A 72089-nucleotide genomic window follows, 5' to 3' on the forward strand; every position below is an offset into this window, starting at 1 on the left:
CAACAAATTAAACGTTCTAAATTATATTGTACGTGTACTGCATACAATGTTAACAGTAAGAGCTCAAAGCAGGAACGTACATGTACACCAGATAACTATATTCGTGTGTAAACAATAAATTGCTTACAATATTGTACTTAATGTTGCCCGGTGAAATGAAACATTCTAAATCTAATGAGTCGCATTGTAAATAACATCCTACAGGCTGTTAATATTACTGTTTAGATACGACACATTACATGTCTTTAACATTCTCATGAAGACAAATTACAAAATGCATGACATTGTATCACACTGAATTCCAGCACGAATCTGTTAAATAGTTAGACTACTGGAATGGATGCTCCAGGCACCACTCTACGCGTGAGTGGTGCCAGTGGACTGAGAGGCCGTGCCAGGAGTCGCTGTCGCTGGCTGCTCAATGACCACCACCCTCTCGGCCGCTGCAGGGAGGGCGCGGCGCTGAGCCTTGAACTTCAGCTTCCCGTCTTCAGTCAAGCAGCAGCTCATGCTCTGCGGGTCCACGTCCCTGGGCAGCTGCGTCTCCCTGTGGAACTCCTGGCAGCTGTGGCTGTAGCTGCCGCTGCTGACTTCTCCGCTCTTCACCTCGCGCCGTCCGGCCACCACCAGCTTGTCTCCAGACACCTTCACGGCCAGGTCCTGTGGGGAGAAGTCCTGCACGTCCAGGGACGCGACAAACCCGCCTCCCTGCTCCTGTGGATCTTCAATCTGGAACCCACTGCTCACGGACGGCTGCTGCAGCAGTGCGTCTCCGTGGCTGCCCGGGGCCCGCGTGTGGCTGCTGAGCTGATCGACTCCACGGAAGATTCTCTCCATCCTCTCGATCTCGCTCCTCATGTCTCGCTGCAGCTGCTGGAAGAGACTTTCACCGCGGGGGTTCCAGACCGGCCAGCCTGGACGTGCAGGACTTCTCCCCACAGGACCTGGCCGTGAAGGTGTCTGGAGACAAGCTGGTGGTGGCCGGACGGCGCGAGGTGAAGAGCGGAGAAGTCAGCAGCGGCAGCTACAGCCACAGCTGCCAGGAGTTCCACAGGGAGACGCAGCTGCCCAGGGACGTGGACCCGCAGAGCGTGAGCTGCTGCTTGACTGAAGACGGGAAGCTGAAGTTCAAGGCTCAGCGCCGCGCCCTCCCTGCAGCGGCCGAGAGGGTGGTGGTCATTGAGCAGCCAGCAACAGCGACTCCTGGCACGGCCTCTCAGTCCACTGGCACCACTCACGCGTAGAGTGGTGCCTGGAGCATCCATTCCAGTAGTCTAACTATTTAACAGTATTCGTGCTGGAATTCAGTGTGATACAATGTCATGCATTTTGTAATTTGTCTTCATGAGAATGTTAAAGACATGTAATGTGTCGTATCTAAACAGTAATATTAACAGCCTGTAGGATGTTATTTTCAATGCGACTCATTAGATTTAGAATTCATTTCACCGGGCAACATTAAGTACAATATTGTAAGCAATTTATTGTTTACACACGAATATAGTTATTTGGTGAACATGTACGTTCCTGCTTTGAGCTCTTACTGTTAACATTGTATGCAGTACACGTACAATATAATTTGGAACGTCAAATTTGTTGCTTTCGTCAGTACACTTTTTAAAAAATACATTTTGAAATAAAGTTTTTGTTGCATAAAACCAAATGTTGTTAGTCCAGTTTGTATACTGAACCTAATGACACACAACTGAGGATGTTTAACAATTGTTAAGCAGAAGTTTTTTATTAGTTCAAAGGAATGGTGAGCTGAGTACAGCCGAATGGAAATGAGTGTAGTTACGTAAATACTGATATAAAAATAATTATTATAAACTGCACCAAAATCAATAAAAACGAACATAATTGTATCAGAATTAAATCTCCAATACTTGCCATTTAATCAACCTTGACTTAAAGCGTTCATGTCTGCAGGAATTCATATTGTTTGGGTCTTTCGGTAAAGTCACGTAGAGAGAAAAAATAACCAAAAAAATAATAAAAATTTCACGACGTTTCAATCGCAACATGAGCGGTCGTCATCAGGAAAAGTGGGGTTAGCTGCTAAAGACAACTGCTTATAAAGCTTTGAAAAGGGCATAGCCCAAATGTCAGCAGCCAATGCCATTGCAAGTGGTGGGTAGCGACCGCGGCGGTGGTGGGCTTTCCACCAATCACAGGGCTGCCAGGCAGAAATTAGCATGTCAATGCAAGATCGCCGAGACTCCTTCACGGCGAGTGCGCCAAGGTGGTTATGTTAATGTGAGAGATTAGTATGTTAATGGGAGATCCTGAAGCAGCAGCCTCGAGGATGGCACACGAGGTAGCTGTGTTAGTGAGAAATGACATCTGTTAATGTAAAAAACTCAGAGAGCCGAAAAAAACAACTAATATTGGAAGGTGGTAGGCTGGGAACATAATGGCCCGTTATGACTTAAACTGGTTAACAATGTCCTTCCAATGATTGCTCAGTTTGTACCCATCTTCTCGGTTGAAATTGTGTCTGTGTTTACACATCTGCATTGCTTCATGAACGAATCTTTGCTGATAGGCAGTGGGTTTGCAGAGTACCTTCGTCTTGGAAAAATCAATTTCGTGTATGCCCACAGCATTAAAACAATGATCAGCCACGGCTGAGGTATTGGTCCTACCGTGTTTCAGATCTGGCTTATGTTCACGAACATAGTCCGAAACATGTCACTTAATTTCCCCAATGTAACTACTGCCGCAGACACAGCTTAGTTTTTAGACGCCGGGGTATTGCATGTCAGGGATCACATCCTTCACAGATGGGATCAGATCACAAATTGTATGTACTGTGTTGAATCGAACCTGGATCTTGTGTTTCCTCATGAGTTTAGAAATATTTTTTGGTGACCCCTGCTATATATGGCAAGGTGATGGTTTTGATTGGTTCCTGAGATGGTTCTTTCCCAACAGTTGGGGTGATAGCTTTTCGGATTGTGTATTCTGAATATCCATTCATTTTGAGGGCTTGGTGTACGTGTTCCAGTTCACTGGCTAGGTGGTGATGGTCGGAAATACATCGAGCTCTATGGTGTAGAGTTTTGATGAGAGAATTCTTCTGGGATGGATGGTGGTGGGAGTCAGGTTTTGTTAGGCATTCGTATGGGTGGCTTTCCTGTAAACAGATTGTCCCATTGAGCCATCTGGTCTCTGTACGATGAAAACATCCAAGAATGGTAATTTGCCATCCTTTTCCACCTCCATGGTGAATTTGATCGCTGGGTGTATGGAATTGATTTGGTTGAAGAATTGGCCCAAAGCTGGTAGGCCATGTGGCCAGATGAGGAACGTGTCATCTATGTACCTCTTAGACAAGGACGTAGGGTGGATGCCTGGATGGCATCTGTCTCAAAATATGTTTCCATTAAAAATTGGCTTCAACTGGAGATAAGGGCGAACCCATTGGGGTAGCTTCAACTTCTTTGTATAGTGTTCCATTCCAGGTGAAGTAAGTGTTGGTGAGGCAGTGTCCAACCAGGGCCGGTACATCAGCATTCAATCCTTGTTGGACCAAATCGTCAATGATTGCAATGGTGTAAGGCACAGGAACTTTAGTAAACAACGATACTAGATCGAAACTGACAAGCAAATCACCTGGAAATAGTGAGATGTCATTAATTAACGATACCAAGTGAGCTGATTTAAGTACAGCTGAGGTGGTCTTACCAGTGAATGGTTGTAAGGTCTGAGACAGAAATGGGGCCCGTTTGTAGGTGAGTGAGTCAATAATGAAGACGATAGGATGAAGGGGTGTATCTTCTTTATGATTTTTGGTAAGCCATAAAGTCTGGGTGGTCTAGCAGCAGAGGGTTTTAAGGAAAGCCGCTTGGTTGGTTCGATTAAAGATGTTGAATCAGTGATGATATTGTTGGTTTTTGTAACAAGGCGGTTGGTGGGATCTCTATTGATTTTGGTAAATCTACCATCATTCAGTAGGTCCTGAATTTTGTTATTGTATGTGTTTTTTTTTCCATGAGGACAGTGAAATTGCCCTTGTCGGCTGAGATGATGACGATGTCCTCTCTCTTTTTTAATTGAGAAAGCAAAAAACGCTCATCCTTACTGATGTTGCTAATAGGTGTCTTAGCGTTTTTGATTAATATGTGTCTTAGCGTTAATTAAGGACATCTTATGCTTGCTTGTTGATGTGCTTCACAGTGACGCTCGCTTCACCTGTTAGCGCTGTGAGCGCTGCTCCTTCCTCTGCCGATGTTCTGCCAGTGCAGCTACAGGAGCTGCTTTTATCGCCCTGGCAGTAGCTACGAGCAGATTCCAGGGGAGCCAGAAGCGTCCAGAATGACGCAGCTGCTCCCAGGGCTTCCCTCATCCACAGCAAATAGCAGTGACTCAAACCTGGGGTTCAGCTGTGTGACGTCTTCTCTAAACTAGCACATCAACAAGCATGGCCCTGAGTGTTTACTTTCCTGCAATGCACGTGAAGGAGAGGAACGTCTGGCCAGGCTGGCCGGTCTGGAACCCCCGCGGTGAAAGTCTCTTCCAGCAGCTGCAGCGAGACATGAGGAGCGAGATTGAGAGGATGGAGAGAATCTTCCGTGGAGTCGATCAGCTCAGCAGCCACACGCGGGCTCCGGGCAGCCTCGGAGAAGCACTGCTGCAGCAGCCGGCCGTGAGCAGTGGGTTCCAGATTGAAGATCCACAGGAGCAGGGAGGCGGGTTTGTCGCGTCCCTGGACGTGCAGGACTTCTCCCCACAGGACCTGGCCGTGAAGGTGTCTGGAGACAAGCTGGTGGTGGCCGGACGGCGCGAGGTGAAGAGCGGAGAAGTCAGCAGCGGCAGCTACAGCCACAGCTGCCAGGGGTTCCACAGGGAGACGCAGCTGCCCAGGGACGTGGACCCGCAGAGCGTGAGCTGCTGCTTGACTGAAGACGGGAAGCTGAAGTTCAAGGCTCAGCGCCGCGCCCTCCCTGCAGCGGCCGAGAGGGTGGTAGTCATTGAGCAGCCAGCGACAGCGACTCCTGGCACGGCCTCTCAGTCCACTGGCACCACTCACGCGTAGAGTGGCGCCTGGAGCATCCATTCCAGCAACCTGCTTCATTGATGTTTTAATTGTATGGATATTTTGTTTAATCAGTTTCTTATATCCACGATATGTTCACTAATATGTACGTGTTTCAGCGTTTGCAATTAACTTAATTTGATTACGTGTATCGCTGTACAGGATTGCTAAATTGTTTCGCGTCGTTTTAATTTGCCATTACACTTTAATATATTGCAATAAGATAATGCTAAATGTGTTATTCAAGTATTTTTCATCAACGCTGCTATAGCAATGTAAGTCATACTACTATTACAATAATCTATGCCTCGAGTTTCCTTACTGGCTGGGTTTCTCTCCACCACAACATTAACTCTGTTAGTGGGTTCCAGCTGTTTCCACCGAAACTAGCTGGGTTACTGGCTACACGGATTTTTCCGTTTACAGTAACAAATAAACATTACACATACATGCAGGCATCGACTTACGAACACTCGACTTACGAATTTCCGCACTTAGGAACCAGCTACCATGAAACATGTTTTAACATTGAGAATTACAACGCGAACTCGCACTTGCAAACTGAACCGAGGATCTATTCTTTTTTCAGCGGAGCGATCCTCCACGAGTTGTGTCATCCTCGCGCTTCCAGTGTTTGTGCTCGTGTGTGCGTGCGCGCACGTGTGTACATTATTGTGTTCCCACTTACAAACCGTTTGACTCACGAACGGGTCCCAGGAACTAATTGAGTTCATAAGTCGAGGACTGTCGGGATCGTTGTGTGAAACATAAAATACATACAAATTTATAAAAACATTTTATGTTCAAATACCTTGCATCCTGATGCTGGCTTGTCGTAAGGGGCGAAATGAGTCACCACAATTGCACACACACACACGGACAACAAACGCCACTAAGTGGCGGTGACGTTGCCACGGCACTTGTGCCAGGCTAAGTGCACTTTATGGCCACGTGATCACGGGTCAGATCCAGCTGCCATGGTTTGACAGAGATGAGTGGCAGATGCGTCAGCTGTGCCTCCCCTACTGTGCCAACTTGATGTGTTTTATCCGCCTGAGGCTCTGCTCGTTGTTGTGAGCGTCTCTCTGCTGCCCTCTGTTGTTGCTGGAGGGCGACTACCTCCAACTGCCCAGTATCGTCCATCATGAGTCTCCTCCACATAGGCCGCTCTTTACACTGCTGGTACCAGTCATTCGCAAGTCAATTCAGTTCCACATCCTCTTGTACCACATCATTTAATCTCTTCTCTAGCCCGTGCCGCGCCTGTTTAGATCCCTTTAATGCAGTGGTTAGGGAGGCGTGGTACATGACCCAGCCAATGTAGCATTACCTGCTGGAGGCGCTTACCGATGGGACTTTGTCCAGATCTGTAAAGGATTGTGAGCTCACACAATCCAGCCTGGTTAAACACAGGATGGATCGTAGGAAGGCCATCCTGAATGTTTATTACCGGCGAAGATGTTCCATTAGGGGGGTCCACGTTTGGCAAGCATCGAGAAGGAAGGGCATGACCGTGGCCGAGAAGATCCGAAGACTGCTGTGGAGCGACAGATATCAGGTAGCTTCCACACAGCGTCATGCAACCGATGAAAAGATAATGCCGCTCGACTGTTTCGGAGTGAGATCTCTTCTGTCAAACCGGAGTTGGTCATAAGCACACTATCCAGATGTGGAAAACCATCCAATTTACAACTGCCCCATTACCAATGGGGAGTTAAGGGGTGGAGGGTTTAATGCAGACATGGGCTGGGCTTTTTAATCCGGCCCCCCGAACTTGTCCAAATATTATTAAATTAAATTTTACCTTTCACCTGTAATGCCCTCATTTCCCCATTAGATGGAGCACTTTGTCCGGGAATGTGGTAATTGGTTTGGGCGCAGGCCTCAGATGTTTTCATGATGTTTGATCAGTCACGTTACGACATGTTTTTGTATTGTTCATGTTCGTGCAATTTGTTAAATTGCCTTGCAAATAAATGCTTTGCTACCTGTTAAAGGCCAAATCCTTTCATGTAATGATTTTTACATGTCATTTATATTAGTTCACACAAACACTCCATCCATCTGTTCCTTGCCCGGCCCCTCTGTCAAATTTTAGAACCCATTGTGGCCCGCGAGTAAAAAAAATTGCCCACCCCTTGTTTAATGGCACAACATAGCGAGGCAGGTGCTTAGTTTTGGTGGGGCTGATGGTTAAGGCCCCACCTCTTAGTGCAGGGGTGGGGAACCTTTTTTGTGCCAAGGGCCATTTGGATATTTATAACATCATTCGCGGGCCATACAAAATCATCAACTTAAAAATGAGCCTATTATATTTGGTCAAACATTTAGTTAACTCACCCCTAATGCGATGGCTGGAACTGCTTCTCTTTGGTGAGGCGTGTGGAGATAATAGCTGGCATTGATGATGTTAGCTGGTATTGATGATGTTGCTACTCGCAACTGCTTTTCCAGGTTTGCTCCAAGATTGATTGAATTTCGAGTCCCGCCTGCGGTTGCCTTGGCAGGGCCAGACCAAATGATTTCGCAGGCCTCATGGCCGGCCGGCCGGACGTTCCCCACCCCTGTCTAGTGGCACGCTCCAGGTCTAGATCATTCGCATACGTAACATGGATGACAAATCGGGAGCAAGCTCTCAAGCGCACCCGGGCATCAATCCACCTCCCATTGTATCTATATCAGATATAGATTGCTCCGGTACGGACATGGAAGGTTTCTCGAACGACGTGGACCAAAAATATTTTAAACAGTGTACGGAGCCAGAGGACATTACTGTCGAATCCCAAGGTTAACGGGGAATAGCTTTGTCTTCCGGCCAAGTAGCTTTACTCGGCCCTGCTCAATATCATGGAAGTCCTTAATTATTGTGAGCAGAGAGTCAGAGACTCCGAAAGCATGAAGAACAACCCAGAGTCCAGACCTATTGATGGTATCATAGGCATTGACCAGGTCAATAAAGCAGAGCTGTAAGTCCTGTCGGAATTCAACACTCCTCTGCTGTAGCAAACGGAAGGAAGATGTGGCATCTGTGGCTGCCCTGGCCTGAAACCACAATGGGGCTCCCCAATCCTCTTCTCAGCATGCCTGGCAAGGTGATGTTGAATAATCCTTGCCAGGACTTTTTCTGGCACTCTAACACAGGCACAGACTCTAACCAAAACTATCGAATAATTACACGGTTTATTTAAAATTGCACTTTCAATTAATGTGCCTATTAATGTCATTATTTCGGCAAAAAATGTTTTTATCTTAAACTAGTGCAATGAAAAAAATACCCTTTATTGTAAAATTTGCAAAATAAAGACGATATAATTCCTGTACTGTTTTAGTTTATCTTTCTGAATACACATTTAATGAAAATGTGTTTTAGTGAATAGTTGTTTTTGAAGGTGATATCGTGTAAATGTTTTCCAAAGCTGCTTATGCAGCCGTCACCATCTCCAGCCGTGATTTCTCCACTTCTGTCCGAAGCCATCACCATCTCTTGCGGATTTGCAATGCAAAAATCTGTCTGGCTACTGCCCACCGGTTGATTTATTCGATCCATCTTCGCAGTGGACGCTCTATTGGTTGTGTTCCCTCCTTTAGCTCCCATTCCCACGTTAGTCACGACCACCGGCCGTCATCTCTTCAAGTTGTGTGTCCTGCCTCACCCCACCTTTCTAAACTAAAATTATGCCTTTAATTTGCATATGATGTCCAATTGACGTGTCCGTCTTCCATTCTCAGTTTAATTCCTAGCATGTGCATCTCTATGCTTCCTTGTGCACTTCTCAACATTGGTTCCATTGTCTTCGTCAATGGCCATGTTTGTGATGCATCTGTTGTTGCAGGTCATATCCACTGATTAAAAAACGTTCTGCTTTAGGAAAATGGCTTTGTTACGTTTCATGATTTAAGTTCAGATTCCAATCAGCACTGTGCTCTGCCCTGATACGCCTCTCTTAATAATTTTCATCCCTCTCCCCCTTCAACAACCGCCCCACGTATAAATGCACTTCTATGTTTTCAAGTTGTGTCCCTGTTCTTTTTGTTCAATTTGTTATTCCCCCGCACCGCCAATAAGCATGGTTGCCTGCGTACGGTGCGAAAGAAGTTCAGCATGCAAACATACGCTGCGTTGAAAACTTACTCTACAGCATATTCACACTGGAGACGCAGGAGGGTGCTGCTATGAGATTGCCACATTTTTGACTGTAGACGAAGCCTGGACAGATTTCTCAGTCAGCACTCAGTCTAGAATTATCAGAACTACACAGTAAACGACACAATGCGGGTGCTATATCTCGTAAGAATGAATACCCACCACCTAAACACAAATGGTAATTCCTGGACAGGTGACAATTCTAGCCATGCCCATGAAAAAATATATAGTGACTAACTTGGAGACGTAACTTCTTCGAGGCAATTCTTTAATTACACACCGAGCATACTGTTACACACTCTCTGCTGTAATACAACGCTCTGTCCCTCGCTTAAACGCAACTCTCACTCGTGGCTAGCCTACAACACAACGCTCGCCATCTGACACTGACGGCGCTGAACTAAGACAGGCAACTACTGCTAGCAGCACAATTATCAAGTGGATGACGACAGCGGCGAAGGCGACGATCTTCAACAGCAACGACGACGACGACGACGGCGATCCCACTCCAAACGATGGCCCTCATCCCCTGCTCGGGGTCCCCTTTAATCCTCTTAGCGCGGCCTCGCTCCCCTCCGGCCACGCTCCCCTTCTAGAATCTACTAGCAGGATCTCGACGTGTCCTACCCGAGATCCTTCTCAGGTCTATCACGTGGTCTGCTGTCAATCAGGGCTGCTTCACTCTGCAGATCCCCTTCCCTGCCAGCAGCCAGCGCTATGCTACGTAGTGACCAATTCTATGTGACTACACATACACAACATCCTGACCATCACTCGCCTATGCGGATGATAAAATATCAAGCATTGTAGATTTAATTCTGATCTACTGTTGTTCGTTTTGATTGATTTTGGCACAGTTTAAAATATATATTTTAATATCAGTACCAGCGGGAAGTACCCAGCGTTTCCCGGGGCAAAAATATATTTACAAACTTGTCTTCTCTTAAAAACATAACATATACATACACAAACACTAAGCTATTGTGCCCTTTGTCCATTTGTCCGTCAACAAAATTATAGGAGCGACACTAGAAAAACGACGTATTCTATTATTTTTTTTTTTCTGTCAACGTGACTTAACCGAAAAAACCAAAGAGTAATTCCTGCAGTCACGAAAACTTTGAATCTAGTTTTAGCGTGTTAATGTTAAATAAACGTGTTGTCTCCTATAGAAGCCTGAGTCTCCATTTGAGCCCACTACAACTGGTGTTGGAAGTGGCCAAACGTTAGTTAATTAACTATAGATTATGGAGACTAGGCGAACAATACGTACCAGGTCTCCAGATGAAGAGGACGACGACCCACCGGCCCCGGGGATGTCGGCGCAATCCCCCAGCCCCCACTGGGGGCCTGGGGTGTCCACCTCCGGTTCCAAACCACCCTCCAAATTGCCTTACCTACGAGTCCTACTTGGTACAGGCCGGACCCGCTATTGCCGCCTGTTGGGCCCTGACTGCAGCTACATATTTTCCAGTAGTGGTGGCGGCGTATTACGCCTGACAATTACCCACCACATTAAGAAGCACGATGGTAGCTTGCAGTTGTGTGTCGACTTTAGGAAGCTTCATAAGATATCGGTGGCTGACGCGTATCCTCTCCCTCGGATGGACGATTCCCTGGACGCTCTGGCGGGAGCACAGAACTTCTCCACCCTTGATCTCCTGTCCGGATTTTGGCATTTGCCACTAAATGAGGCCTCTAAACCCAAACGGCTTTTCGAACACCTCAAGGCCTGTTTGAATTAAATCAGCTTCCCATGGGACTCCACACAGCACCGGCTACGTTCCAATGACTGATGGAGCTGGTGCTGGCTGGACTTCAATGGGACTCATGCTTACAATACCTCGACGATGTCATCGTCTTCAGCCGTACGTTCAAAGAACATCTTGATTGGTTACGCGCTGTCTTTCTTAAAATGCGAGCGGCCCATCTCAAATTCAAGCCGCAGAAGTGTTACCCCCTTCAGAAATCCGTGCGGTATCTCGGTCATATTGTCAGTAAATCGGGCATTGCGATAGATCCCGACAAAACCACGCGTGTTCGGACGTGGCCGACCCCCACGTTGATGATGCAGGTGCAGAGTTTTATTGGTTTTGCGTCTTATTATCGCCGGTTTGTCACTGGGTTCGCTACCTTCGCAAAACCTCTCCACGCCTTGACGGTTATGGGTCAGAGGTTTCATTGGGGGGAGGAGGAAGCCGCATTTGTTGCGCTTCGCAATTCCCCTCCGCTACTCTGACTTTGCCATGCCGTGCGTCCTTGATACTGACGCAACCAACACCAGCATTGGCGCGGTTCTGTCCCAGGTTGTCAACGGGGTGGAGTGTGTTGTTGCATACGGCAGCAGAGTGCTGTCGCCAGCCGAACAGCGTTACTGTGTCACGTGCCGGGAACTATTCAGGTCTCCCGCATTAACGAGTTGATTGCTCTGGACATCCCTGGTTCGGTTCCCGTCACCCCTCGTGGGAATAAATATTTGCTGGTTGGCGTCGAATATTTATCGCGCTGGCCGATGGCCTGGCAGCTATGGATGGGAGCCATCCGGTAGTGCCACCTAGGCACATGCCATGGTACAATGGTGAGCACACAGGACTTGTAATCAATACAGAGGTACTATGTACAGGGGCGGCAAGCAGCTAAAAAATGGTGCACGTTTATTATAAATACGACATTCTCAAATGGTTTCGAAATTAAGTGTCTTATCAGCAGAATCGTGCAGAGTTTCTGCCGAACATACACAGCATTAGTTCCTAACACACTTTGGCAGAGTTGGTGTCACTGCCTGGGAAAGGAACATTAATGGTGATTTTGTGGAAAGTCAGGTGAAATGGGTGGTTGGTCAGACTGACCAGCACCCTGTGCTGTGTGGATCGCTCGTGGTTCTGGCCACCAATCGCCAAGCAAATTGGTTGCAGAGACTTCCACGTGTAGAGTGACTTCAGTTGTGTGCAACCGAGTTGCGCAACTGCTTGCACCGGCTGTGGCCGTGTGCGGAAAGCTAACTCGGGTCAAACCTGGGTTTCGAAGCGCGGTGTAGCGTTAACCATGACACTACCGCTCCACACAATCACACACACGCGAAGATCGACACCAAATACGTGCTCTGTTGCACCGCACAGCAACTCACACGCACACTGCAGTGTCCAATAACAACACAAATGTATTAATCATGACAACCACCTGCTCTGCCACTCAAAGCAATGTCCATCACATGGCCATCAACGCGACACATATAGTTCATCACGGTCACCCGACCAGCAGGAGTCACGTGTGTGAGCAGTCCGTGAATGTCGCCGGGCTATGGTGATGCAGTGGTGTGGGTTGGACAAGGGGCGGATGATGATGTCTGTCATGGAAATCTGTGGAGCGGCACGGAACAAAAGTGGGACGGGTGGCCCAGTGTGGAGCAGGAGCCGCTCGGCTGGGACGAAGGTGGGGAGGAATCCACTGATCCGGTGGAGGCGTGGGGAGGAGGGCGGGACGCCGCGTGAAGCGCGACTCGTGGGAGTGGTGCCAGGCAGAAGGGGCACCTGGGACTCCGTACGCGGGACCCCGGCCGTTGCACCTGGGCTGGGGGGGGATCCGCTGCCCTGCAGGTGGAGCGAGGCCGGGGGGAAGGTGCTCTCGGTCCGGGTGGATGGGACGAATCAATGCGGATGGAGTTGAGGATTCGAGAGGAGGTTTGCGGAGGCGGGGAGGAAGGCGGCTGTTGCGGGACTTGCGGTAACGCTGCCGTGAAGAATAGGGAGCAAAAGACTCGTGTGCCGGGCCCGGTCTGGTATCACGGTGGTGTGGAGGAACCCAGGGCTCTGGTGGAGGTGGAGGCAGGTGGAAAGCAGGGAGCTCCCAATCCTGGGGTTTAGCTTGATTACTCATGGGTGGAGGTGATGGTGCGAGTGGCGGTGGTGGCGATAGTGGCAGTGGAAGCGATGGCAGAAGTGGAGGTTGAGGCAATGGCAGGAGTGAAAGTGGAGTCGATGTCAGCAGTGGGGGTAGAGTTGATATCAGTGGTGGAGGCAATGGCCTGAGTAGAGATGGAGGCGATGGCAGCAGTGGAGTTGAGGATTCGAGAGGAGGTTTGCGGAGGCGGGGAGGAAGGCGGCTGTTGCGGGACTTGCGGTAACGCTGCCGTGAAGAACAGGGAGCAAAAGACTCGTGTGCCGGGCCCGGTCTGGTATCACGGTGGGGTGGAGGAGCCCAGGGCTCTGGTGGAGGTGGAGGCAGGTGGAAAGCAGGGAGCTCCCAATCCTGGGGGTTAGCTTGATTACTCATGGGTGGAGGTGATGGTGCGAGTGGCGGTGGTGGCGATAGTGGCAGTGGAGGCGATGGCAGAAGTGAAGGTTGAGGCAATGGCAGGAGTGAAGGTGGAGTCGATGTCAGCAGTGGGGGTAGAGTTGATATCAGTGGTGGAGGCAATGGCCTGAGTAGAGATGGAGGCGATGGCAGCAGTGGAGCCGATGGCCCGATTGGAGGTGTAGGCGATGGCAGCAGTGGGGGCGATGTCCTGAGTAGAGATGGAGGCGATGGCCTGAGTAGAGGTAGAGGCGATGGCCTGAGTAGAGGTGGAGGCGATGGCCTGAGTTGAGGTGGAGACGATGGCCTGAGTAGAGGTGGAGGCGATGGCCCGAGTAGAGGTGGAGGCGATGGCCCGAGTGGAGGTGGAGGCGATTGCCTGAGTGGAGATGGAGGCGATGGCCTGAGTAGAGGTGGAGGCGATGGCCCGAGTGGAGGTGGAGGCGATTGCCTGAGTAGAGGTGGAGACGATGGCCTGAGTAGAGGTGGAGGCGATGGCCTGAGTAGAGGTAGAGGCGATGGCCTGAGTTGAGGTGGAGACGATGGCATGAGTAGAGGTGGAGGCGATGGCCTGAGTAGAGATGGAGGCGATGGCCTGAGTAGAGGTGGAGGCGATGGCCTGAGTGGAGGTGGAGGCGATGGCCTGAGTTGAGGTGGAGACGATGGCATGAGTGGAGGTGGAGGCGATTGCCTGAGTGGAGGTGGAGGCGATGGCCTGAGTAGAGGTGGAGGCGATGGCCTGAGTGGAGGTGGAGGCGATGGCCTGAGTAGAGGTGGAGGCGATGGCCCGAGTGGAGGTGGAGAAGATGGCCCGAGTGGAGGTGGAGGCGATGGCCTGAGTGGAGGTGGAGGCGATGGAAGCAGTGGAGGTGGAGTTGATATCAGTGGGGGAGGCGATGGCCTGAGTAGAGATGGAGACGATGTCCTGAGTGGAGGTGGAGGCGATGGCCTGAGTAGAGGTGGAGGCGATGGCCTGAGTTGAGGTGGAGACGATGGCATGAGTAGAGGTGGAGGCGATGGCCTGAGTAGAGATGGAGGCGATGGCCTGAGTAGAGGTGGAGGCGATGGCCCGAGTGGAGGTAGAGGCGATTGCCTGAGTGGAGGTGGAGGCGATGGCCTGAGTAGAGGTGGAGGCGATGGCCTGAGTGGAGGTGGAGGCGATGGCCTGAGTAGAGGTGGAGGCGATGGAAGCAGTGGAGGTGGAGTTGATATCAGTGGGGGAGGCGATGGCCTGAGTAGAGATGGAGACGATGGCCTGAGTGGAGGTGGAGGCGATGGCCTGAGTAGAGGTGGAGGCGATGGCCTGAGTAGAGGTGGAGGCGATGGCCCGAGTGGAGGTGGAGGCGATGGCCCGAGTGGAGGTGGAGGCGATGGCCCGAGTGGAGGTGGAGGCGATGGAAGCATTGGAGGTGGAGTTGATATCAGTGGGGGAGGCGATGGCCTGAGTAGAGATGGAGGCGATGGCCTGAGTGGAGGTGGAGGCGATGGCAGCGGGGGAGGCGATGGCAGCGGTGGAGGCGATGGCCCGAGTAGAGATGGAGGCAATGGCCCGAGTGGAGGTGGAGGCGATGGCCCCAGTGGGAGCGATGGCCTGAGTGGAGCTGGATTCTTCAGGTGAGGAGCACAGCTCTGCTTGGTGCCGGGGCTGTTTCCCCTCCCCTGCGCCCGCCGCTTTCGTCTCCGCGCCGCGGCCATACGAGCCCAGGGACTCGGTGCTCGGCCGAGACCTCCACCTTTCTTTCTCTGCAGCGCCCGGGAAATCTTCCTCCTTCTGGTCCTCATCCTCATTCTCATCGCTCTCTGCAAAAGTTACGAAAAACATCAACGGCGTCATTAGCTGAATCTCCCTGCTCCGTGTCTGTGAGTGCGTTGTGACCCTGGGGACAGACTTGCGAGTTTGTTTTTTACGTTTTTGAGCCAGGAGGCCAGGATTGGGAAAAACTTGGGCCACTTTTCATCCAGGCAACTGGAGAGCAGCACAGACTAAGTCTTACTTACCAAACATTTAAACTAACAACAGCATACTCTTTGGTATCTTTCGGTAAAATCACGTAGATAGAAAAATAACTAATAAAGTGAAACCTTGGATTGCGAGCATAATTCCTTCTGGAAACGTGCTCTTAATCCAAAGCACTCGTATATCAAAGCGAATTTCCCCCATAAGAAATAATGGAAACTCAGATGATTCGTTCCACAAACCAAAAATACCGTATTCATATAAAAAATATTAATACAAAATACCTTTTTATATTTTTATTATTTAATATAAAGTAATCAAATTTATTAATTACATTTAATCGTGGCTGGTGTGAGGGAGACGAGATAGAGGATGGTTATTGTGTAGGACGACTTTCACTTGCAGTACAGTTACTAAAGAACAGTCACTACACATGGACACAAAATAAAAAAATGCTTTACGCACGCACACGTATTCACAACACTACAGTACTGTAGTAAACAGTATACACGTAGTCACAACACTATAGTACTGTAGTAAACAGTATACACGTAGTCACAACACTATAGTACTATAGTAAACAAGATAGGTTCGCACGGATGTTGACTATACGAGTGAGGCACACCGACTGAGACCGAGCATGGGAGACGATTACCCACAATCCCGCAGTATACACGTGGTCACAACACTATAGTACTATAGTAAACAGTATACACGTGGTCACAACACTATAGTACTGTAGTAAACAGTACACACGTGGTCACAACACTATAGTACTGTAGTAAACAGTATACACGTGGTCACAACACTATAGTACTATAGCAAATACAGTATACACGTGGTCACAACACTACAGTACTATAGTAAACAGTATACACGTGGTCACAACACTATAGTACTGTAGTAAACAGTACACACTTGGTCACAACACTATAGTACTGTAGTAAAGAGTATACACGTGGTCACAACACTATAGTACTGTAGTAAACAGTATACACGTGGTCACAACATTATAGTACTATAGCAAATACAGTATACACGTGGTCACAACACTACAGTACTATAGTAAACAGTATACACGTGGTCACAACACTATAGTACTGTAGTAAACAGTACACACTTGGTCACAACACTATAGTACTGTAGTAAAGAGTATACACGTGGTCACAACACTATAGTACTGTAGTAAACAGTATACACGTGGTCACACTATAGTACTATAGTAAACAGTACACACGTGGTCACAACACTATAGTACTGTAGTAAACAGTATACACGTGGTCACAACACTATAGTACTGTAGTAAACATTACACACGTGATCACAACACTATAGTACTGTAGTAAACATTACACACGTGGTCACAACACTATAGTACTGTAGCAAACAGTGTACACGTGGTCACAACACTATAGTACTATAGTAAACAGTACACACGTGGTCACACCACTATAGTACTGTAGTAAACAGTATACACGTGGTCACAACATTATAGTACTATAGTAAACAGTATACACGTGGTCACAACACTACAGTACTATAGTAAACAGTATACACTTGGTCACAACACTATAGTACTGTAGTAAACAGTATACACGTGGTCACAACACTATAGTACCATAGTAAACAGTATACACATGGTCACAACACTATAGTACTATAGGAAACAGTATACACGTGGTCACAACACTATAGTACTGTAGTAAACAGTATACACGTGGTCCCAACACTATAGTACTATAGTAAACAGTATACACGTGGTCACAACACTATAGTACTATAGTAAACAGTATACACGTGGTCACAACACTATAGTACTATAGTAAACAGTATACACGTGGTCACAACAATATAGTACTGTAGTAAACAGTATACACGTGGTCCCAACACTATAGTACTATAGTAAACAGTATACACGTGGTCACAAGACTATAGTACTGTAGTATACAGTATACACGTGGTCACAACACTACAGTACTATAGTAAACAGTATGCACGTGGTCACAACACTATAGTACTGTAGTAAACAGTATAGACGTGGTCACAACACTATAGTACTATAGTAAACAGTATACACATGGTCACAACACTATAGTACTATAGGAAACAGTATACACGTGGTCACAACACTATAGTACTGTAGTAAACAGTATACACGTGGTCCCAACACTATAGTACTATAGTAAACAGTATACACGTGGTCACAACACTATAGTACTGTAGTATACAGTATACACGTGGTCACAACACTACAGTACTATAGTAAACAGTATGCACGTGGTCACAACACTATAGTACTGTAGTAAACAGTATAGACGTGGTCACAACACTATAGTACTATAGTAAACAGTATACACATGGTCACAACACTATAGTACTATAGTAAACAGTATACACGTGGTCACAACACTATAGTACTGTAGTAAACAGTATACACGTGGTCACAACACTATAGTACTATAGTAAACAGTATACACATGGTCACAACACTATAGTACTATAGGAAACAGTATACACGTGGTCACAACACTATAGTACTGTAGTAAACAGTATACACGTGGTCCCAACACTATAGTAATGTAGTAAACATTACACACGTGGTCACAACACTATAGTACTGTAGTAAACAGTGTACACGTGGTCACAACACTATAGTACTATAGTAAACAGTAAACACGTGGTCACAACACTATAGTACTATAGTAAACAGTATACACGTGGTCACAACACTATAGTACTGTAGTAAACAATATACACGTGGTCACAACACTATAGTACTATAGTAAACAGTATACACGTGGTCACAACACTATAGTACTGTAGTAAACAGTATAGACGTGGTCACAATACTATAGTACTGTAGTAAACAGTATACACGTGGTCACAACACTATAGTACTGTAGTAAACAGTATACACGTGGTCACAACACTATGGTACTGTAGTAAACAGTATAGACGTGGTCACAACACTATAGTACTGTAGTAAACAGTATACACGTGGTCACAACACTATAGTACTGTAGTAAACAGTATACACGTGGTCACACTATAGTACTATAGTAAACAGTATACACGTGGTCACAACACTATAGTACTGTAGTAAACAGTATACACGTGGTCACAACACTATAGTACTGTAGTAAACATTACACACGTGATCACAACACTATAGTACTGTGGTAAACATTACACACGTGGTCACAACACTATAGTACTGTAGCAAACAGTGTACACGTGGTCACAACACTATAGTACTATAGTAAACAGTACACACGTGGTCACACCACTATAGAACTGTAGTAAACAGTATACACGTGGTCACAATATTATAGTACTATAGTAAACAGTATACACGTGGTCACAACACTATAGTACTATAGTAAACAGTATAGACGTGGTCACAAAACTATAGTACTATAGTAAACAGTATACACGTGGTCACAACACTATAGTACTGTAGTAAACAGTATACACGTGGTCCCAACACTATAGTACTATAGTAAACAGTATACACGTGGTCACAACACTATAGTACTGTAGTAAACAGTATACACGTGGTCCCAACACTATAGTACTATAGTAAACAGTATACACGTGGTCACAACTCTACAGTACTATAGTAAACAGTATACACTTGGTCTCAACACTATAGTACTGTAGTAAACAGTATGCACGTGGTCACAACACTATAGTACTGTAGTAAACAGTATACACGTGGTCCCAACACTATAGTACTATAGTAAACAGTATACACGTGGTCACAACACTATAGTACTGTAGTATACAGTATACACGTGGTCACAACACTACAGTACTATAGTAAACAGTATGCACGTGGTCACAACACTATAGTACTGTAGTAAACAGTATAGACGTGGTCACAACACTATAGTACTATAGTAAACAGTATACACATGGTCACAACACTATAGTACTATAGGAAACAGTATACACGTGGTCACAACACTATAGTACTGTAGTAAACAGTATACACGTGGTCCCAACACTATAGTACTATAGTAAACAGTATACACGTGGTCACAACACTATAGTACTGTAGTATACAGTATACACGTGGTCACAACACTACAGTACTATAGTAAATAGTATGCACGTGGTCACAACACTATAGTACTGTAGTAAACAGTATACACGTGGTCACAACACTATAGTACTATAGTAAACAGTATACACATGGTCACAACACTATAGTACTATAGTAAACAGTATACACGTGGTCACAACACTATAGTACTGTAGTAAACAGTATACACGTGGTCCCAACACTATAGTACTATAGTAAACAGTATACACGTGGTCACAACACTATAGTACTGTAGTATACAGTATACACGTGGTCACACCACTACAGTACTATAGTAAACAGTATGCACGTGGTCACAACACTATAGTACTGTAGTAAACAGTATAGACGTGGTCACAACACTATAGTACTATAGTAAACAGTATACACATGGTCACAACACTATAGTACTATAGTAAACAGTATACACGTGGTCACAACTCTATAGTACTGTAGTAAACAGTATATACGTGGTCCCAACACTATAGTACTATAGTAAACAGTATACACGTGGTCACAACACTATAGTACTGTAGTAAAGAGTATACACGTGGTCCCAACACTATAGTACTATAGTAAACAGTATACACGTGGTCACAACACTATAGTACTGTAGTAAACAGTATACACGTGGTCCCAACACTATAGTACTATAGTAAACAGTATACACGTGGTCAAAACACTATAGTACTATAGTAAACAGTATACACGTGGTCACAACACTATAGTACTATATTAAACAGTATACACGTGGTCACAACACCATAGTACTGTAGTAAACAGTATACACGTGGTCACAACACAAGCAATCGTCTTCAGGTGAAATAATACAGCAGGCGGACTGCTGAGACAGGAAGAAATGTAGCGAGAGAGCTACTGCAACCAAAGGTTACACTATATACGTTTGTGGTGGGATTTGCAAGTAAATGTAAGATCGCAGAGCAAGCATACCCCGGCTAATCCCTCGGCTACTCCGAGGGGGAGTGGGAGCGGAGGGGCTGCCGTAACGGGCGAGATAGTGGGGGTGAAATTTACAGAGGGTACAAGCTGATAGAAAGAGGATCAAACTCAGCAAACTTAGAAATGTAATGCAACTCATTGAGTCGGCCAACACAACAAATAATACTTTGCCTGGTTGATCACCGTCCTTCTCTGCTTGTGTGTCTCCCTGTGTGTGGGGAGCGGTGGTGCAGCTGTTAGCGCTACGCTGCGCTATGAACCTGGCGACCCGGGTTCGATTCCCGCTCACGGCCAACACCAGTGACGATTATCTGAACCGGTCCCGGGCCTCCCCTAGGTCGACTCAGCCTCAAATGAGTACCTGGTGCGGTGTGTAAACATCGCCACTAGGGAGACAAAGGCGGTCGGGCGTGGTGCTGGCCACCCACCCCCTCGTGTACTGTTCCGGCCTTCACAGGTGCTCGCTAACAGCACTTGCCCCTACAGTCTGTTCAGGCTATACGGGGGATCTTTGTGTCTCCCTGTCTGTGTTTGGTCTCTCTCTCTCAAATTTAGTTTCACCTGATGACGACTGCTTGAGTTGCAATCGAAACGTCGTATTCTATTATTTTGTTTATTTTTTCTACGTGACTTTACCGAAAGACCATTGAGTAACAACAGTGTTTTTACGAATCACAGCTAAGAGACAAACAACATTATATTTTCTATTAAACATAACATTTTAATAACATGTTAAAAAATACTTTAAATCTCATCACTGCTCCTCATACTCAATCCGTGATCAGTGCCGGATTATCCTCGGAACAAAATAATCATTAGCTGTGGGTCCCGCACTTTCAAGCGCCCCGCGCTAAATTATCTCACCCTATAAATCCCCGTTCAGTGATTCTGTACTTGCTCTATTACTATAGTAAAATTACAATTACTTTACTATGCAAGTTAAAAACTTCGTGCTTTATAATTGTGTTTTTTATTTATTCTGGGCACCTTTATAATATAAGCTACAGGACCCGCACGAGCTTAATCCGGCACTGTCCGGGATACTGTTCCAGTGCCCAACCAGGCTGTTGAAGACACCGTGAGTGGAGTTGAGGGGGATCGGTGGAGGTGTGAAGGGGGTGAGTGATGCCGACGGGCTGCGAGGGGGTCATCCGAGAGGGTGCCCAGTGGGGAGATGAAGCAATGAAATCGCTCCACGTGCAGGTGCTGGGTGGATTACTGCACAGCGGCATCGTGGGAGGTGGCGACGGCTCGTGGAGGTCTCTACCCACTAGTGGATTGACCATGGCTGATGGTGGTGATGATGATGGATGTTGCTCACTCACTTGGCGACGTATGAAACGCCAGAGATGCACGGCGATGTGCAGGGTGTTCAGCAGCATGGTGGAGCTGATGGCCTCCTTGCAGCCGCTGTACAGCTGACCTACAGCGTGGAGCAGAGCAGGGAGCACGCTGTCCACAATGTCCTCACTGTGGCTACTGAACATCGGTCCCCAGGTGGCGACCCCTGCTGATGCAGAGACGTTCTTCATGAGTCCCGAGTAGTTGATCGTGGTGGTGGTGTTGGAGCCGTTGATGACCGAACCCCCACGCCGAGATCCTCCGAGGAGCTCCACCATCGGCTGCGTGAGCAGCAGAACCACAGTGAGGACAGCCGTGAAGATCGCCATGGTGGTGGTGGTGGCGAAGGTCTCTGAAGAACTCGAAGTGGAGGAGCAGCGTGGGGCGAGGTGGTTTCCTATCCAGGAGCCGACTCCACTCTGACCTCTGCCGTGACGTCACCGGGCCATGACGTCACCGTGACGTCAGAGGTTTCCACGGCTCTTACGTCATTATAGCATTTGGAACGTGGCTGTGCAATGGAACATCAACACGTGATGCACTACAACACTGTATTGTTTATAGAATTGTAATACAATACAAATTATTCACATCTGAGACAGAACATCGGCAGAGGAGGGAGCCTCACTCCTCACTTCTCCCAACCAGCTTAAAAGTCGCTACGAATCTTAACAGCGTTCATTGAAGCTCTGTGGATGTGTAGGCCTTACTTTAACATATATTTCTGTGACCAGTCACAAGCTAATCCCTTAGCTATTTCAATGCTAAATTACTAGTTGCCTCCGTGGATGTGTAGGTTTTTACTTTAACATAGCCATTTCCGTGACCAGTCACAAGCTAATCCCTCAGCTATTTGCACAAGCTAATCCCTTAGCTATTTCAATGCTAAATTACTAGTTGCCTCTGTGGATGTGTAGATTTTGACTTTAACATAGCCATTCCTGTGACCAGTCACAAGCTAATCCCTTAGCTATTTCAATGCTAAATTACTAGTTGCCTCTGTGGATGTGTCGGTTTTGACTTTAACATAGCCAATTCCGTGACCAGTCACAAGCTAATCCCTCAGCTATTGATATGTAAACCCCTTTGTCAAGGTGCCTTACTTCTCCCAACCAGCTTAAAAGTCGCTACGAATCTTAACATCGTTAATTGAAGCTCTGTCGTCCCGACCGTACTGTACCTTTCACCTAAAGACGGCCGCTTGCGTTGTGGCCAAAACGTCGTGAGAATTTTATTGTTTTTTTATTATTTTATTCTCATTCTACGTGACTTTACCGAAAGAACCAAGGAAAATAAAATAATAAAGATATAAAACAATAAAATTCCCCATATCAAAATTCATATACTGTTGATTTATTCACTCCATCTCCGCAGTGGACACTGCCGGTTGTGTTCCTTCCTTAGCTCCCATTCCCACGTTAGTCTCGACCACCGGCCGTCATCACTTCAAGTTGTGTGTCCTGCCTCACCCCACCTTTCTAAACTAAAATTACGTCCTTAATTATATGAAGTCATATGAAGTCCAATTGACGTGTCCGTCTTCCAGTATCAGTGTAATTCTTAGGATGTGCATCATCTCTACGCTTCCTTGTGCATTTCTAAACATTGGTTCTACTTTCCGTTTGTGATGCATCTGTTTGAAAAAAAACGTTCTGCTTAAGGCATATGGCTCAGTTACGTTTCATTATTAAGTTAAGATAACAATAAGCACTTTGTTCTGCCCTGATACACCTCTCTTAATCATTTTCATCCGTCTTCCCCTTCAACAACCGCCCTACGTGTAGATGCACTTCTGTGTTTTCAAGGCTGTGTCCCTGTTCTTTTTGCGTTCAGTTTGTTATTCCCCCGCACCTCCAGTAAAGCATGGTTGGCTGCGTACGGTGCGAAAGAAGTTTACCATGCAAACATACGCTGCGTTGAAAAATGATTCTACTGACTGCAGACCAATCCTGGACAGATTTCTCAATACGAGTGCAATATCGAGGGTACAGATCAATACCAACTGAACACAGATGCTAATTCATGGACGGGTGGCAACTCTAGCCATGCCCATGCAAACATACACAACATCTTGACCATGAATCGCCTATGCGGCAGATTAAATGTCAAGCATTATACATTGAATTTCGATCTACTTTTGTTCGTTTTGATTTATTTTGGCGCAGTTTCAAGTAAGTATTTTTAATAGAATTATTGTATTGCCATTTACTGTATAATTGTGATAATAGACCAAGCACTGAGACATTGCCCAGGGTTGGTCTACAATCGAAAAGGTTGCAACCCCATAGCACACCCTCATGTGTTCCAGTGTTAACACATCGTATGTTTGTATCTTGAAATTCTTTCGCACCGTACGTAGCCCACCGCTCCCCCCACCACACACGTGCACAGCAGCTCCAGAGAGCGACTTTTGGGTCAGAGGTAGCCGCATTGTACTGGGGCCGTCCATAAATGAGGGGGGGGGGGGGTTGAGAAATGTGACGTCACATCAAAATGCGCAACTTTAAATAAATATAGACAACACGTTCTACGTAATTAAATAGACTTTTTAATAAATATTTTCTCCTACAACATCAGAGTGCAGCGCCACATTAAATAAGCACCACGATGACAATAGTTTAAAGCGATTTGAAGCATGCTTTATTTTGGGGGGGGGGGGGGCACAGCTTTGTACCGTCATATTTGAGGGGGGGCTCTGACTCTTTGTGACGCCGCGTGACGATGGGAGGGGGGGTCAAAAATCGTCTAAAATCGCGTGACGTCATTTATGGACGGCCCCCACAGCGTGAAATAGCGCAACAAACCGAACCCGCGTACAGCGAGGGAAGCCCTGGCTGGTTTATCATTCATTAATCTCCAGTTCAGTCACAAACGAATCTCTTAGAGCCGAAGGCGCGATCCAGTATCACGTTGGCATGCCGTGTCAACCCGTACGGGGTTACCCCGTATTGGTGTACAGGGAGATTGAGTTCTCAGGTCCATACGGCTTACTAGAGCCGTTTCAAAACGGGCAAAACAATGTTTTGTGTTTCTCCCCTTGTGATGGGATTTTGTAGGATGAACGTTGAGATTTGTAAGGGGCACGGGGTGACCAATAAGGTCTGAATTGGTCTGTAATAAGAGAGGCAATAGTTAGGGGTTGACAGGTGTGCGTTGGCACTGCGTGCCACGTCGCGTTGTCATACAGCTGACACTCCGATGAGCAATGATTCGGCGACGCACGGTGCCAAAGGGGCCGTCCATAAATGACGTCACGCGACTTCTGACGATTTTTGACCCCAACCCCCCATTGTCACACGGCGTCACAAAAAGTCAGACCCCCCCTCAAATATGACGTCACAAAGCTTTGGCCCCCCTCCCACCAAATAAAACATGCTTCAAATCGCTTTAAACTATTGTAATTGTAGTGCGTATTTAATGTGGCGCTGCACTCTGATGTTGTAGGAGAAAACATTTATTAAAAAGTATATTTAATTAAGTGGAACGTGTCGTCTATATTTATTTAAAGTTGCGCATTTTGATGTGACGTCACATTTCTCACCCCCCCCCCCTCGTCACACATCGTCACAAATGTCTGATCGCCCCCCCCCCAGGTGCGTGACGTCATTTATGGACGGCCCCAAAGACGTTCAACATTCGTGCGTATCCACCGTGATGTGGGGCGAAGTAATATTCTAATCTTATTATCCGCGATGCCTGCAGGATTAGCTTTTTTCTTCTTCGTCTTCCAAAGCAGATTATTAATGAGAATATTGATGGAATTTCCCCCAGTGCATGTTGGCTGGGGAAGGGCTGTTTAAGACCCGCGGTGAACCCGCTCATCTCCACGTATCGGCATGAAATGATAAAATCGCAGATTTTCGGAAGCGCGTTCGTTTCAAGTGGATGCTTGTTGTCAACACCGCCATATTGACAGCACTCGCAATCATCCCATTCTCAATTGAAACTCTTCTTAAGTAATTGCTTATTGTGTTTAGTTCCTTGTCCTTATCTCATACCTCCGATTAGCACGGTGGGCTACGTACGGTGCGAAAGAATTTCAAGATACAAACATACGATGTGTTAACACTGGAACACGTTAGGGTGTGCTATGGGGTTGCCACCTTTTCGATTGTAGACCAACCCTGGAAAATGTCTCAGTGCTTGGTCTATTATCATAATTATACAGTAAATGACAATACAATAATTGTATAAAAAGTTCTTACTTGAAACTGCTCCAAAATCAATCAAAACGAACAAAAGTAGATTGGAATTCAATGTAAAATGCTTGACATTTAATCTGCCGCATAGGCGATTCATGGTCAAGATGTTGTGTATGTTTGTATGGGCATGGCTAGAGTTGCCAACCGCCCGAGAAATAGCATCTGTGTTCAGGTCGTATTGATCTGTACCCTCGATATTGCACTCGTATTGAGAAATCTGTCCAGGTTTGGTCTGCTATCAATAGAATCATTTTTCAACGCAGAGTATGTTTGCATGGTGAACTTCTTTCGCACCGTGCGCTGCCAACCATGCTTTAATGGAGGTGCGGGGGAATGACAAACTGAACGCAAAAAGAACAGGGACACAGCCTTGAAAACACAGAAGTGCATTTGCACGTAGGGCGGTTGTTGAAGGGGAAGAGGGATGAAAATGATTAAGAGAGGCGTATCAGGGCAGAGCAAAGTGCTTATTATTATCTTAACTTAATAATGAAACGTAACTGAGCCATATGCCTTAAGCAGAACGTTTTTTTTCAAACAGATGCATCACAAACAGAAAATAGAACCAATGTTTAGAAATGCACAAGGAAGCGTAGAGATGATGCGCATCCTAAGAACAACACTGATACTGGAAGACGGACACGTCAATTGGACTTCATATGCAAATTAAGGACGTAATTTTAGTTTAGAAAGGTGGGGTGAGGCAGGACACACAACTTGAAGTGATGACGGCCGGTGGTCGAGACTAACGTGGGAATGGGAGCTAAGGAAGGAACACAACCGGCAGTGTCCACTGCGGAGATGGAGTGAATAAATCAACAGTATATGAATTTTGATTTGGATAATTTTATTGTTTTATATCTTTATTATTTTATTTTCTTTGGTTCTTTCGGTAAAGTCACGTAGAATGAGAATAAAATAATAAAATGACACGATAAAATTCTCACGACGTTTTGGCCACAACGCAAGCGGCCGTCTTTAGGTGAAAGGTAACTGTCGGGACGACAGAGCTTCAATTAACGATGTTAAGATTCGTAGAGACTTTTAAGCTGGTTGGGATAAGTGAAGCACCTTGACAAAGGGGTTTACATATCAATAGCTGAGGGATTAGCTTGTGACTGGTCTCGGAATTGGCTATGTTAAAGTCAAAACCTACACATCCACAGAGGCAACTAGTAATTTAGCATTGAAATAGCTAAGGGATTAGCTTGTGACTGGTCACAGGAATGGCTATGTTAAAGTCAAAACCTACACATCCACAGAGGCAACTAGTAATTTAGCATTGAAATAGCTAAGGGATTGGTTTGTGCAAATAGCTGAGGGATTATCTTTATTATTTTATTGTTTCCCTTCGACGTGACTTTACCGAAAGAACCAAGAATATAGTATATGAATTAGATCATTTATTTATTTTGCTAACTTTACAATTAATCGTACATTTTAATTGTACTAGTTTAATGTCTTCAGGTTTAGTTTCTAATTCTCTAGGATAAAACAAGTTATTTTGTCAAAAAGAATGACGTTAATTGGCGCATATATTGAAAGTGCAATTTTAAATGAACCGTGTCAGTCTTCAAATACTGTTCTGGTTATTCCCACCTTGTTGGTGTCCCTATTGTCTCCTGCACCCACTAACAACGGAGTTATTGTTGGGATGGAGAGAAGCACAGCCAGCAGCCAGCCAGGAAACTCGAGACATAGAATATATTAATAGCAGCATGACTTACACTGCTACAGCAGCGAGGTGGTCATGTAACTATTTACATTCTCTGTGTCGCAAACATTAAATGGCAACTAATCTTTCCGTGGTACGCTTGTCCCCACGATTTGAGGACCAATTCCTTAGCGAAGGATTTACTACCAATTGAAGGATGATACAAGTGAAATGTGAAGTGGTAAGATTGATCTTAGATCATTGCAAGCCAATCCCAGATTCTGAGTGCGGAGTGACTCGGCAGGGCCGACGGCGTGAGCCTGGCACCTTGGGAGTTGTCATGGTCAGGGAGCAATGAGGCCGCGTTACCGGTTGTCTTAGTTTTGGGGAATTCTGTGTCCAGAACTCTGGTCCACAGTAACGATGAAACAAACACAATGTAGAAAAAAAGAACAGTTGCAACTCTTGCAGGAAAATGAAAGGTATTTTATTACAAAAAACAAACATCATTTACCATTCACACAAACAGTATAGTATTATAGTAGTTCGAAAATTAGACTGTGGAAAAGTCATATGTAATGATGAAAAATAATTAAAGATAACATTTATCATTATCTTATTGCAATATATGAACGTGTAATGGCAAATTAAAACGATGCGATACAATTTGACACTCCTTTACAGCGATACACTTAATCCAATGAAGTTGAATGTGAACGCTGAAACACGTAAATATTACTGAACATAGCGTGGATAGAAGAAACTGCTCTTTGTTTTTTTCGGTAAAGTCACGTAGAAATAAGAAATAATAAAATAAAATTACAGAATAGCATATTCCCTGGCAGTAGCTACGAGCAGATGCCAGGGGCAGCCAGAAGCGTCCAGAATGACGCAGCTGCTCCCAGGGGCTTACATCATCCGCCCAGAATCAAGAGCGTGACTCGTGTCTCAGGCTGCAGTTTATGACAAGTTCACTACAATAGCATTTAGTTCACCCTGCCAATGTGTAAGTATCAAACCATAACATTACGTATATTTTAAAAATAACCATTGTACAGAATTGATAGTTTTTTTATTAATTAAGTTAAATGTAAGGGACATTCGTTGTTTTTGTGTGACTCAGTCTTTCCTGATAAGGCTGATGATGTCATTGTGCTGTGTAAGCGAGAATTTAAGTTTCGGTTTGTATCACCCTTCAAAGTGTAGTAATTTCAGTTAAATATAGAAGAGCACATCACTCTGTTTTACATTCATTATGAGTGCTGAGTGAATTCCATGGCAGTAAACTGCTCACAAACTGCACCCTGAGACACGAGTCACGCTCTAGATTCTGTGCGGATGGAGGAAGTCCCTGGGAGCAGCTGCGTCATTCTGGACGCTTCTGGCTCCCCCTGGCATCTGCTCGTAGCTACTGCCAGGGCTATAAAAGCAGCTCCTGTAGCTGCACTGGCAGAACATCGGCGGAGGAGGGAGCAGCGCTCACAGCTGAAGCGAGCCTCACTGTGAAGCACATCAACAAGCATGGCCCTGAGTGTTTACTTCCCTGCGATGCACGTGATGGAGAGGAGCGTCTGGCCAGGCTGGCCGGTCTGGAACCCCCGCGGTGAAAGTCTCTTCCAGCAGCTGCAGCGAGACATGAGGAGCGAGATCGAGAGGATGGAGAGAATCTTCCGTGGAGTCGATCAGCTCAGCAGCCACACGCGGGCCCCGGGCAGCCACGGAGACGCACTGCTGCAGCAGCCGGCCGTGAGCAGTGGGTTCCAGATTGAAGATCCACAGGAGCAGGGAGGCGGGTTTGTCGCGTCCCTGGACGTGCAGGACTTCTCCCCACAGGACCTGGCCGTGAAGGTGTCTGGAGACAAGCTGGTGGTGGCCGGACGGCGCGAGGTGAAGAGCGGAGAAGTCAGCAGCGGCAGCTACAGCCACAGCTGCCAGGAGTTCCACAGGGAGACGCAGCTGCCCAGGGACGTGGACCCGCAGAGCGTGAGCTGCTGCTTGACTGAAGACGGGAAGCTGAAGTTCAAGGCTCAGCGCCGCGCCCTCCCTGCAGCGGCCGAGAGGGTGGTGGTCATTGAGCAGCCAGCGACAGCGACTCCTGGCACGGCCTCTCAGTCCACTGGCACCACTCACGCGTAGAGTGGCGCCTGGAGCATCCATTCCAACAACCTGCTTCATTGATGTTTTAATTGTGTGGATATTTAGTTAAATCAGTTTCTTCTATCCACGCTATGTTCAGTAATATTTACGTGTTTCAGCGTTTACATTCAACTTCATTGGATTAAGTGTATCGCTGTAAAGGATTGTCAAATTGTATCGCATCGTTTTAATTTGCCATTACACGTTCATATATTGCAATAAGATAATGATAAATGTTATCTTCAAGTATTTTTCATCATTACACATGACTATTTTCCACAGTCTAATTTTCGAACTACTATAATACTATAGTGTTTGTGTGAATTTTAATGATGTTTGTTTTTTGTAATAAAATGCCTTTCAATTTCCGTATTCGTGTACAGGGAAATTGATTTTTCAGGTCCATACGGCTTACTACAGCCGTTTTATAACGGGCAAAACAATGTTTTGTGTTTTTCCCCTTGTGATGGGACTTTGTAGGATGAACGTTGAGATTTGTAAGGGGCACGGGGTGACCAATAAGGTCTGAATTGGTCTGTAATAAGAGAGGCAATGGTTAGGGGTTGACAGGTGTAAGTTGGCACTGCGTGCCACGTCGCGTTGTCATACAGCTGGCACTCCGATGAGCAATGATTCAGCGACGCACGGTGCCAAAGGGGCCGTCCATAAATGACGTCACGCGATTTTTGACCCCCCCCCCCCATCGTCACACGGCGTAACAAAAAGTCAGACCCCCCCCCCTCAAATATGACGTCACAAAGCTCTGCCCCCCCCCCAAAAAAAAAACATGCTTCAAATCGCTTTAAACTATTGTCATTGTAGTGCGTATTTAATGTGGCGCTGCACTCTGATGTTGTAGGAGAAAACATTTATTAAAAAGTATATTTAATTAAGTAGAACGTGTTGTCTGTATTTATTTAAAGTTGCGCATTTTGATGTGACGTCACATTTCTCAGCCCCCCCCCTCGTCACACATCGTCACAAATATCTGACCCCCCCCCGCCCCCCCTAGGTGCGTGATGTCATTTATGGACGGCGCCAGTACAATGCGGCTACCTCTGACCCAAAAGTCGCTCTCTGGAGTTGCTGTGCGCGTGTGTGGTGGGGGGAGCGGTGGCGCAGCGGTTAGCGCACTGCGCTCTGAACCCCGACTACACGAGTTCGAATCCTGGGTCCCCCTTCCCCCTAGGTCGACTCAGCCTCAAATGAGTACCTGGTGCGCGGTGTGTAGTAAACATCGCCACTGGGGGAGACAAAGGCGGCCGGGCGTGGTGTTGGCCAACCACCCCGTCGTGTGCCACAGTGCCGATCTTAATCGGTGCTGCCACTCGCTAACAGCACTTGCCCCAACAGTCTGTCACAGGCTACACGGGGGATCTTTGTCTTTGTTGGACTGTGAGCGCTGTGCCCCAGTGTTTTTATGTATTTGGAACGTCGCCGGCTGTGTCCACGCTGTTCACTTCCCGACGTAACATGGCGGAATGTTCCTCCACAGTGTTCACTTCCCCACGTAACATGGCTGACTGCCTCCACGGTGTTCACTTCCCCACGTAACATGGCTGACTGCCTCCACGGTGTTCACTTCCCCACGTAACATGGCTGACTGCCTCCACGGTGTTCACTTCCCCACGTAACATGGCTGACTACCTCCACAGTGTTCACTTCCCCACGTAACATGGCTGACTACCTCCACAGTGTTCACTTCCCCACGTAACATGGCTGACTACCTCCACAGTGTTCACTTCCCCACGTAACATGGCTGACTGCCTCCACAGTGTTCATTTCCCCACGTAACATGGCTGACTGCCTCCACGGTGTTCACTTCCCCACGTAACATGGCTGACTGCCTCCACGGTGTTCACTTCCCCACGTAACATGGCTGACTGCCTCCACGGTGTTCACTTCCCCACGTAACATGGCTGACTACCTCCACAGTGTTCACTTCCCCACGTAACATGGCTGACTACCTCCACAGTGTTCACTTCCCCACGTAACATGGCTGACTGCCTCCACAGTGTTCATTTCCCCACGTAACATGGCTGACTGCCTCCACGGTGTTTACTTCCCCACGTAACATGGCTGACTACCTCCACGGTGTTTACTTCCCCACGTAACATGGCTGACTGCCTCCACAGTGTTCACTTCCCCACGTAACATGGCTGACTCTGTCTCCACAGTGTTCACTTCCCCACGTAACATGGCTGACTCTGTCTCCACAGTGTTCACTTCCCCACGTAACATGGCTGACTGCCTCCACGGTGTTCACTTCCCCACGTAACATGGCTGACTGTGCCTCCACGGTGTTTACTTCCCCACGTGACATGGCTGACTGCCTCCAGTGTTCACTTCCCCACGTAACATGGCTGACTCTGTCTCCACGGTGTTCACTTCCCCACGTAACATGGCTGACTGTGCCTCCACGGTGTTCACTTCCCCACGTAACATGGCTGACTGTGCCTCCACGGTGTTCACTTCTCCACGTAACATGGCTGACTCTGTCTCCACAGTGTTTTACTTCCCCACGTAACATGGCTGACTGCCTCCACAGTGTTCACTTCCCCACGTAACATGGCTGACTGTGCCTCCACGGTATTTACTTCCCCACGTAACATGGCTGACTGTGCCTCCACGGTGTTTACTTCCCCACGTAACATGGCTGACTGTGCCTCTACGGTGTTCACTTCCCCACGTAACATGGCTGACTCTGTCTCCACAGTGTTTACTTCCCCACGTAACATGGCTGACTGTGCCTCTACGGTGTTCAATTCCCCACGTAACATGGCTGACTCTGTCTCCACAGTGTTTACTTCCCCACGTAACATGGCTGACTGTGCCTCTACGGTGTTCAATTCCCCACGTAACATGGCTGACTGTGCCTCCACACACTCGCGCGTCCCGCTCCCCTCCTTTTGCTTGTGCCGATCCCGCCTGATAGCCTCCTCGCTTACGGCCTCCACAGGGATGGAGGCGAGGAAAGAGGAGGACGAGGAGGAGATTAAGAAGGAGGACGGCGGGGAGGAGATGGCAGCGCCCGGGGCCCCGAGGAAGAGGGAGCCAGGCGCGGCTCCCCACGGGAACTTCATCAACTAGGCGGCCTTCAACCCCCCGGCTCGACGCGTCGCGCTGCTGCCCCGCGAGCTTCTGAGGCGGCTCCTGCCGGAGTCCGCGCCGCCGTTCCTCGCCCTGGACATGGGCTGCAACAGCGGGGTGAGCGCAACTCCACGTTACCACGGACGGGGCTGAGGACGTCGACCGCTGGGGAAGGTTCTGAAACTCTCGGGACGTTCACTCGAACAAAGCCGTGGCTGTGAGACTCGTCCAGTCCCAGTGTGGTATAGTGTACTAGTCACTATGGTAGTGTACTAGTCACTGTGGTAGTGTAGTAGTGTACTAGTCACTGTGGTAGTGTGGTAGTGTACTAGTCACTGTGTGGTAGTGTGGTAGTGTACTAGTCACTGTGTGGTAGTGTACTAGTCACTGTGTAGTAGTGTGGTAGTGTACTAGTCACTGTGTGGTAGTGTACTAGTCACTGTGTAGTAGTGTGGTAGTGTACTAGTCACTGTGTGGTAGTGTACTAGTCACTGTGTGGGGGTGTACTAGTCACTATGGTAGTGTGGTAGTGTACTAGTCGCTGTGGTAGTGTGATAGTGTACTAGTCACTGTGTGGTAGTGTACTAGTCACTGTGTGGTAGTGTGGTAGTGTACTAGTCACTGTGTGGTAGTGTACTAGTCACTGTGTGGTAGTGTACTAGTCACTGTGTGGGGGTGTACTAGTCACTATGGTAGTGTGGTAGTGTACTAGTCACTGTGGTAGTGTGGTAGTGTACTAGTCACTGTGTGGTAGTGTACTAGTCACTGTGTGGTAGTGTACTAGTCACTGTGTGGTAGTGTGGTAGTGTACTAGTCACTGTGTGGTAGTGTGGTAGTGTACTAATCACTGTGTGGTAGTGTGGGGGTGTACTAGTCACTGTGTAGTAGTGTGGTAGTGTACTAGTCACTGTGTGGTAGTGTACTAGTCACTGTGTAGTAGTGTGGTAGTGTACTAGTCACTGTGTGGTAGTGTACTAGTCACTGTGTGGGGGTGTACTAGTCACTATGGTAGTGTGGTAGTGTACTAGTCGCTGTGGTAGTGTGGCAGTGTACTAGTCACTGTGTGGTAGTGTACTAGTCACTGTGTGGTAGTGTGGTAGTGTACTAGTCACTGTGTGGTAGTGTACTAGTCACTGTGTGGTAGTGTACTAGTCACTGTGTGGGGGTGTACTAGTCACTATGGTAGTGTGGTAGTGTACTAGTCACTGTGGTAGTGTGGTAGTGTACTAGTCACTGTGTGGTAGTGTACTAGTCACTGTGTGGTAGTGTACTAGTCACTGTGTGGTAGTGTGGTAGTGTACTAGTCACTGTGTGGTAGTGTGGTAGTGTACTAATCACTGTGTGGTAGTGTGGGGGTGTACTAGTCACTGTGTGGTGGTGTGGTAGTGTACTAGTCACTGTGTGGGGGTGTACTAGTCACTGTGTGGTGGTGTGGTAGTGTACTAGTCACTGTGTGGTAGTGTGGGGGTGTACTAGTCACTGTGTGGTAGTGTGGGGGTGTACTAGTCACTGTGAGGTAGTGTGGGGGTGTACTAGTCACTGTGTGGTAGTGTGGGGGTGTACTAGTCACTGTGTGGTAGTGTGGGGGTGTACTAGTCACTGTGTGGTAGTGTACTAGTCACTGTGGTAGTGTGGTAGTGTACTAGTCACTGTGTGGTAGTGTGTTGGTGTACTAGTCACTGTGTGGTAGTGTACTAGTCACTGTGTGGTAGTGTACTAGTCACTGTGGTAGTGTGGGGGTGTACTAGTCGCTGTGTGGTAGTGTGGGGGTGTACTAGTCACTGTGTGGTAGTGTGTTGGTGTACTAGTCACTGTGTGGTGGTGCACTAGTCATTGTGTGGTAGTGTGGGGGTGTACTAGTCACTGTGTGGTAGTGTACTAGTCACTGTGTGGTAGTGTGGGGGTGTACTAGTCACTGTGTGGTAGTGTGGGGGTGTACTAGTCACTGTGTGGTAGTGTGGGGGTGTACTAGTCACTGTGTGGTAGTGTGGGGGTGTACTAGTCACAGTGTGGTAGTGTGGGGGTGTACTAGTCACTGTAGGGTAGTGTGGTAGTGTACTAGTCACTGTGTGGTAGTGTGGGGGTGTACTAGTCACTGTGTGGTAATGTGGTAGTGTACTAGTCACTGTAGGGTAGTGTGGTAGTGTACTAGTCACTGTGTGGTAGTGTGGGGGTGTACTAGTCACTGTGTGGTAGTGTACTAGTCACTGTGGTAGTGTGGTAGTGTACTAATCACTTTGTGGTAGTGTTGAGGTGTACTAGTCACTGTGTGGTAGTGTGGGGGTGTACTAGTCACTGTGTGGTAGTGTGGTAGTGTACTAGTCACTGTGTGGTAGTGTTGAGGTGTACTAGTCACTGTGTGGTAGTGTTGAGGTGTACTAGTCACTGTGTGGTAGTGTGGTAGTGTACTAGTCACTGTGTGGTAGTGTGGGGGTGTACTAGTCATTGTGTGGTAGTGTGGTAGTGTACTAGTCACTGTGTGGTAGTGTGGTAGTGTACTAGTCACTGTGTGGTAGTGTGGTAGTGTACTAGTCACTGTGTGGTAGTGTGGTAGTGTACTAGTCACTGTGTGGTAGTGTACTAGTCACTGTGTGGTAGTGTACTAGTCACTGTGTAGTAGTGTGGTAGTGTACTAGTCACTGTGTGGTAGTGTGGTAGTGTACTAGTCACTGTGTGGTAGTGTACTAGTCACTGTCTGGTAGTGTACTAGTCACGGTGTGCTAGTGTACTAGTCACTGTGTGGTAGTGTGGTAGTGTACTAGTCACTGTGTAGTAGTGTGGTAGTGTACTAGTCACTGTGTGGTAGTGTGGTAGTGTACTAGTCACTGTGTGGTAGTGTACTAGTCACTGTGTGGTAGTGGGGGGGTGTACTAGTCACTGTGTGGTAGTGTGGTAGTGTACTAGTCACTGTGTGGTAGTGTACTAGTCACTGTGTAGTAGTGTGGTAGTGTACTAGTCACTGTGTGGTAGTGTACTAGTCACTGTGTAGTAGTGTGGTAGTGTACTAGTCACTGTGTGGTAGTGTACTAGTCACTCTGTGGGGGTGTACTAGTCACTATGGTAGTGGGGTAGTGTACTAGTCACTGTGGTAGTGTGGTAATGTACTAGTCACTGTGTGGTAGTGTACTAGTCACTGTGTGGTAGTGTGGTAGTGTACTAGTCACTGTGTGGTAGTGTACTAGTCACTGTGTGGTAGTGTACTAGTCACTGTGTGGGGGTGTACTAGTCACTATGGTAGTGTACTACTCACTGTGGTAGTGTGGTAGTGTACTAGTCACTGTGTGGTAGTGTACTAGTCACTGTGTGGTAGTGTACTAGTCACTGTGTGGTAGTGTGGTAGTGTACTAGTCACTGTGTGGTAGTGTGGTAGTGTACTAGTCACTGTGTGGTAGTGTACTAGTCACTGTGGTAGTGTGGTAGTGTACTAGTCACTGTGTGGTAGTGTACTAGTCACTGTGTGGGGGTGTACTAGTCACTATGGTAGTGTGTTAGTGTACTAGTCACTGTGAGGTAGTGTGGTAGTGTACTAGTCACTGTGTAGTAGTGTGTTAGTGTACTAGTCACTGTGTGATAGTGTGGTAGTGTACTAGTCATTGTGTAGTAGTGTGGGGGTGTACTAGTCACTGTGTGGTAGTGTGGTAGTGTACTAGTCACTGTGTAGTAGTGTGGTAGTGTACTAGTCACTGTGTAGTAGTGTGGTAGTGTACTAGTCACTGTGTGGTAGTGTACTAGTCACTGTGTAGTAGTGTGGTATAGTACTAGTCACTGTGGGGGGGTGTACTAGTCACTATGGTAGTGTGGTAGTGTACTAGTCACTGTGATAGTGTGGTAGTGTACTAGTCACTGTGTGGTAGTGTACTAGTCACTGTGTGGTAGTGTACTAGTCACTGTGTGGTAGTGTACTAGTCACTGTGTGGGGGTGTACTAGTCACTATGGTAGTGTACTAGTCACTGTGGTAGTGTGGTAGTGTACTAGTCACTGTGTGGTAGTGTGGTAGTGTACTAGTCACTGTGTGGTAGTTTACTAGTCACTGTGGTAGTGTGGTAGTGTACTAGTCACTGTGTGGTAGTGTACTAGTCACTGTGTGGGGGTGTACTAGTCACTATGGTAGTGTGTTATTGTACTAGTCACTGTGAGGTAGTGTGGTAGTGTACTAGTCACTGTGTAGTAGTGTGTTAGTGTACTAGTCACTGTGTGATAGTGTGGTAGTGTACTAGTCACTGTGTAGTAGTGTGGGGGTGTACTAGTCACTGTGTGGTAGTGTGGTAGTGTACTAGTCACTGTGTAGTAGTGTGGTTGTGTACTAGTCACTGTGTGGTAGTGTGGGGGTGTACTAGTCACTGTGCGGTAGTGTGGGGGTGTACTAGTCACTGTGTGGTAGTGTGTGCGTGTACTAGTCACTGTGTGGTAGTGTCGGGGTGTACTAGTCACTGTGTGGTAGTGTAGTAGTGTACTAGTCACTGTGTGGTAGTGTGGGGGTGTACTAGTCACTGTGTGGTAGTGTACTAGTCACTGTGTGGTAGTGTACTAGTCACTGTGTGGTAGTGTGGTAGTGTACTAGTCACTGTGTGGTAGTGTGGTAGTGTACTAGTCACTGTGTGGGGGTGTACTAGTCACTGTGTGGTAGTGTGGTAGTGTACTAGTCACTGTGTGGTAGTGTGGGGGTGTACTAGTCACTGTGAGGTAGTGTGGGGGTGTACTAGTCACTGTGTGGTAGTGTGGGGGTGTACTAGTCACTGTGTGGTAGTGTACTAGTCACTGTGGTAGTGTGGTAGTGTAATAGTCACTGTGGTAGTGTGGTAGTGTACTAGTCCCTGTGGTAGTGTGGTAGTGTACTAGTCACTGTGTGGTAGTGTGTTGGTGTACTAGTCACTGTGTGGTAGTGTGGTAGTGTACTAGTCACTGTGTGGTAGTGTACTAGTCACTGTGTAGTAGTGTGGTAGTGTACTAGTCACTGTGTGGTAGTGTACTAGTCACTGTGTAGTAGTGTGGTAGTGTACTAGTCACTGTGTGGTAGTGTACTAGTCACTCTGTGGGGGTGTACTAGTCACTATGGTAGTGTGGTAGTGTACTAGTCACTGTGGTAGTGTGGTAATGTACTAGTCACTGTGTGGTAGTGTACTAGTCACTGTGTGGTAGTGTGGTAGTGTACTAGTCACTGTGGTAGTGTACTAGTCACTGTGTGGTAGTGTACTAGTCACTGTGTGGGGGTGTACTAGTCACTATGGTAGTGTACTACTCACTGTGGTAGTGTGGTAGTGTACTAGTCACTGTGTGGTAGTGTACTAGTCACTGTGTGGTAGTGTACTAGTCACTGTGTGGTAGTGTGGTAGTGTACTAGTCACTGTGTGGTAGTGTGGTAGTGTACTAGTCACTGTGTGGTAGTGTACTAGTCACTGTGGTAGTGTACTAGTCACTGTGTGGTAGTGTACTAGTCACTGTGTGGGGGTGTACTAGTCACTATGGTAGTGTGTTAGTGTACTAGTCACTGTGAGGTAGTGTGGTAGTGTACTAGTCACTGTGTAGTAGTGTGTTAGTGTACTAGTCACTGTGTGATAGTGTGGTAGTGTACTAGTCATTGTGTAGTAGTGTGGGGGTGTACTAGTCACTGTGTGGTAGTGTGGTAGTGTACTAGTCACTGTGTAGTAGTGTGGTAGTGTACTAGTCACTGTGTAGTAGTGTGGTAGTGTACTAGTCACTGTGTGGTAGTGTACTAGTCACTGTGTAGTAGTGTGGTATAGTACTAGTCACTGTGTGGGGGTGTACTAGTCACTATGGTAGTGTGGTAGTGTACTAGTCACTGTGGTAGTGTGGTAGTGTACTAGTCACTGTGTGGTAGTGTACTAGTCACTGTGTGGTAGTGTACTAGTCACTGTGTGGTAGTGTACTAGTCACTGTGTGGGGGTGTACTAGTCACTATGGTAGTGTACTAGTCACTGTGGTAGTGTGGTAGTGTACTAGTCACTGTGTGGTAGTGTGGTAGTGTACTAGTCACTGTGTGGTAGTTTACTAGTCACTGTGGTAGTGTGGTAGTGTACTAGTCACTGTGTGGTAGTGTACTAGTCACTGTGTGGGGGTGTACTAGTCACTATGGTAGTGTGTTAGTGTACTAGTCACTGTGAGGTAGTGTGGTAGTGTACTAGTCACTGTGTAGTAGTGTGTTAGTGTACTAGTCACTGTGTGATAGTGTGGTAGTGTACTAGTCACTGTGTAGTAGTGTGGGGGTGTACTAGTCACTGTGTGGTAGTGTGGTAGTGTACTAGTCACTGTGTAGTAGTGTGGTTGTGTACTAGTCACTGTGTGGTAGTGTGGGGGTGTACTAGTCACTGTGCGGTAGTGTGGGGGTGTACTAGTCACTGTGTGGTAGTGTGTGCGTGTACTAGTCACTGTGTGGTGGTGTCGGGGTGTAATAGTCACTGTGTGGTAGTGTAGTAGTGTACTAGTCACTGTGTGGTAGTGTGGGGGTGTACTAGTCACTGTGTGGTAGTGTACTAGTCACTGTGTGGTAGTGTACTAGTCACTGTGTGGTAGTGTGGTAGTGTACTAGTCACTGTGTGGTAGTGTACTAGTCACTGTGTGGTAGTGTACTAGTCACTGTGTGGGGGTGTACTAGTCACTATGGTAGTGTGGTAGTGTACTAGTCACTGTGGTAGTGTGGTAGTGTACTAGTCACTGTGTGGTAGTGTACTAGTCACTGTGTGGTAGTGTACTAGTCACTGTGTGGTATTGTGGTAGTGTACTAGTCACTGTGTGGTAGTGTGGTAGTGTACTAATCACTGTGTGGTAGTGTGGGGGTGTACTAGTCACTGTGTAGTAGTGTGGTAGTGTACTAGTCACTGTGTGGTAGTGTACTAGTCACTGTGTAGTAGTGTGGTAGTGTACTAGTCACTGTGTGGTAGTGTACTAGTCACTGTGTGGGGGTGTACTAGTCACTATGGTAGTGTGGTAGTGTACTAGTCGCTGTGGTAGTGTGGCAGTGTACTAGTCACTGTGTGGTAGTGTACTAGTCACTGTGTGGTAGTGTGGTAGTGTACTAGTCACTGTGTGGTAGTGTACTAGTCACTGTGTGGTAGTGTACTAGTCACTGTGTGGGGGTGTACTAGTCACTATGGTAGTGTGGTAGTGTACTAGTCACTGTGGTAGTGTGGTAGTGTACTAGTCACTGTGTGGTAGTGTACTAGTCACTGTGTGGTAGTGTACTAGTCACTGTGTGGTAGTGTGGTAGTGTACTAGTCACTGTGTGGTAGTGTGGTAGTGTACTAATCACTGTGTGGTAGTGTGGGGGTGTACTAGTCACTGTGTGGTGGTGTGGTAGTGTACTAGTCACTGTGTGGGGGTGTACTAGTCACTGTGTGGTGGTGTGGTAGTGTACTAGTCACTGTGTGGTAGTGTGGGGGTGTACTAGTCACTGTGTGGTAGTGTGGGGGTGTACTAGTCACTGTGAGGTAGTGTGGGGGTGTACTAGTCACTGTGTGGTAGTGTGGGGGTGTACTAGTCACTGTGTGGTAGTGTGGGGGTGTACTAGTCACTGTGTGGTAGTGTACTAGTCACTGTGGTAGTGTGGTAGTGTACTAGTCACTGTGTGGTAGTGTGTTGGTGTACTAGTCACTGTGTGGTAGTGTACTAGTCACTGTGTGGTAGTGTACTAGTCACTGTGGTAGTGTGGGGGTGTACTAGTCGCTGTGTGGTAGTGTGGGGGTGTACTAGTCACTGTGTGGTAGTGTGTTGGTGTACTAGTCACTGTGTGGTGGTGCACTAGTCATTGTGTGGTAGTGTGGGGGTGTACTAGTCACTGTGTGGTAGTGTACTAGTCACTGTGTGGTAGTGTGGGGGTGTACTAGTCACTGTGTGGTAGTGTGGGGGTGTACTAGTCACTGTGTGGTAGTGTGGGGGTGTACTAGTCACTGTGTGGTAGTGTGGGGGTGTACTAGTCACAGTGTGGTAGTGTGGGGGTGTACTAGTCACTGTAGGGTAGTGTGGTAGTGTACTAGTCACTGTGTGGTAGTGTGGGGGTGTACTAGTCACTGTGTGGTAGTGTGGTAGTGTACTAGTCACTGTAGGGTAGTGTGGTAGTGTACTAGTCACTGTGTGGTAGTGTGGGGGTGTACTAGTCACTGTGTGGTAGTGTACTAGTCACTGTGGTAGTGTGGTAGTGTACTAATCACTGTGTGGTAGTGTTGAGGTGTACTAGTCACTGTGTGGTAGTGTGGGGGTGTACTAGTCACTGTGTGGTAGTGTGGTAGTGTACTAGTCACTGTGTGGTAGTGTTGAGGTGTACTAGTCACTGTGTGGTAGTGTTGAGGTGTACTAGTCACTGTGTGGTAGTGTGGTAGTGTACTAGTCACTGTGTGGTAGTGTGGGGGTGTACTAGTCATTGTGTGGTAGTGTGGTAGTGTACTAGTCACTGTGTGGTAGTGTGGTAGTGTACTAGTCACTGTGTGGTAGTGTGGTAGTGTACTAGTCACTGTGTGGTAGTGTACTAGTCACTGTGTGGTAGTGTACTAGTCACTGTGTAGTAGTGTGGTAGTGTACTAGTCACTGTGTGGTAGTGTGGTAGTGTACTAGTCACTGTGTGGTAGTGTACTAGTCACTGTCTGGTAGTGTACTAGTCACGGTGTGCTAGTGTACTAGTCACTGTGTGGTAGTGTGGTAGTGTACTAGTCACTGTGTAGTAGTGTGGTAGTGTACTAGTCACTGTGTGGTAGTGTGGTAGTGTACTAGTCACTGTGTGGTAGTGTACTAGTCACTGTATGGTAGTGGGGGGGTGTACTAGTCACTGTGTGGTAGTGTGGTAGTGTACAAGTCACTGTATGGTAGTGTACTAGTCACTGTGTAGTAGTGTGGTAGTGTACTAGTCACTGTGTGGTAGTGTACTAGTCACTGTGTAGTAGTGTGGTAGTGTACTAGTCACTGTGTGGTAGTGTACTAGTCACTCTGTGGGGGTGTACTAGTCACTATGGTAGTGTGGTAGTGTACTAGTCACTGTGGTAGTGTGGTAATGTACTAGTCACTGTGTGGTAGTGTACTAGTCACTGTGTGGTAGTGTGGTAGTGTACTAGTCACTGTGTGGTAGTGTACTAGTCACTGTGTGGTAGTGTACTAGTCACTGTGTGGGGGTGTACTAGTCACTATGGTAGTGTACTACTCACTGTGGTAGTGTGGTAGTGTACTAGTCACTGTGTGGTAGTGTACTAGTCACTGTGTGGTAGTGTACTAGTCACTGTGTGGTAGTGTGGTAGTGTACTAGTCACTGTGTGGTAGTGTGGTAGTGTACTAGTCACTGTGTGGTAGTGTACTAGTCACTGTGGTAGTGTGGTAGTGTACTAGTCACTGTGTGGTAGTGTACTAGTCACTGTGTGGGGGTGTACTAGTCACTCTGGTAGTGTGTTAGTGTACTAGTCACTGAGGTAGTGTGGTAGTGTACTAGTCACTGTGTAGTAGTGTGTTAGTGTACTAGTCACTGTGTGATAGTGTGGTAGTGTACTAGTCATTGTGTAGTAGTGTGGGGGTGTACTAGTCACTGTGTGGTAGTGTGGTAGTGTACTAGTCACTGTGTAGTAGTATGGTAGTGTACTAGTCACTGTGTAGTAGTGTGGTAGTGTACTAGTCACTGTGTGGTAGTGTACTAGTCACTGTGTAGTAGTGTGGTATAGTACTAGTCACTGTGTGGGGGTGTACTAGTCACTATGGTAGTGTGGTAGTGTACTAGTCACTGTGGTAGTGTGGTAGTGTACTAGTCACTGTGTGGTAGTGTACTAGTCACTGTGTGGTAGTGTACTAGTCACTGTGTGGTAGTGTACTAGTCACTGTGTGGGGGTGTACTAGTCACTATGGTAGTGTACTAGTCACTGTGGTAGTGTGGTAGTGTACTAGTCACTGTGTGGTAGTGTGGTAGTGTACTAGTCACTGTGTGGTAGTTTACTAGTCACTGTGGTAGTGTGGTAGTTTACTAGTCACTGTGTGGTAGTGTACTAGTCACTGTGTGGGGGTGTACTAGTCACTATGGTAGTGTGTTAGTGTACTAGTCACTGTGAGGTAGTGTGGTAGTGTACTAGTCACTGTGTAGTAGTGTGTTAGTGTACTAGTCACTGTGTGATAGTGTGGTAGTGTACTAGTCACTGTGTAGTAGTGTGGGGGTGTACTAGTCACTGTGTGGTAGTGTGGTAGTGTACTAGTCACTGTGTAGTAGTGTGGTTGTGTACTAGTCACTGTGTGGTAGTGTGGGGGTGTACTAGTCACTGTGCGGTAGTGTGGGGGTGTACTAGTCACTGTGTGGTAGTGTGTGCGTGTACTAGTCACTGTGTGGTAGTGTCGGGGTGTACTAGTCACTGTGTGGTAGTGTAGTAGTGTACTAGTCACTGTGTGGTAGTGTGGGGGTGTACTAGTCACTGTGTGGTAGTGTACTAGTCACTGTGTGGTAGTGTACTAGTCACTGTGTGGTAGTGTGGTAGTGTACTAGTCACTGTGTGGTAGTGTGGTAGTGTACTAGTCACTGTGTGGGGGTGTACTAGTCACTGTGTGGTAGTGTGGTAGTGTACTAGTCACTGTGTGGTAGTGTGGGGGTGTACTAGTCACTGTGAGGTAGTGTGGGGGTGTACTAGTCACTGTGTGGTAGTGTGGGGGTGTACTAGTCACTGTGTGGTAGTGTACTAGTCACTGTGGTAGTGTGGTAGTGTAATAGTCACTGTGGTAGTGTGGTAGTGTACTAGTCCCTGTGGTAGTGTGGTAGTGTACTAGTCACTGTGTGGTAGTGTGTTGGTGTACTAGTCACTGTGTGGTAGTGTGGTAGTGTACTAGTCACTGTGTGGTAGTGTACTAGTCACTGTGTAGTAGTGTGGTAGTGTACTAGTCACTGTGTGGTAGTGTACTAGTCACTGTGTAGTAGTGTGGTAGTGTACTAATCACTGTGTGGTAGTGTACTAGTCACTCTGTGGGGGTGTACTAGTCACTATGGTAGTGTGGTAGTGTACTAGTCACTGTGGTAGTGTGGTAATGTACTAGTCACTGTGTGGTAGTGTACTAGTCACTGTGTGGTAGTGTGGTAGTGTACTAGTCACTGTGTGGTAGTGTACTAGTCACTGTGTGGTAGTGTACTAGTCACTGTGTGGGGGTGTACTAGTCACTATGGTAGTGTACTACTCACTGTGGTAGTGTGGTAGTGTACTAGTCACTGTGTGGTAGTGTACTAGTCACTGTGTGGTAGTGTACTAGTCACTGTGTGGTAGTGTGGTAGTGTACTAGTCACTGTGTGGTAGTGTGGTAGTGTACTAGTCACTGTGTGGTAGTGTACTAGTCACTGTGGTAGTGTGGTAGTGTACTAGTCACTGTGTGGTAGTGTACTAGTCACTGTGTGGGGGTGTACTAGTCACTATGGTAGTGTGTTAGTGTACTAGTCACTGTGAGGTAGTGTGGTAGTGTACTAGTCACTGTGTAGTAGTGTGTTAGTGTACTAGTCACTGTGTGATAGTGTGGTAGTGTACTAGTCATTGTGTAGTAGTGTGGGGGTGTACTAGTCACTGTGTGGTAGTGTGGTAGTGTACTAGTCACTGTGTAGTAGTGTGGTAGTGTACTAGTCACTGTGTAGTAGTGTGGTAGTGTACTAGTCACTGTGTGGTAGTGTACTAGTCACTGTTTAGTAGTGTGGTATAGTACTAGTCACTGTGTGGGGGTGTACTAGTCACTATGGTAGTGTGGTAGTGTACTAGTCACTGTGGTAGTGTGGTAGTGTACTAGTCACTGTGTGGTAGTGTACTAGTCACTGTGTGGTAGTGTACTAGTCACTGTGTGGGGGTGTACTAGTCACTATGGTAGTGTACTAGTCACTGTGGTAGTGTGGTAGTGTACTAGTCACTGTGTGGTAGTGTGGTAGTGTACTAGTCACTGTGTGGTAGTTTACTAGTCACTGTGGTAGTGTGGTAGTGTACTAGTCACTGTGTGGTAGTGTACTAGTCACTGTGTGGGGGTGTACTAGTCACTATGGTAGTGTGTTAGTGTACTAGTCACTGTGAGGTAGTGTGGTAGTGTACTAGTCACTGTGTAGTAGTGTGTTAGTGTACTAGTCACTGTGTGATAGTGTGGTAGTGTACTAGTCACTGTGTAGTAGTGTGGGGGTGTACTAGTCACTGTGTGGTAGTGTGGTAGTGTACTAGTCACTGTGTAGTAGTGTGGTTGTGTACTAGTCACTGTGTGGTAGTGTGGGGGTGTACTAGTCACTGTGCGGTAGTGTGGGGGTGTACTAGTCACTGTGTGGTAGTGTGTGCGTGTACTAGTCACTGTGTGGTGGTGTCGGGGTGTACTAGTCACTGTGTGGTAGTGTAGTAGTGTACTAGTCACTGTGTGGTAGTGTGGGGGTGTACTAGTCACTGTGTGGTAGTGTACTAGTCACTGTGTGGTAGTGTACTAGTCACTGTGTGGTAGTGTGGTAGTGTACTAGTCACTGTGTGGTAGTGTGGTAGTGTACTAGTCACTGTGTGGGGGTGTACTAGTCACTGTGTGGTAGTGTGGTAGTGTACTAGTCACTGTGTGGTAGTGTGGGGGTGTACTAGTCACTGTGAGGTAGTGTGGGGGTGTACTAGTCACTGTGTGGTAGTGTGGGGGTGTACTAATCACTGTGTGGTAGTGTACTAGTCACTGTGGTAGTGTGGTAGTGTAATAGTCACTGTGGTACTGTGGTAGTGTACTAGTCCCTGTGGTAGTGTGGTAGTGTACTAGTCACTGTGTGGTAGTGTGTTGGTGTACTAGTCACTGTGTGGTAGTGTGGTAGTGTACTAGTCACTGTGTGGTAGTGTACTAGTCACTGTGGTAGTGTGGGGGTGTACTAGTCACTGTGTGGTAGTGTGGGGGTGTACTAGTCACTGTGTGGTAGTGTGTTGGTGTACTAGTCACTGTGTGGTGGTGTACTAGTCACTGTGTGGTAGTGTGGGGGTGTACTAGTCACTGTGTGGTAGTGTACTAGTCACTGTGTGGTAGTGTGGGGGTGTACTAGTCACTGTGTGGTAGTGTGGGGGTGTACTAGTCACTGTGTGGTAGTGTGGGGGTGTACTAGTCACTGTGTGGTAGTGTGGGGGTGTACTAGTCACAGTGTGGTAGTGTGGGGGTGTACAAGTCACTGTAGGGTAGTGTGGTAGTGTACTAGTCACTGTGTGGTAGTGTGGGGGTGTACTAGTCACTGTGTGGTAGTGTGGTAGTGTACTATTCACTGTAGGGTAGTGTGGTAGTGTACTAGTCACTGTGTGGTAGTGTGGTAGTGTACTAGTCACTGTGTGGTAGTGTACTAGTCACTGTGGTAGTGTGGTAGTGTACTAGTCACTGTGTGGTAGTGTTGAGGTGTACTAGTCACTGTGTGGTAGTGTGGGGGTGTACTAGTCACTGTGTGGTAGTGTGGTAGTGTACTAGTCACTGTGTGGTAGTGTTGAGGTGTACTAGTCACTGTGTGGTAGTGTTGAGGTGTACTAGTCACTGTGTGGTAGTGTGGTAGTGTACTAGTCACTGTGTGGTAGTGTGGGGGTGTACTAGTCATTGTGTGGTAGTGTGGTAGTGTACTAGTCACTGTGTGGTAGTGTACTAGTCACTGTGTGGTAGTGTACTAGTCACTGTGTGGTAGTGTACTAGTCACTGTGTGGTAGTGTGGTAGTGTACTAGTCACTGTGTGGTAGTGTAGGGGTGTACTAGTCACAGTGGGGTAGTGCGGGTGGCCATGGGCCTGAGACATGTTTACAAAAATGCATTTTCACCTTTCTCCCACAGATGGAATACACTACCCCATATGCGCGTTGTTCATCAAACACGTGAGTCATGGAAATTCATCATTAGCTCCAGACTTTTTGTCAATTAACTGCTGGATGAAGGCCTATGCCATGCCATGTTGGTCACGGGTGGTTTTGGCAATCAAGGTTGCTGAAGGTGCGTGTCAAGGACTGGTTCAGACATATCACCGGTTTGAGGCGTTTATTAGATATTTAAAGTTGCATTCATGTCAGTAGCTGAACATCGAACTTGGTCTCGTTGGATTTTTTGACCTAGAATCACTGCGTCATAGGTTTGTATTGAATAAAGTTGCATCTAATACTGTGGCCAGAATCAAAATATTCATACTGGAGGAATGCGATGAGCGATAAAGCTCTTTTTCGCAGACGTCCAGTAGAAGGAGGGTAAGAACGTTACAACAACAAAAAATACAAAACATGATAGTAGTCCAAAGTGCAAGAGAGGTAAACACATCACCCAAACACATACAAATAAAACTAAACCATCCCCATCCTACCGGGCAAAGCCCACTGAGGTATTAACTTATTTTCATTTTGAATAATGAAGTACTCCATCCTCGCATCACGTCTGTTTTTTTACCACATCCTCCAGCAAATAAACAAACCCGCCACCGGTGTCCTCGTGTTTTCTCGCAGGAGCTGACGGTGGCTGTGTATCGGCACCTGACGGGGCTGGACCAGCCCGAGGGTGGACGCTCTGGGCAGGTTGCCCGCGTGCTGCCGCTGTCTGTGCTGGCGTGCGACCTGGACGCCGATCTGGTGGAGCGTGCGCGGGGCGACAATCCTCACCCGGAGGTCATCGCCTACGAGGCGTTTGACTTCATGGACACCGCAGCACGAGACGCCGCGCTGGACGCCTTCCTGCGACGCCACGGCCGGGCGCGCTTTGACCTGTGCCTGTGCATGTCGGTGACGATGTGGATTCACCTGCACCACGGCGATGCCAGCCTGCGGCGTTTCCTCGCGGCCGCCGCGCGCACCGCCACCTTCCTGTTGGTCGAGCCGCAGCCGTGGAGGTGCTACCGAGCGGCCGCGCGCCGCCTGCGCCGTCTGGGGCTGGCCGAGTTCCCCCTCCTGCCGGATCTGCGGCTCCTGCGTGGGGCTGGCGGCGGTGGCGGCCGCGCGGAGGCCGATGAGCTGGCCGCCTTGCTGGGAGAGGAGGGAGACATGCGCTTGCTGTCCAGCCTGGGCAGCACCGAGTGGGGGCGGTCCCTGCTGCTGTTTGGACGAACGGGAGTGGCCTTGGGATGCATTGACAAAAGTACCGATTGAAACTGCGTTGCTGCTGTGGCCTTCGAGGATCTGTTGCCTATTTGGAGAGAATTCGTGGTCGGAAATGTTAAGTGTTTTTCAGTTTTTAACACCTTTATTTGTTGATGGTACGTTGTTTTCTCGTCGTGCGTGTAAATGCAGCATGTTGTTGAAAACGTGTTATAATTTATCAGAATATTATATATATAAAGTGACAACAATGCACAACGTACCTTTTTTGTACCTCTGAAAATACAATTGTATGCAAAAAGAGTTGTCAGTTTTGAAGGACCCAACCAGAATCATGATAAAGGGAATGAATGGTTTTTTTTTTAATAAATGGGACAACAGCATCTCATAAAATGGAAAATGAATATCACCAACTTCAAATCATTGTTTGGAGGAGGCATTTTGAAAATTATATCAAACCCAGGTCATGGAAGACATACAGAAATATTTCCTCTTCACATGCGATTTTCCTCAAATAATTTAAGGCAGCTCATGATGTGACAGTGGAGGCTGCTTTGTAAAGGTGAACTATGTCCCTGTTTCCTTTGGATTTCCACGTGCATCTGAAATATTATTGAAATGCACATGTAAATGTTTTGGATACGCCACTTTTATATTTATTGTGAAATAAAATCTGAACATTGTAAATAGTTGATGGGTGCATTGTAATTGTGTGAAGTCATAATTGCCATTCATCCTCCCATTAACCACAACATCTGGTATGGAGGCAATCCATACCATGTTCCTGTCCAGTGAGCTCCCTCCGCTCCATAAATATCTTTGTTGTGTTGTCTATATGCACGGTTTGCAGAGTGCACTCAGACTGACATAAGTGCCGTTGCGATATCACCACGACCGAGTGGCAACTAGCGTGCAATGCTCTGTTTGATAGATATGTTTCAGCAGTTAAGGGTGAAAAGTTAGACAAGCGGGATTTGATTGCTGAAAAAAAAATCTTCGGATTGGCCATCGCAAACGATGATGACTGCCGAGAAGAGCTGCTCGTAGCATTTTCCTGCACGCTGGTGGGAAGAGCCCAGCAACTTGAGCGGAAGCATCGATCGCACTGTCGGCAAGAGTTGCTCGTCTGCTGAATGGGACTTGTGTTGTGCCGTTACTGGTGTTGATGCCGATGGGCTCTTTCACGTTTTTCTTTAATCCGCTTGGCTGAGTCGGCTATGGAACTTCACTGCTTACAGCTGCTCTCAAAGTAAACATCTAGAAAAAATATCTACGGACAAAAATAATGCTTACCCAATGTTACTGATAATCTTGGACCAATATCTTTAAATGGTAACTGTTTGAGGCCAAACCAGTGTGATGAGACCCATGGAGATGACACTTCTCCGTTGTACCTACTGCAAACAGGGTACGCAGCAGCATTGGTGCCTGATTAGATTGCTTGAAGTGGAATCTGATCATTTGCTGTAACTGCTGCAATGGAACAATCTTTGCGGTGGCGGAATGTTATGACACGTCTGTTATTCATAGCCATGCACTTAGTGTCCTGCCTCGCACAAGCATACAATGTCACCGACCATCCAAAATTATAATTTCAATCATGAAAGAATCTTACAAGTTAGTGAGTTTTTTTTCGTACATACGTCAGGAAGCAGCTGGTTGTGTATGGAGCTGGTTAAGCATGGGGCTGGTTATGCATGGGGCTGGTTATGCATGGGGCTGGTTATGCATGGGGCTGCTTATGCATGGGGCTGGTTATGCATGGGGCTGGTTATGCATGGGGCTGGTTATGCATGGGGCTGGTTATGCATGGGGCTGGTTATGCATTGGGCTGGTTATGCATGGGGCTGGTTATGCATGGGGCTGGTTAAGCAGGTGTGAATTATCGTGTGTGGGAGGGAGGGGAGTCAGTCTAATTTCCAGTTTAGTCAAGTAAACTCAGGGTCTCTGGAGTGGCATTCATGAGGGGGCCCCAGATATGGGACAACTCCCCTTCCCTATTCCTCAGTTTAAGACTCAAGTGTTCTAAAGCTACTACACCGTTGTCTCGTGAGTAGAGCTCTGAGTAGTGTTCTACCCACCTGGCCATTTGCTCTTGTTTATCAGTGATGATGGCCCCTGTGCTGGATTTAAGGGGGGGCAGTCCTCCTGATGTTTGGACCAAAGGCTGTCTTGATGCCTTCATACATGGCACGGATATTGCCAGTGTCAGAGGCGAGTTGGATCCTACTACTGAGATTCACCCAGTAGTTGTTGGCACAGCGTCTGGCGGTCGTTTGAGCTGCACTGCGAGCAGCTTTCAGTGCCCTTAACGATCCTGTACTTGGGACTTGCTTGTACTTCAAGAGCGCCATGCGTTTGGCTTGGAGGATGGGTTCCAATATAGCCAGGTGTTCCTCAAACCAGTCTGTGTTCCGCCTTGTCTGCTTGCCGAAGCTATTGATGGCTGCATTAAAGATGGCGTCTCTGATGTATGCCCACTTTGTCTCCACGCTTCCATCTGGTGTGTCGTGTAGGGACTGTTCAAGGCTGTGTTGGAAAATTGAGGGAGCTCTGGGAGGGATGTCTTGGCAGAGTTGATGCGTAGGTAGCGCTTTTGTTTGAGTCTGTGTATCTTTTTGGGGCGTAGTCTGACCTTGCTGGATACCAGCGAGTGATCGGTGTCACAGACTGCACTGTGGTAGCTGCGTGTGATGAGTACCGAGTTGAGGAGGGCTCGTCGGGTGATGACGAGGTCCAGTTGGTGCCAATTAAGAGACCTTGGATGTCTCCATGATACTTTATGTCATGGTTTTGTGAAAAAGAATGAGTTTCTGATACAGAGATTGTGGTATGAACAAAGTTCCAGTAGTCTTTGGCCACTGGCATTTATCTTTCCAATGCCATGATAGCCAAGGCATGTGGGCCACGCGTCGTGGTCAGCCCCAACCCTTGCATTGAAGTCTCCCAACAGAAACATGTGCTCAGAGCTGGGGATTTTGCGAATAATATTGTGAAGCTCTTCATTGAATTGGTCATGAATCTCCGGAGGTGAGTAGAGTGTTGGGGCGTAGACACTCAGGATGTTTACATGGCCAGAAGCAGTGAGCAATCTCATGAGTAGAATCCGCTCGGAGCCTGCAGTCGGTGGTTCTATCATGCCAAGGAGTGTGTTTTTGACAGCGAACCCAACACCATGTTGCCTTGGTTCGTTCTGCTGTTTTCCTTGCCAGTAGAAAGTGTAGTCACTCTCTCGTAGTGAGCCACTGCCAGCAAGCCGGGTCTCCTGCAGTGCCGCAATATCGACATGGAGTCTCGCCAACTCCCTGTCGATAACTCCAGTCTTGCGGATGTCCTCAATCTGCAATAGATCTTCGGAGAGTCCAGAACACATTGTGCGTATATTCCAGCTTGCAAAATGAAGGGCTGGAACCTTCTTTCGTTATGTTTTGCTTTTGTCTGGTGCAAGTTTTGCAGCCCACTTGTCTGGTGCTGAACCATAAGGTCCAAGCACCCATTGGAGCAGGTGAGCCGTGGCGGGAAAGGACCTTATTGGCCGGGGGCTGCCCAGCCTGAGGCGGGTGGCGGTAGCTATCCATTGGGGTGCAATGACCCCTCCCACCGACGATGGCAACCCGTGGCGCCCATTTTTTACGCCAATCTAAAATGAGCTTATAACCCGTGACTGCTGCCATCCGTGTTTCTTGGCCACGATTAGGTGGCCGAGGAGTGTCCTCTCCCCATTTTTGCACCTCTTGTTAGTGCAAAGCCCGGGCAGGTTATTCTGGAAATCCTGGGTTGCCCATGCGTCAGGATCCCCCCTCGGCCTTGCCGGTGATGTCCAAAGGAGTGCGTAGCACGACGTTTGGTACCAGTTTGGCTGCAGGGGCTGCCGGGAATGTGCCGCAGTGCGTCACAAAACCGCCTGAGGGGCCCCACTCCTGATTTTCTGTCGGGGTTTACTCCCTTAGCCATTGACTCTCCCGAGACACTCACAAGGCAGTGAGAAAACCGCGTAACCCTGGGAGGGGCCCTTACCAGCTACTGACAGCCGGGCCAGCTGTGCCTGGGACTCGCGTAAGGCAGGGTCGTCACGCCCTGAGGTAGTTTATCACAAACTACCCGCTACCACACCGCGGGGCCAAATTGGTCACCCCGTGCCCCTTACAAATCTCAAGGTTCATCTTTAACATCTTTAACATCTATTTCTGTGACCAGTCACAAGCTAATCCCTTAGCTATTTCAATGCTTAATTACTAGTTGCCTCTGTGGATGTGTAGGTCTTTACTTTAACATAGCCATTTCTGTGACCAGTCACAAGCTAATCCCTCAGCTATTTGCACAAGCTAATCCCTTAGCTATTTCAATGCTAAATTACTAGTTGCCTCTGTGGATGTGTAGGTTTTGACTTTAACATAGCCATTCCTGTGACCAGTCACAAGCTAATCCCTTAGCTATTTCAATGCTAAATTACTAGTTGCCTCTGTGGATGTGTAGGTTTTGACTTTAACATAGCGATTTCCGTGACCATTCACAAGCTAATCCCTCAGCTATTTGCACAAGCTGATCCTTTAGCTATTTCAATGCTAAATTACTAGTTGCCTCTGTGGATGCGTAGGTCTTTACTTTAACATAGCCATTTCTGTGACCAGTCACAAGCTAATCCCTCAGCTATTTGCACAAGCTAATCCCTTAGCTATTTCAATGCTAAATTACTAGTTGCCTCTGTGGATGTGTAGGTTTTGACTTTAACATAGCCATTCCTGTGACCAGTCACAAGCTAATCCCTTAGCTATTTCAATGCTAAATTACTAGTTGCCTCTGTGGATGTGTAGGTTTTGACTTTAACATAGCCATTTCCGTGACCATTCACAAGCTAATCCCTCAGCTATTTGCACAAGCTGATCCTTTAGCCATTTCAATGCTAAATTACTAGTTGCCTCTGTGGATGTGTAGGTTTTGACTTTAACATAGCCATTCCTGTGACCAGTCACAAGCGAATCCATTATCTATTTCAATGCTAAATTACTAGTTGCCTCTGTGGATGTGTAGGTTTTGATTTTAACATAGCCATTTCCGTGACCAGTAACAAGCTAATCCCTCAGCTATTGATATGTAAACCCCTTTGTAAAGGTGCCTCACTTCTCCCAACCAGCTTAAAAGTCGCTACGAATCTTAACATCGTTCATTGAAGCTCTGTCGTCCCGACAGTTCTGTACCTTTCACCTGAAGACGGCCGCTTGCGTTGTGGCCGAAACGTCGTGGGAATTTTATTGTGTTTTTTTATTATTTTATTCTCATTCTACGTGACTTTACCGAAAGAACCAAAGAGGATGAATCCTTGCAGTCACGAAAGCTTCAAATCGAAAAATATAATTTTATTGTTTCCCTTCTATGTGACTTCACCGAAAGAACCAAGAATATAGTATATGAATTAGATCATTTATTTATTTTGCTAACTTTATAATTAATCGTACACTTTTATTGCACTAGTTTAATGTCTTAAGGTTTAGTTTCTAATTCTCTAGGATAAAACAAGTTATTTTTCAAAAAGAATGTCATTCATTGGCGCATACATTGAAAGTGCAATTTTAAATGAACCGTGTCAGTCTTCAAATACTGTTCTGGTTATTCCCACCTTGTTTGTGTCTCTATTGTCTCCTGCACCCACTAACAACGGACTTATTGTTGGGGTGGAGAGAAGCACAGCCAGCAGCCAGCCAGGAAACTCGAGACATAGAATATGTTAATAGCAGCGTGACTTACACTGCTACAGCAGCGAGGTGGTCATGTAACTATTTACATTCTCTGTGTCGCAAACATTAAATGGCAACTAATTTTTCTGTGGAACGCTTGTCCCCACGATTTGAGGGCCAATTCCTTAGCGAAGGATTTACTACCAAATTGAAGGATGATACAATTGAAATGTGAAGTGGTAAGATTGACCTTAGATCATTGCAAGCCAATCCCAAATTCTGAGTGCGGAGTGACTCGGCAGGGCCGACGGCGTGAGCCTGGCACCTTGGGATTTGTCACGGACAGGGAGCAATGAGGCCGCGTTACCGGTTGTCTTAGTTTTGGGGAATTCTGTGTCCAGAACTCTGATCCACAGTAACGATGAAACAAACACAATGTAGAAAAAATAACAGTTGCAACTGTTGCAGGAAATTGAAAGGCATTTTATTACAAAAAACAAACATCATTACCATTTTTTTCTTCTTTGGTTCTTTCGGTAAAGTCACGTAGAATGAGAATAAAATAATAAATTGATAAAATAAAATAACACAATAATATTCTCACGACGTTTCGGCCACAACACAAGCGGCCTTCATCAGGTGAAGGGAGCGAGACTGTCTGGTAGGACAGCGCTGGAGTGAGAGAGCCACGTTCAGATCACGGCTTTTAAGCTGTGTGAGAGGAACAAAGAGCCTTGACGAAGGAATTAGCATAACATTTAGCATTGAAAAGGCTGAATGATTAGCTTGTGACTGGTCACAGAAATAGCTATGTTAAAAGTTAAAGCATACACATCCGCAGAGGCACCCATTGTTAAAAGGAATTAGCATAGAATTTAGCATTGAAATAGCTAAATTAAGGCATTCGCTTGTAACTGCTACAGAAATAGTTACGTTGAAGTCAGAGCATACACATTCACCGAGGCACTTAGTACAAATCAAAACAGGAGAATTTAGCATTGAAATAACTAGGCGAATTTAGCATTGAAATAACTGGGTGATTTGCTAGTGACTGGTCACAGAAATGACTACAAATCTGAGCTATTCACAGTACTATATAGTGAACCAATAAAAACTAAAATATAAATTACCTTCATGTTATCAATAAACTCTATATTCTCCAATCAGCTAAGCTACCAACCATAAGTCGTTATATATCACAATGCTATATGGCGAAAAAATGGGTGGATTCTTACCCTCAAATTTCCGTACCACGGATAGCTACGGGCCCCGTTCAGACGGACGAGTTCGTCCATGGTCGGAACAGAGGAGGGGGAGAGAGACAGCTGCGAAGCCCTAGTATACTCCATGTTGTAAACCATACCATTAACCGTGGTGTGAGAGGTATTAAGAGGCAATGCTGGCGAAAGAGCTGCGGTCTGAAGGTCATCGTAAAATTACAATTAATTAAGAACAGAAATGATTTAACACATCTTTCCAGTGGTTACTGAGCCTGAATCCATCTTCTCGGTTGAAATTGTCTCTGTGCTTGTATATGTGAATGGCCTCATGAACGAATCTCTCATGGTAGCCAGTTGGTTTGCAAAGAACCTCCGTCTTGGAGAAGTCAATGTCATGTGAGCCCACTGAATTGTAACAGTGATCTGCCACGGCAGAGGAGTTCGTCTTACCGTGTTTCAAGTCTGCTTTATGTTCGCGGATGCGATCCGAGATATGTCTTTTGGTTTCTCCAATGTAGCTACTACCACAGAGGCACTTTAGTTTGTAAACGCCCGGGTACTGTATGTCTGGAAGAGCATCTTTTACAGATGGAACTAGATCACGGATTTTGTGTACTGTGTTGAATCGGACCTGGATCTTGTGTTTATTCAGGATTTTGGAGATCTTTTTAGTGACCCCTGCAATGTAGGGTAAGGTGATGGTTTTGAGTGGCTCCACAAGAGGATCCTTTTTCATGACTGGAGTGATGGCTTTGCGGATTGTGTAGTCGGAGTAGCCATTAGCCCTGAGAGCCTGGTGTACGTGTTTGAGTTCACTGGTAATGTGTTCCTGGTCGGAAATGCATTGGGCTCTATGGTATAGAGTCTTGATGAGGCAGTTCTTCTGGGATGGATGGTGGTGGGAATCCGGTTTCAAGTAAGCATCTGTATGGGTAGCTTTCCTGTAGACAGAGTGGCTCATTGAACCATCATGTCTCCTTTTAATTAAGACATCCAGAAAGGGTAGTTTGCCATCTTTTTCGACCTCCATGGTAAATCTGATGGCTGGGTGTATGGAATTGATGTGGTTGCGGAATTGGTCTAGAGCAGGCTGGCCATGTGGCCAGATGACAAAGGTGTCATCAACGTACCTCTTCCATAAGGTCGGGCGTAGAGTGGCAGTCTGGATGGCGTCAGTTTCAAATTTTTCCATGAATACGTTGGCTACAACCGGAGATAGGGGGGAGCCCATTGGGGTGCCCTCAGTTTGTTTGTAGAAAGTTCCATTCCAGGTGAAGTATGTGTTGGTTAAGCAATGTCTCACCAGGGGGGGTACATCAGTATGCAGTCCTTGATGAACCAGGTCTTCAATGATAGCGATGGTGTCAGGTACCGGGACTTTGGTGAACAAGGACACCACATCAAAACTGACAAGCAGGTCGTTTGGGGACAGGGAAATGTCTTTGATTGTCGATACCAGGTGAGTAGAATTTAGTACCGCAGAGGTGGTTTTTCCAGTGAAAGGTCGCAGTATATCAGCCAGAAAACGTGCCAGTTTGTAGGTGGGGGAGCTGATAGTAGAGACGATGGGACGAAGGGGTGTATCTTCTTTGTGTATCTTTGGAAGGCCATATAATCTTGGTGGTCTGGCAGCAGAGGGTTTCAACAAGAACTGTTTGTTCTCATCAATTAATGCTGTTGAATCAGAGATAATTTTGTTCGTTTTGGTGACCAGGCTGTTGGTGGGATCTCTTTTTATTTTTGTATAGCTGCCATCGTTGAGTAGTTCTTGAATTTTGTTGTTATATTCTGTTTTGTCCATGATGACAGTGGCATTGCCTTTGTCGGCTGAGAGAACGACAATATCATCCCTCTTTTTTAATTGAGATAATTCAAAACGTTCGTCTTTGCTGATGTTGCTAGGTGGCAACTTAGCGTTTTTGAGGGTTGCAGCGATTTCAGATCTTGCTACGTCTGCAGAGATGTGACTCAAGCCCTTGAGTGCAACGTCGACATGGGCAATGATATCATTAACCGGTAAGTGTCTCGGTGTGACAGCAAAGTTTAGACCTTTAGCTAAAACGGATTTCAGACCATCAGAAATGGAACTGTTACTGCGATTAATTACGACTTTGTTGACGTCTATCTTTTCGGTGTGTGGATCCGATTTTTTGCTGGAGAGGTGATTGAATTTGGAAATCAAATTGTCCCTACATTTGTTCGACATAGTGGCAGCCGAAGAGGTAGTCATATTGTCTACATGTTCCCAATCCGATGTAGACATTGTTGCTGTCAATTTTAAGTGTGATTTGTAGAGTGTCTTGTCTAACTGATCGAGTTTGGTGCGTGTAAGTCTGATTTTTTCCGAGATAAGAGCGAAGCTAGTTCTAGCTAGAATTCGTTTTGCATTGAGAGAAGTTGCAACAGCAGAGGTTAGTGTAAATGCGGTTGGTATTACCTTAGAGTCGCGGCATCTCTTCAGAAAGGTGAGAGACTCGATTAGTTGAGCCTTCTTATCCCGAAGTCTGTTGAATGATCTTAAGGATGTGTGGAATCCCTCCCCGTAGAGGCGGTTAAATTTCGATTTAAAGCTTTCGTGACTGCAATGATTCATCTTCTTTGGTTCTTTCGGTAAAGTCACGTAGAATGAGAATAAAATAATAAATTGATAAAATAAAATAACACAATAATATTCTCACGACGTTTCGGCCACAACACAAGCGGCCTTCATCAGGTGAAGGGAGCGAGACTGTCTGGTAGGACAGCGCTGGAGTGAGAGAGCCACGTTCAGATCACGGCTTTTAAGCTGTGTGAGAGGAACAAAGAGCCTTGACGAAGGAATTAGCATAAAATTTAGCATTGAAAAGGCTGAATGATTAGCTTGTGACTGGTCACAGAAATAGCTATGTTAAAAGTTAAAGCATACACATCCGCATTACCATTCACACAAACAGTATAGTATTATAGTAGTTCGAAAATTAGACTGTGGAAAATAGTCACGTGTATTGATGAAAAATACTTGAAGATAACATTTATCATTTTCTTATTGCAATATATGAACATGTAATGGCAAATTAAAAGATGCGATACAATTTGACAATCCTTTACAGTGATACACTTAATCCAATTAAGTTGAATGTGAACGCTGAAACACGTAAATATTACTGAACATAGCGTGGATAGAAGAAACTGCTCTTTGTTTTTTTCGGTAAAGTCACGTAGAAATAAGAAATAATAAAATACAATTACAGAATAGCATACGACGTTTCGATTGCAACGCAAGCAATGATCATCAGGTATAGAATAGCTAAATTTAAGAGAGGAAACACAGAGATATGGAGAAGCACGTCAAATTGAACAAGATTTAGTAAAGTTTGGAAACAATATAATGCAGCACAGAGGGACGGTCAAACTAAATATCCATACAATTAAAACATCAATGAAGCAGGTTGCTGGAATGGATGCTCCAGGCGCCACTCTACGCGTGAGTGGTGCCAGTGGACTGAGAGGCCGTGCCAGGAGTCGCTGTCGCTGGCTGCTCAATGACCACCACCCTCTCGGCCGCTGCAGGGAGGGCGCGGCGCTGAGCCTTGAACTTCAGCTTCCCGTCTTCAGTCAAGCAGCAGCTCACGCTCTGCGGGTCCACGTCCCTGGGCAGCTGCGTCTCCCTGTGGAACTCCTGGCATCTGTGGCTGTAGCTGCCGCTGCCGCTGCTGACTTCTCCGCTCTTCACCTCGCGCCGTCCGGCCACCACCAGCTTGTCTCCAGACACCTTCACGGCCAGGTCCTGTGGGGAGAAGTCCTGCACGTCCAGGGACGCGACAAACCCGCCTCCCTGCTCCTGTGGATCTTCAATCTGGAACCCACTGCTCACGGCCGGCTCCTGCAGCAGTGCGTCTCCGAGGCTGCCCGGAGCCCGCGTGCGGCTGCTGAGCTGATCGACTCCACGGAAGATTCTCTCCATCCTCTCGATCTCGCTCCTCATGTCTCGCTGCAGCTGCTGGAAGAGACTTTCACCGCGGGGGTTCCAGACCGGCCAGCCTGGCCAGACGCTCCTCTCCATCACGTGCATCGCAGGGAAGTAAACACTCAGGGCCATGCTTGTTGATGTGCTTCACAGTGAGGCTCGCTTCAGCTGTGAGCGCTGCTCCCTCGTCCCCCGATGTTCTGCCAGTGCAGCTACAGGAGCTGCTTTTATAGCCCTGGCAGTAGCTACGAGCAGATGCCAGGGGGAGCCAGAAGCGTCCAGAATGACGCAGCTGCTCCCAGGGGCTTCCTCCATCCGCACAGAATCAAGAGCGTGACTCGTGTCTCAGGCTGCAGTTTGTGACAAGTTCACTACAATAGTATTTAGTTCACCCTGCCAATGTGTAAGTATCAAACTATAGCATTACGTATATTTTAAAAATAACCATTGTACAGAATTGATAGTTTTTTTATTAATTAAGTTAAATGTAAGGGACATTCGTTGTCTTTGTGTGACTCAGTCTTTCCTGATAAGGCTGATGATGTCATTGTGCTGTGTAAGCGAGAATTTAAGTTTTGGTTTGTATCACCCTTCAACGTGTAGTAATTTCAATTAAATATAGAAGAGCACATCACTCTGTTTTACATTCATTATCAGTGCTGAGTGAATTCCATGGCAGTAAACTGCTCACAAACTGCAGCCTGAGACACGAGTCACGCTCTTGATTCTGTGCCGATGATGTAAGCCCCTGGCAGCAGCTACGTCATTCTGGACGCTTCTGGCTGACCCTGGCATCTGCTCGTAGCTACTGCCAGGGCTATAAAAGCAGCTCCTGTAGCTGCACTGGCAGAACATCGGCGGAGGAGGGAGCAGCGCTCACAGCTGAAGCGAGCCTCACTGTGAAGCACATCAACAAGCATGGCCCTCAGTGTTTACTTCCCTGCGATGTACGTGATGGAGAGGAGCGTCTGGCCAGGCTGGCCGGTCTGGAACCCCCGCGGTGAAAGTCTCTTCCAGCAGCTGCAGCGAGACATGAGGAGCGAGATCGAGAGAATGGAGAGAATCTTCCGTGGAGTCGATCAGCTCAGCAGCCACACGCGGGCTCCGGGCAGCCTCGGAGACGCACTGCTGCAGCAGCCGGCCGTGAGCAGTGGGTTCCAGATTGAAGATCCACAGGAGCAGGGAGGCGGGTTTGTCGCGTCCCTGGACGTGCAGGACTTCTCCCCACAGGACCTGGCCGTGAAGGTGTCTGGAGACAAGCTGGTGGTGGCCGGACGGCGCGAGGTGAAGAGCGGAGAAGTCAGCAGCGGCAGCTACAGCCACAGCTGCCAGGAGTTCCACAGGGAGACGCAGCTGCCCAGGGACGTGGACCCGCAGAGCGTGAGCTGCTGCTTGACTGAAGACGGGAAGCTGAAGTTCAAGGCTCAGCGCCGCGCCCTCCCTGCAGCGGCCGAGGGGGTGGTGGTCATTGAGCAGCCAGCGACAGCGACTCCTGGCACGGCCTCTCAGTCCACTGGCACCACTCACTAGTAGAGTGGCGCCTGGAGCATCCATTCCAGCAGCCTACTTTATTGATGTTTCAATTGTATGGATATTTAGTTAAATCAGTTTTCTTCTATCCACGCTATGTTCAGTAATATTTACGTGTTTCAGCGTTTACATTCAACTTCATTGTATTAAGTGTATCGCTGTAAAGGATTGTCAAATTGTATCGCATCGTTTTAATTTGCCATTACACGTTCATATATTGCAATAAGATAATGATAAATGTTATCTTCAAGTATTTTTCATCATTACACAGAACTATTTTCCACAGTCTAATTTTCGAACTACTATAATACTATACTGTTTGTTTGAATGGTAAACGATGTTTGTTTTTTGTAATAAAATACCTTTCAATTTCCTGCAACAGTTGCAACTGTTCTTTTTTCTACATTGTGTTTGTTTCATCGTTACTGTGGATCAGAGTTCTGGACACAGAATTCCCCAAAACTAAGACAACCGGTAACGCGGCCTCATTGCTCCCTGTCCATGACAACTCCCAAGGTGCCAGGCTCACGCCGTCGGCCCTGCCGAGTCACTCCGCACTCAGAATCTGGGATTGGCTTGCAATGATCTAAGATCAATCTTACCACTTCACATTTCACTTGTATCATCCTTAAATTGGTAGTAAATCCTTCGCTAAGGAATTGGTACTCAAATCGTGGGGACAAGGGTACCACAGAAAAATTATTTGCCATTTAATGTTTGCGACACAGAGAATATAAATAGTTACATGACAACATCGCTGCTGTAGCAGTGTAAGTCACGCTTCTATTAATATATTCTATGTCTCGAGTTTCCTGGCTGTCTGCTGGCTGTGCTTCTAACCACCCCAACAATAACTCCGTTGTTAGTGGGTGCAGGAGACAATAAGGACACCAACAAGGTGGGAATAACCAGAACAGTATTTGAAGACTGACACGGATCACTTTTAATGTATGCGCCAATTAACGTCATTGTTTTTGAAAAACAACTTGTATTATCCTAGAGAATTAGAAACTTAACCTTAAGACATTAAGCTAGTACAATTAAAATGTACGATTAGTTGTACAGTTAGCAAAATAAATAAATGATCCAATCCATATACTGTTGATTTATTCACTCCATCTCCGCAGTTGACACTGCCGGTTGTGTTCCCTCCTTAGCTCCCATTCCCACGTTAGTCTCGACCACCGGCCGTCATCACTTCAAGTTGTGTGTCCTGCCTCACCCCACCTTTCTAAACTTAAATTACGTCCTTAATTTGCATATGATGTCCAATTGACGTGTCCGTCTTCCAGTATCAGTGTAATTCTTAGGATGTGCATCATCTCTACGCTTCCTTGTGCATTTCTAAACATTGGTTCTATTTTCCGTTTGTGATGCATCTGTTTGAAAAAAAACATTCTGCTTAAGGCATATGGCTCAGTTATGTTTCATTATTAAGTCAAGATAACAATAAGCACTTTGCTCTGCCCTGATACGCCTCTCTTAATCATTTTCATTCCTCTTCCCTTCAACAACCGCCCTACGTGTAGATGCACTTCTGTGTTTTCAAGGCTGTGTCCCTGTTCTTTTTGCGTTCAGTTTGTTAGTCCCCCGCACCTCCAGTAAAGCATGGTTGGCTGCGTACGGTGCGAAAGAAGTTCACCATGCAAACATACGCTGCGTTGAAAAATGATTCTACTGACTGCAGACCAATCCTGGACAGATTTCTCAATACGAGTGCAATATCGAGGGTACAGATCAATACCAACTGAACACAGATGCTAATTCATGGACGGGTGGCAACTCTAGCCATGCCCATGCAAACATACACAACATCTTGACCATGAATCGCCTATGCGGCAGATTAAATGTCAAGCATTTAACATTGAATTCCGATCTACTTTTGTTCGTTTTGATTTATTTTGGCGCAGTTTCAAGTAAGTATTTTTGATATAATTATTGTATTGTCATTTACTGTATAATTATGATAATAGACCAAGCACTGAGACATTGCCCAGGGTTGGTCTACAATCGAAAAGGTGGCAACCCCATAGCACACCCTCATGTGTTCCAGTGTTAACACATCGTATGTTTGTAACTTGAACTTCTTTCGCACCGCACGTAGCCCACCGTGCTAATCGGAGGTATGAGATAAGGACAAGGAACTAAACACAATAAGCAATTACTTAAGAAGAGTTTTCAATTGAATATGGGATGGTTGCGAGTGCTGTCAATGTGGCGGTGTTGACAACAAGCATCCACTTGAAACGAACGCGCTTCTTTCAAATCCGCGATTTTATCATTTCATGCCGATACGTGGAGATGAGCGGGTTCACCGCGGGTCTTAAACAGCCCTTCCCCAGCCAACATGCACTTGGGGAAATTCCATCAATATTCTCATTAATCATCTGCTTTGGAAGACGAAGAAGAAAAAAACTAATCCTGCAGACATCGGGGTCCGATATTTGTGACGATGTGTGACGGGGGGTGGGGCTGAGAAATGCGACGTCACGTCAAAATACGCAACTATAAACATATATAGACAACACGTTCTACTTAATAAATATAATTTTTAATAAATGTTTTCTCCTACAACATCAGAGTGCAGCGCCACATTAAATACGCACTACAATGACAATAGTTTAAAGCGATTTGAAGCATGTTTTATTTGGGGGGGGGGGGCAGAGCTTTGTGACGTCATATTTGAGGGGGGGGTCTGACTTTTTGTGACGCCGTGTGACAATGGGGGGGGGGGGGGGGGTCAAAAATCGTCCAAAATCGCGTGACGTCATTTATGGACAGCCCCTTTGGCACCGTGCGTCGCCGAATCATTGCTCATCGGAGTGTCAGCTGTATGACAAAGCGACGTGGCACGCAGTGCCAACGCACACCTGTCAACCCCTAACCATTGCCTCTCTTATTACAGACCAATTCAGACCTTATTGGTCACCCCGTGCCCCTTACAAATCTCAACGTTCATCCTACAAAGTCCCATCACAAGGGGAGAAACACAAAACATTGTTTTGCCCGTTTTGAAACGGCTCTAGTAAGCCGTATGGACCTGAGAACTCAATCTCCCTGTACACGAATACGGGGTAACCCCGTACGGGTTGACACGGCATGCCAACGTGATACTGGATCGCGCCTTCGGCTCTAAGAGATTCGTTTGTGACTTAACTGGAGATTAATGAATGATAAACCAGGCAGGGCTTCCCTCGCTGTACGCGGGTTCGGTTTGTTGCGCTATTTCACGCTGTGGGGGCCGTCCATAAATGACGTCACGCGATTTTTGACCCCCCTCCCCCATCGTCACGCGGCGTCACAAAAAGTCAGACCCCCCCCAAATATGACGTCACAAAGCTCTGCCCCCCCCCAAATATAAAACATGCTTCAAATCGCTTTAAACTATCGTCATTGTAGTGCGTATTTAATGTGGCGCTGCACTCTGATGTTGTAGGAGAAAATATTTATTAAAAAGTCTATTTAATTAAGTAGAACGTGTTGTCTATATTTATTTAAAGTTGCACATTTTGAGGTGACGTCACTATTTATCAACCCCCCCCCATCGTCACACATCGTCACAAATGTCTGATCGCCCCCCGCCCCCCCAGGTGAGTGACGTCATTTATGGACGGCCCCAGTGCAATGCGGCTATCTCTGACCCAAAAGTCGCTCTCTGGAGTTGCTGTGCGCGTGTGTGGTGGGGGGAGCGGTGGCGCAGTGGTTAGCGCACTGCGCTACGAACTCCGACTACACGAGTTCGAATCCCGCTCACCTCATTCCTCCGATTAGCACGGTGGGCTACGTACAGTGCGAAAGAAGTTCAAGATACAAACATACGATGTGTTCATCTTCATTGTTTTTTTCGGTAAAGTCACGTCGAATGAGAAAAAATAATAAATTGATAAAATTAAATAACACAATAAAATTCTCACGATGTTTTGGCCACAACACAAGCGGCCTTCATCAGGTGAAGGGACGAGACTGTCTGGAGGACAGCGCTGGAGCGAATAAGCCACGCTCAGATCGCGACCTTTAAGCTGTGTGAGAAGAAAGAAAGCGCCTTGACAAAGGAATTAGCATAGAATTTAGCATTGAAATAGCTGAGTGATTAGCTTGTGACTGGTCACAGAAATAGCTATGTTAAAGTCAGAGCATACACATTCACAGAGGCACCTAGTACAAATCAAACAGGAGAATTTAGCATTGAAATAACTGAGTGATTAGCTTGTGACTGTTCACAGTAATGGCTATGTAGAAGTCAAAGCCTACATATCTGAGCTATTCATAGTAACTGGGTATACAGTACAATATATAATGAATACTACATAGTGAACCAATAAAAAACTAAAATATAAATTACCTCAATGTTATCAGTAAACTCTGTATATTCTCCAATCAGCTAAGCTACCAACAATACGTCGTTATATATCACAATGCTATATGGCGAAAAAATGGGTGGATTCTTACCCTCAACTTTAGCAACACGGATAGCTACGGGCCCCGATAAGACGGACGAGTTCATTCATGGTCGGAACAGAGGAGGGGGAGAGAGACAGCTGCGAGGCGCTGTGGCCGAAACGTCGTGAGAATTTTATTGTGTTATTTTATTTTATCAATTTATTTTTTTTATTCTCATTCTACGTGACTTCACCGAAAGAACCAAAGAAGATGAATCCTTGCAGTCACGAAAGCTTTAAATCGAAATACGATGTGTTAACACTGGAACACATGAGGGTGTGCTATGGGGTTGCCACCTTTTTGATTGTAGACCAACCCTGGGCAATGTCTCAGTGCTTGGCCTATTATCATAATTATACAGTAAATGACAATACAATAATTATATTAAAAATACTTACTTGAAACTGCGCCAAAATAAATCAATGTTAAAAGCTTGATATTTAATCTGCCGCATAGGCGATTCATGGTCAAGATGTTGTGTATGTTTGCATGGGCATGGCTAGAGTTGCCACCCGTCCGGGAATTAGCATCTGTGTTCAGGTGGTATTGATCTGTACCCTCGATATTGCACTCGTATTGAGAAATCTGTCCAGGTTTGGTCTGCAGTCAATAGAATAATTTTTCAACGCAGCGTATGTTTGCATGGTGAACTTCTTTCGCACCGTACGCAGCCAACCATGCTTTAATGGAGGTGTGGGGTAATAACAAACTGAACGCAAAAAGAACAGGGACACAACTTGAAAACACAGAAGTGCATCTACACGTAGGGCGGTTGTTGAAGGGGAAGAGGGATGAAAATGATTAAGAGAAGCGTATCAGGGCAGAGCAAAGTGCTTATTATTATTATCTTAACTTAATAATGAAACGTAACTGAGCCATATGCCTTAAGCAGAACGTTTTTTTCAAACAGATGCATCACAAACGGAAAATAGAACCAATGTTTAGAAATGCACAAGGAAGCGTAGAGATGATGCACATCCTAAGAAAAACACTGATACTGGAAGACGGACACGTCAATTGCACATCATATGCAAATTAAGGACGTAATTTTAGTTTATAAAGGTGGGGTGAGGCAGGACACACAACTTGAAGTGATGACGGCCGGTGGTCGAGACTAACGTGGGAATGGGAGCTAAGGAGGGAACACAACCGGCAGTGTCAACTGCGGAGATGGAGTGAATAAATCAACAGTATCTGAATTTTGATTTGTGAGAATTTTATTGTTTTATATCTTTATTATTTTATTTTCTTTGGTTCTTTCGGTAAAGTCCCGTAGAATGAGAATAAAATAATAAAATAACACGATAAAATTCTCGCGACGTTTTGGCCACAACGCAAGCGGCCGTCTTCAGGTGAAAGGTACAGAACTGTCGGGACGACAGAGCTTAAATGAACAATGTTAAGATTCGTAGCGACTTTTAAGCTGGTTGGGAGAAGTGAGGCACCTTGACAAAGGGGTTTACATATCAATAGCTGAGGGATTAGCTTGTGACTGGTCACGGAAATGGCTATGTTAAAGTCAAAACCTACACATCCACAGACGCAACTAGTAATTTAGCATTGAAATAGCTAAGGGATTAACTTGTCACTGGTCACAGGAATGGCTATGTTAAAGTCAAAACCTACACATCCACAGAGGCAACTAGTAATTTAGCATTGAAATAGCTAAGGGATTAGCTTGTGACTAGTCACAGAAATAGATGTTAAAGTAAAGGCCTACACATCCAAAGAGCTTCAATGAACGCTGTTAAGATTCGTAGCGACTTTTAAGCTGGTTGGGAGAAGTGAGGTAACTTGACAAAGGGGTTTACATATCAAATAGCTGAGGGATTATCTTGTGGCTGGTCACGGAAATGGCTATGTTAAAGTCAAAACCTACACTTCCACAGAGGCAACTAGTAATTTAGCATTGAAATAGCTAAGGGATAAGCTTGTGACTGGTCACAGAAATAGATGTTAAAGTCAAAGCCTACACATCAACAGAGGCACTTCGTACATGGACGCCAAAGGGGGCTGCAACAACTCAACTGTCATACAGTTAAGCGAAGTGCAAACCAACCGGCTACCATGAGAGATTCGTTCATGAGGCCATCCACATATACAAATAGAGACAATTTCAACCGAGAAGATGGATTCTGGCTTAGTAACCATTGGGAAGATGTTTAAACCATTTCGGTTCTTAATTAATCGTATTTTACGAGGACCTTCAGACCGTAGCTCTTTCGCTGGCACTGACTTTTAATACCTCTCACACCACGGTTAATGGTATGGTTTATAACATGGAGTATAACAGCGCCTCGCAGCTGTTTCTCCCCTCCTTCCTCCTCCGCTCCAACCATGGATGGACTCGTCCGTCTGAACGTAGCTGTCCGTGGTGAGGAAGGTAAGAATCCACCCGTTTTTTCACCATATAACATTGTGAAATAACATTGAGGTAGTTTATATTTTAGTTTGTATTGGTTTACTATATGATATTCATTATATAGTGTAGTGTATACCCAGTTAATGTTAATAGCTCAGCTTATTGAAGAATGTATTGAGTACATTTATTATATTGATGTAATTTAGAATTAGGTTTTTCACATCGCTTTACTGTATGACAGTTGAGTTGTTGCAGCTCCCTTTGGCGTCCATGTACGAGGTCCCTCTGTGGATGTGTAGGCTTTGCCTTTAACATAGGTATTTCTATGACCAGTCACAAGCTTATCCCTTAGCTATTTCAATGCTAAATTCTCCTGTTTGATTTGTACTAGGTGCCTCTGTGGATGTGTAGGTTTTGACTTTAACATAGCCATTTCCGTGATCAGTCACAAGCTAACCCCTCAGCTATTTGATATGTAAACCCCTTTGTCAAGGTGCCTCACTTCTCCCAACCAGCTTAAAAGTCGCTACGAATCTTAACAGCGTTCATTGAAGCTCTGTGGATGTGTAGGCCTTTACTTTAACATCTATTTATGTGACCAGTCACAAGCTAATCCCTTAGCTATTTCAATGCTAACTTACTAGTTGCCTCTGTGGATGTGTAGGTTTTGACTTTAACATAGCCATTTCCGTGGCCAGTCACAAGCTAATCCCTCAGCTATTTGCACTAGCTAATCCCTTAGATATTTCAATGCTAAATTACTAGTTGCCTCTGTGGATGTGTAGGTTTTGACTTTAACATAGCCATTCCTGTGACCAGTCACAAGCTAATCCCTTAGCTATCTCAATGCTAAATTACTAGTTGCCTCTGTGAATGTGTAGGTTTTGACTTTAACATAGCTATTTCCGTGACCAATCACAAAGTAATCTCTCAGCTATTTGATATGTAAACCCCTTTGTCAAGGTGCCTCACTTCTCCCAACCAGCTTAATAGTCGCTACGAATTTTAACAGCGTTCATTGAAGCTCTGTGGATGTGTAGGCCTTTACTTTAACATCTATTTCTGTGACCAGTCACAAGCTAATCCCTTAGCTATTTCAATGCTAAATTACTAGTTGCCTCTGTTGATGTGTAGGTCTTTACTTTAACATAGCCATTTCTGTGACCAGTCACAAGCTAATCCCTCAGCTATTTGCACAAGCTAATCCCTTAGCTATTTCAATGCTAAATTACTAGTTGCCTCTGTGGATGTGTAGGTTTTGACTTTAACATAGCCATTCCTGTGACCAGTCCCAAGCTAATCCCTTAGCTATTTCAATGCTAAATTACTAGTTGCCTCTGTGGATGTGTAGGTTTTGACTTTAACATAGCCGTTTCCGTGACCATTCACAAGCTAATCCCTCAGCTATTTGCACAAGCTGATCCCTTAGCTATTTCAATGCTAAATTACTAGTTGCCTCTGTGGATGTGTAGATTTTGACTTTAACATAGCCATTTCCGTGACCAGTCACATGCTAATCCTTCAGCTATTGATATGTAAAACCCTTTGTCAAGGTGCCTCACTTCTCCCAACCAGCATAAAAGTCGCTACGAATCTTAACATCGTTCATTGAAGCTCTGTCGTCCCGACAGTTCTGTACCTTTCACCTGAAGACGGCCGCTTGCGTTGTGGCCGAAACGTCGTGAGAATTTTATTGTGTTTTTTTATTATTTTATTCTCATTCTACGTGACTTTACCGAAAGAACCAAAGAAGATGAATCCTTGCAGTCACGAAAGCTTCAAATCGAAAAATATGATTTTATTGTTTCCCTTCTACGTGACTTCACCGAAAGAACCAAGAATATAGTATATGAATTAGATCATTTATTTATTTTGCTAACTTTACAATGAATCGTACATTTTAATTGTACTAGTTTAATGTCTTAAGGTTTAGTTTCTAATTGTCTAGGATAAAACAAGTTATTTTGTCAAAATGAATTACGTTAATTGGCGCATACATTCAAAGTGCAATTTTAAATGAACCGTGTCAGTCTTCAAATACTGTTCCGGTTATTCCCACCTTGTTGGTGTCCCTATTGTCTCCTGCACCCACTAACAACGGAGTTATTGTTGGGGTGGAGAGAAGCACAGCCAGCAGCCAGCCAGGAAACTCGAGACATAGAATATGTTAATAGCAGCGTGACTTACACTGCTACAGCAGCGATTTTGTCATGTAACTATTTACATTCTCTGTGTCGCAAACATTAAATGGCAACTAATTTTTCTGTGGTACGCTTGTCCCCACGATTTGAGGACCAATTCCTTAGCGAAGGATTTACTACCAATTGAAGGATGATACAAGTGAAATGTGAAGTGGTAAGATTGATCTTAGATCATTGCAAGTCAATCCCAGATTCTGAGTGCCGAGTGACTCGGCAGGGCCGACGGCGTGAGCCTGGCACCTTGGGAGTTGTCATGGTCAGGGAGCAATGAGGCCGCGTTACCGGTTGTCTTAGTTTTGGGGAATTCTGTGTCCAGAACTCTGGTCCACAGTAACGATGAAACAAACACAATGTAGAAAAAAAGAACAGTTGCAACTCTTGCAGGAAAATGAAAGGTATTTTATTACAAAAAACAAACATCATTTACCATTCACACAAACAGTATAGTATTATAGTAGTTCGAAAATTAGACTGTGGAAAATAGTCATGTGCAATGATGAAAAATAATTAAAGATAACATTTATCATTATCTTATTGCAATATATGAACGTGTAATGGCAAATTAAAACGATGCGATACAATTTGACAATCCTTTACAGCGATACACTTAATCCAATGAAGTTGAATGTGAACGCTGAAACACGTAAATATTACTGAACATAGCGTGGATAGAAGAAACTGCTCTTTGGTTTTTTCGGTAAAGTCACGTAGAAATAAGAAATAATAAAATAAAATTACAGAATAGCATATTCCCTGGCAGTAGCTACGAGCAGATGCCAGGGGCAGCCAGAAGCGTCCAGAATGACGCAGCTGCTCCCAGGGGCTTACATCATCCATCCAGAATCGAAAGCGTGACTCGTGTCTCAGGCTGCAGTTTGTGACAAGTTCACTACAATAGCATTTAGTTCACCCTGCCAATGTGTAAGTATCAAACCATAACATTACGTATATTTTAAAAATAACCATTGTACAGAATTGATAGTTTTTTATTAATAAAGTTAAATGTAAGGGACATTCGTTGTTTTTGTGTGACTCAGTCTTTCCTGATAAGGCTGATGATGTCATTGTGCTGTGTAAGCGAGAATTTAAGTTTCGGTTTGTATCACCCTTCAAAGTGTAGTAATTTCAGTTAAATATAGAAGAGCACATCACTCTGTTTTACATTCATTATGAGTGCTGAGTGAATTCAATGGCAGTAAACTGCTCACAAACTGCAGCCTGAGACACGAGTCACGCTCTAGATTCTGTGCAGATGGAGGAAGCCCCTGGGAGCAGCTGCGTCATTCTGGACGCTTCTGGCTCCCCCTGGCATCTGCTCGTAGCTACTGCCAGGGCTATAAAAGCAGCTCCTGTAGCTGCACTGGCAGAACATCGGCGGAGGAGGGAGCAGCGCTCACAGCTGAAGCGAGCCTCACTGTGAAGCACATCAACAAGCATGGCCCTGAGTGTTTACTTCCCTGCGATGCACGTGATGGAGAGGAGCGTCTGGCCAGGCTGGCCGGTCTGGAACCCCCGCGGTGAAAGTCTCTTCCAGCAGCTGCAGCGAGACATGAGGAGCGAGATCGAGAGGATGGAGAGAATCTTCCGTGGAGTCGATCAGCTCAGCAGCCACACGGCCAGGACCTGGCCGTGAATGTGTCTGGAGACAAGCTGGTGGTGGCCGGACGACGCGAGGTGAAGAGCGGAGAAGTCAGCAGCGGCAGCTACAGCCACAGCTGCCAGGAGTTCCACAGGGAGACGCAGCTGCCCAGGGACGTGGACCCGCAGAGCGTGAGCTGCTGCTTGACTGAAGACGGGAAGCTGAAGTTCAAGGCTCAGCGCCGCGCCCTCCCTGCAGCGGCCGAGAGGGTGGTGGTCATTGAGCAGCCAGCGACAGCGACTCCTGGCACGGCCTCTCAGTCCACTGGCACCACTCACGCGTAGAGTGGCGCCTGGAGCATCCATTCCAACAACCTGCTTCATTGATGTTTTAATTGTGTGGATATTTAGTTAAATCAGTTTCTTCTATCCACGCTATGTTCACTAATATGTACGTGTTTCAGCGTTTACATTCAACTTCATTGGATTAAGTGTATCGCTGTAAAGGATTGTCAAATTGTATCGCATCGTTTTAATTTGCCATTACACGTTCATATATTGCAATAAGATAATGATAAATGTTATCTTCAAGTATTTTTCATCATTACACATGACTATTTTCCACAGTCTAATTTTCGAACTACTATAATACTATAGTGTTTGTGTGAATTTTAATGATGTTTGTTTTTTGTAATAAAATGCCTTTCAATTTCCGTATTCGTGTACAGGGAAATTGATTTTTCAGGTCCATACGGCTTACTACAGCCGTTTTATAACGGGCAAAACAATGTTTTGTGTTTCTCCCCTTGTGATGGGACTTTGTAGGATGAACGTTGAGATTTGTAAGGGGCACAGGGTGACCAATAAGGTCTGAATTGGTCTGTAATAAGAGAGGCAATGGTTAGGGGTTGACAGGTGTAAGTTGGCACTGCGTGCCACGTCGCGTTGTCATACAGCTGGCACTCCGATGAGCAATGATTCAGCGACGCACGGTGCCAAAGGGGCCGTCCATAAATGACGTCACGCGATTTTTGACCCCCCCCATCGTCACGCGGCGTCACAAAAGTCAGACCCCCCCCCCATCAAATATGACGTCACAGAGCTGTGCCCCGCCCCTCCCCAAACATATAAAACATGCTTCAAATCGCTTTAAACTATTGTCATTGTAGTGCGTATTTAATGTGGCGCTGCACTCTGATGTTGTAGGAGAAAACATTTATTAAAAAGTCTATTTAATTAAGTAGAACGTG

At 46.3% G+C, this 72089-nt stretch overlaps 2 protein-coding genes across 2 annotated transcripts; one reads left to right on the forward strand and one right to left on the reverse strand.

The window, feature by feature from the left end:
• Positions 1-12324: 12324 nt before the first annotated feature.
• Positions 12325-31284, reverse strand: LOC142906398 (uncharacterized). Its single transcript, XM_076054076.1, has 3 exons — positions 31248-31284; positions 21802-21942; positions 12325-15275 (listed from the first exon to the last, which is right to left on the reverse strand). The coding sequence occupies exons 1-3, from the start codon at positions 31282-31284 to the stop codon at positions 13447-13449; spliced, it is 2007 nt and encodes a 668-aa protein (XP_075910191.1). The 3' UTR covers positions 12325-13446.
• Positions 31285-32808: 1524 nt separating this feature from the next.
• LOC142906400 (pre-miRNA 5'-monophosphate methyltransferase-like) lies at positions 32809-48576 on the forward strand (the record flags this gene model as incomplete). Its single annotated transcript, XM_076054078.1, has 3 exons — positions 32809-33073; positions 46647-46687; positions 47303-48576. Coding segments are annotated over 3 exons (942 nt in total), but the record flags the coding sequence as incomplete, so codon positions are not given.
• Positions 48577-72089: the final 23513 nt, after the last annotated feature.

Source organism: Petromyzon marinus, chromosome 4 (genome assembly GCF_048934315.1).
Source record: "Petromyzon marinus isolate PM22_M1 ecotype Great Lakes invasive population chromosome 4, UKy_Petmar_22M1.pri1.0, whole genome shotgun sequence".
Taxonomy (NCBI): Eukaryota; Metazoa; Chordata; class Hyperoartia; order Petromyzontiformes; family Petromyzontidae; genus Petromyzon; species Petromyzon marinus.

Coding starts and splice junctions, on each gene's coding strand:
- LOC142906398 (XM_076054076.1), bottom strand. CDS start 31,284: ATGTTACGTCGGGAAGTGAACAGCGTGGACACAGCCG. Junction 21,943..31,247: donor GAACAGCGTGGACACAGCCG/GCGACGTTCCAA, acceptor AGCCACAGTGAG/GACATTGTGGACAGCGTGCT. Junction 15,276..21,801: donor GGCGTTTCATACGTCGCCAA/GTGAGTGAGCAA, acceptor TAACTTTTGCAG/AGAGCGATGAGAATGAGGAT.